The sequence below is a fragment of the Chanodichthys erythropterus genome, chromosome 11 (assembly GCF_024489055.1).
Source record: "Chanodichthys erythropterus isolate Z2021 chromosome 11, ASM2448905v1, whole genome shotgun sequence".
NCBI classification, from domain to species: Eukaryota; Metazoa; Chordata; class Actinopteri; order Cypriniformes; family Xenocyprididae; genus Chanodichthys; species Chanodichthys erythropterus.
The window spans coordinates 56,495,466-56,567,554 of record NC_090231.1 but is presented as its reverse complement, the minus strand read 5'-3'; the positions used below and the strand labels follow the sequence as shown (position 1 = coordinate 56,567,554).

Below are 72,089 nucleotides of genomic sequence, written 5' to 3'. Positions count from 1 at the left end.
ACCTTTGTACCAACTCTAATTTATTTTATTCAGGCTGCAGGTTTTCTCAATTATATTTGCATTCTGCAGATCTCTTTCTATCCCTTTTTAGTATGCTTTGCTAATAGATTTGTCTGAGCACAGAATTCAAATCACAACTCCTGAACATCTGCTGGTATGCGTGTTTGTTTTGTGTGAGAACATTTATGTGCTTACGCATGCATATGCATGAATGTACAAGTGTGAGAATGTTACCTGAATCATCTGTTAGCAATGTTAGGCTGCAGTTTTAATACCCTACATCCTAATTTGATCAAATCCAGCATGAATTCTCTTCAGGTGCATGACATCCCATGCGCAGATAGATGGTCTATTGCTCCCAGGGTATGCTGTCAGTCTGACTGTCCATCAGTCAAACGTCAGAAAGGCACAATCCTGGTTTGAAACGTGTTAGTCCCTCCTTACTCTCTCTGGGCTCGCTGGATTCGGCATGGCTCAGCGCACAAAAACATCCTGCAGGTACATACTCACAAGAGATTTGTTTATTTCTGTACGGAGCGCTCGCTTGCCTCTGTTTTTTTCCTCTTGCATTACTCTTGTACATTCTACATTTCTCAGGAAACTCGATTTGACAGGCTTTAGTAAACTGTTGCTCAGGATGTTCTGTGTGTCATTATACAGATGATGAAAATAAATAACATTCACAAACTTTGTATTTGATATGTGGAAAAGTGCTATTTTATTATGGTGCTGTGATACAGAATATAAGATTTCACAATTATTCATAAGATTTTTATAGTAAGGCTAATTAGTTTTCTACATGGTACCTCAGCTATATAAAGCTTTAATTAATTAAATATATTTTTGTACTATATTATGGCAAGTTAAACCGTTGCTTTGTAGGTCTTAGATTTTTCTTTTAACCCTCAGCCTATATTGTATCACATATGAAAGGCCTCTTAATTATCGGCATGGTCAAAAGTTAGCTGAAAAACCTGTTGCACACAATCTGTCGTCTTATTGTTAGTTTATACTTTTTCAAATATGATCCATCAGGCTTTTGAGGAACGTTTATTTGTTCATCTCTCAATCATTATTATATTACAGTATATTGCATAAAAAAGATTACTCCGTATAAATATCAGCTGCTGCACCAAATTGCATTTTTTTTTTTTTGCTCAGTTTGGGCCTCTGAACAAAAATAGTGTTTTTCCACCATATTCTTCAAAATAATGATGTATCTGATGTATTTTTTGAAGATATTTAGCTATTTTAGAGATTTTGCTCAGTAAACTGTAGATGTCAGGCTTTACAGGGTTTAGTGTTGACTTGGTCTCAAATTTATCTCCTAAAATTCCTAAGAATATAAAAAGACAATTGACATGCAATAAGGTATAAAATAGGTGTGGATAGCAGATAAATCATTTGGTCTAGAATTTGTTTGAGTATGTATTTGAGATCTCTGACTTTTGATTGCAGAAATTTGATTGAGATCCCTAGAGAAAAAGGACACGTGTGAGATTACAAGAGGCAGGAAAAATTAGTAAAAGTCTACATTAGTTAGCATGTTAAAGAGACCTCACTTGTATTTTTTTTTTTTTTTTTCATTTCTATGTGTAGAGGAGAACATCTGCATAAACTAAAGAAGCTAAAGCAGCTGTTAAGAATAATCTATTTTAAGCATTGGTAGTACAACTGGTTGGAAGGTGAAATATGATTCATTACAAGCAGCAGTTAAATAACCCTTGGACTGAAAAATGGAGCTTTGAAGAGCTAAAGTGACATCTTTTGGAAGGAAGATGAAGCTACACCATTTTAGATAAAACAGTATCAGTTGTGTTCAGCTCACTGAAGGAATACTTTCAAGCCATTCTATGACAATCAAGGTCACATTTCAAATGACTGGTTTGGTCTTCTTCGTCAGTTATAAATGATCACAGGATCCTGACACCCATGTCTTGTGTTTTGTCAAAAATTCTGTCTTTGTGTGAACTTATTTTGTATTATAATTATATATGTATTTTGTAACACCTATTTTGTATTTAAAGACATCATGAGTTTAACTGCAATTTAATCTATCAATAATCAATAGAATTGTTCAGTTGACTTTCCCCCCAAAGTGATACAGTGGATATAAAAAATCTGCACACCCCTGTTAAAATAACACAGAGGTACTCGTAGAGTTTATTGACAAACAGCAGGTGATAACAGCAGTGCAGGTAAGGGAACTGGAGATATGAACTTGGAAGAGTGGTAACTTGATACCGATACTGTCCTTTATGTTACAGGTGATGATTTTGTGGATGGATGGATGGATGGATGGATGGATGGATGGATGGATGGATGGATGGATGGATGGATGGATGGATGGATGGATGGATGAACGATGATGGTGAGCAGGAGGTAAGTAGACACAGACGTTGGAGCACGGAGAATACAGGGAAAGCGCTGGAGATGAAAAGGAGGGTACTTGGGAACGCTGGAGACAATTATGGGAGAGGTCCTTCGTATGAATCAGGAGCATTGATGGTGAAGTGTGTGCAGGTGAGAGCCAGGGAAGATGATGGGAAATGGTGTTCCTGGACAGACAGACTGTGACAGTTCTGTGGCCTCGGCCACTACAGCCACGGATATATGCTGGAATGGACTCAGGAGAAGACACTGGAGCAGATTCAGGGGCTGGAGAAGACACTGGAATGTACTCAGGAGAAGACACTGGAGCGGACTCAGGAGAAGACATTGGAGCGGACTCAGGAGAAGACACTGGAGCAGACTCAGGAGAAGACACTGGAGTGGACTCAGGAGAAGACACTGGAGCGGATTCAGGAGCTGGAGAAGACACTGGAATGGACTCAGGAGAAGACACTGGAGCGGACTCAGGAGAAGACATTGGAGCAGACTCAGGAGAAGACATTGGAGCGGACTCAGGGACTGAAGCAAACACTGGAGTGAATTCAGGGGTTGATGAAGACACTGGAGTGAACTCAGGGGCTGGAGAAGACAATGGACTGGATTCAGGGGCTGGAGAAGACTTTGGAGTGGACCAAGGGGCTGGAATCCTCTCTGGGTTCCAGGACATCCCCTCATAGTCCACTAAAAGGCCTAAGGGCACAGGTGTGGTGAGCATTATGACGGAGGGCTTAGGCATGGCGGTGACCATCTTGACCGAGGGCTCGGGTGTATATCTCGCAATTCCGACTTTATATCTCGCAATTCCGACTTTATATCTCGCAATTCTGACTTTATATCTCGCAATTACGACTTTATATCTCGCAATTCTGACTTTATATCTCGCAATTCTGACTTTATATCTCGCAATTCCGACTTTATATAACTCAATTCTGACTTTATAACTCGCAATTCTGACTTTATAACTCGCAATTCCGACTTTATATCTCGAAATTCTGACTTTATAACTCGCAATTCTGACTTTATATCTCGCAATTCTGACTTTATATCTTGCAATTCTGACTTTATAACTCGCAATTCCGACTTTATAACTCGCAATTCTGACTTTATATCTCGCAATTCCGACTTTATATCTCGCAATTCCGACTTTATATCTCGCAATTCTGACTTTATAACTCGCAATTCTGACTTTATATCTCGCAATTCCGACTTTATATCTCGCAATTCTGACTTTATATCTCGCAATTCCGACTTTATATCTCGCAATTCTGACTTTATAACTCGCAATTCCGACTTTATATCTCACAATTTCGACTTTATATCTCGCAATTCCGACTTTATATCTCGCAATTCCGACTTTATAACTCGCAATTCTGACTTTATATCTCGCAATTCTGCCTTTATAACTCGCAATTCTGACTTTATATCGCGCAATTCCGACTTTATATCTCGCAATTCTGACTTTATATCTCGCAATTCTGACTTCATATCTCGCAATTCCGACATAATATCTCGCAATTCTGACTTTATATCTCACAATCCTGACTTTATATCTCGAAATTCCGACTTTATATCTCGCAATTCCGACTTTATATCTCGCAATTCCGACTTTATATCTCGCAATTCCGACTTCATATCTCGCAATCCTGACTTTATATCTCGCAATTCTGACTTTATAACTCGCAATTCTGACTTTATATCTCACAATTCTGACTTTATAACTGTTTTATAAAACAGTCTTCTGCTTTAGGGAACAATGTAGGTCATGGATCAACCTTTGACACATTTAAACCTAAAAAAAATTATTTCTTCTGCTATAAGATGCTCCATATAATATGCAAGCTTAATTTGCATTAGCACTACAAGGTTTTTTCTGCATTATCTGTCTTTTAATGGTGTTATCTTCTGGTATTTACACTGATATGGTGTAGTACAACACATACTGTGGTGCTGATTAAGGAGGCCTGTCACATCAGACTGCAGCGTGTAAACTTCACATGTGCCATGAGGAGGAGGAGGAACCTCACACTCCCTTGTTAACACCCACTCAGTGACACTTATACTCACAGTCTGGGCTGTCGAAATAGGCCAGCTTATATTTATCTTCTTTTTTTAACCAAATTTACCTATAAATATTCCTATTGCTGTTTGTAGAGAATTAAAATAAGGGACAAACAGGATCTGAACACTGACTTTGGTTATATTAATGATTAATTTGTATCTACAGACCCTTCGGTGAGCATTTGCTGGTTTCTGCCAGAAATCACACTGAATTTGATTAAATCAGCGAATGACAGAACATGCCGTGCTGGTGCCATGGTGATGATTAGGCAGTGAAACAGGACAGTCAGGAAGCTTTGAGATGCTTTCAAATACTGACACCCCCAGAGAGGAAATTACTGGTCATGTATTGCATGAAATCTGTTGTTGATTTGCACAAGCTGAAGCAGAAGCCATTTGAATTTTCCACACAAGGAGTTTGAGTTCACCTAAGGACGAAAGCAGAGTATTTCTCTGTGAATACTTCATTACTATCCTTTGTCTGCTTTAATTTTGGATGTGACAGCAATAAAACTTTAACATATGGTGACTGTGCTTTCTCAATTTAATCTAATTAAATCTATCAATCAAACCCAGACTGCATAATGAATGTCTGGTGTATATTTTTTGGAGACTTCCACAGAAGATATGTACATGTTTTAATATTCAGACAACTTCTATTATTGATTTCTGTCAGAATGTGAAGGGAGATTCAACCAGTATAACAAAAAGTGTTTATAAAACTAATTGCTTACTCTACTGTCACGATCACCAGCTGGAGTACCCTTGATAGCCACCAGAGGGCACTCTACCCCAGACTATAGCCACTCAATCAAGGACTAAATTTCACATAATCCATTGCCCGGAATCATCATGCCTGATTACATTCAGCTGTTGCTCATTAGCTTGTTAGTCTCTGCCTATATAAGCCTGGTTCATTCGGTCATTCATTGCGAAGTCTTGTGTTAGCACTGCGTTTCTGAGCACTCATTTGGTTTCCTGTTCTTTGGTTTTGGTTTTGACCCTGTTTGTCTGTTGTCCTGTTAGTTCACCCCAAAATGAAAATTCTGTCATTAATTACTCACCCTCATGCCGTTCCACACCCATAAGACTTTCATTCATCTTCGGAACACAAATTAAGATATTTTTGATGACAAAATGCTGTCAGATTTCCTTCCATTGACTGCCTTTGCAACTTCCACTTTGACACTTCAAAAAGTTCATAAAAAGATTGGAAAACTAATCTATATGAATTGAGTGGTTTAGTCCAAATTTTCTGAAGAGACTTTAAATGATGAACAGATTTAATTTAGGCTTTTACTCATATATAAATATCGATCAGCGAACATAAGCAGAGCCTCAACCTAACTTGAATAACGCACAAGAACAAACCTCTTTCGGAAGCTCAATCGCGCTGCATAACACACGAGAATGAACCTCCTTGGTTACGCAGCACGATTGAGCTTCCGGAAGAGCTTTATTCTTGTAATATTTAGAGTTGGATATAAGAAGCTTAAAAAGTCATCTTGTGTTGTTGTGTGCCAGATTCGACAGAGTATAGGCTCCAATTTGAAATTTTAGCATTTTGCCTGACAAAAAAAACGACGACAGCTGTGGTTAAACAGCGATAAAACAAGCAGGGGATTCTGCATAATACATTAACTTTTTCAGAATCAATTCAACAAAAATGTGTTAAAATTGTCCCATCTGTCTCCTACATGAAATTTCCTGATTATATGATAACTTTAGTCTCCACATTTTCCCCTAAAATCCATTTAATTTTCGCACATGGCATCATGGCACGGCATTAATTGCTCACTGCAGGTTGCCATGTAATGATTTCCCCATCAGCCTGAGCTCATATAAATGAGAGTGATTCCTCTCTTTAAAGGTTTCCTGCAGGCTAACAGACATAATGTTTGATCTAGCAGTTTTATTTCTTAATCTCTCTCCAGAATTACTGTCTAACAACAATAAATTAGCTTCATGCCCTGATTCAAACACTCTACCTGTGGCTATGCACCCCTCATGGAGATAAATTTATAGGTGCGTTTCACAACTTTTTTTTTTCTCCACTGTCTCATATTCTTTCAACCAACAGTTCGGGTCACAGAAAATTATTTTAATTTCATTTCATTTCCCTGGAAGTGATTGAGCTCATTTTGATTTTTTCTTTTTAATAAGAAAAATGTGAAAAGCAAAAGATTACCATTTAACCTCAAAAGAGAAGCAATTGAGATATTTTAGAGATCTCCTTTGTGTTTTTCCTTTCCTATGGGTTAATATAAAGCTGTTAAGCGAGGGGGACGTAAAAGAGATCAGTGCGATCTAGCATGAATGACATAACAAGCTTTAAAAGAATGGAAAGAATGAGTTTTTCCCCACAGTTAAAACCTCTCAACAGTGAAAGCGAATGAAATAATGGCTTGTTGCTGTCAATGCAGCCACAATGTTGGCTCATTACACACACTTTCTTTTGTTTTCCATTGATTTTTTTTAGTTACTTTAAAACATAATCTCTTCAAGTGATTACAACCCATGACCAAAAAAAATGAAATGCTAAAGAGGATTTGTTCTTGGATGATTTTACTGATACATAAGTGAAAAAATGCAGTACTGTCAGAGGGCTTGTTATTATCACTGTAATTAATCACAGATCTCATCAAATCACTGGATTCTTAATAAGCTGGCTTTCTGTTAGCAGGGTATGCAAATAACACACACACACACACACACACACAAGCAGTCTACATGAAAAATTATTTCATGAACATTAATAGAAATAAAAACACTGAGAGCAACTATAATGAATAAAGGGGAGCTCAACTATGACCCATGTCTAATATACATGCATGTGAGTTTTGCTCTCACTTCATTATAGCTGCTCCGTCTGGATCTGAATGGCAGCATTGAGTATAATCCAATTACAGTGGCCAGGAATCACAAGTAAAAGCCATGCTGCAGTTGCTCATTATGTGAAATCCAAGCATTATGTTGCAGCCTTTGATAGGGGGCAGATGTTTTCCATTTCTGCCTGAGGATTAGAGGACAGGGTGTCGGGTGGTTCTCTACTGCCTCAAGGATCTGTTTAAAACCCCATGCATGGACACAGCCCAGCTCCGTGGAGCAGAACAGGTCATGCTCAGTCGCCAGAAGAATGTGACTGGAAGACTTTGTGATACAGAGTCTGACAGGATCCTGTTGTAGGATGAAAGACCATGGACTTGAATATTTGACTTGTCCTTTCGTCTGTCTTTCTTGAACTTTATTCAGCTCAGATGTACGTTCAAGTAATACTAAAAAGAAAGAAAATGAAAAACTGAAATGTACCCACTTTTTCATGGTATTAAAATATATTTGAAAAGAATATACTTTGAACTGAATGAAATGTTTTGGACAATTGACTGCATGTCAGTTTCAATTAAATGAAACTGTATTATAGATTTTTTTTTATTTTTTTTATTATAATTAATTCTATTATCTTTGAAATATGGTTAAAGTGTACGGCCGAATGCACTGACAAGCATGGTAAACTGAAGTATACTTTAACGTCATTTCCATTGAAATTTGTCTTTCAAGTACAGTACTTAAATATATTTGTATTAAATATTCGCAAATCACAATTATGAAGTTGTAATTTAGTAAATTTAAAATATATTAACTTTAAATGTAACACTGAGTAACACACTACAGCTAAAATAATTAAGTACTTTACATTTAGTATGTTAGCCAAAACATCAAAAATAAGTATTTTTAAAGCATAATTTAAAATTTACTTGACATTATTATAAAGTGAACTTTTTAAAGGTGTACTCTCTTTAAATAAGGGTCCTTTAATTTCATTAATATTATATTATTATTTAAAATATATATACTTTGAAGATTTGAAGTACACTACAACTACACTTTTCACAAGGGAAGACTACAAAAGACTATTATTTCATTGTTTACGTCAGCAATATTCATTTGCATAAACATGACTAATTGTTAATTTGTTGACTAAGACTTTAATTAATCAGGAAGTGCTTATCATTTGAGACATGAGCATTTTTACATATTATCATATACTGACATCTTGTGGACATTTTATAAGCCATTTATTTTTAGCAAGGCATTATAGAACATATGGAATAAATGCATAGGTAAAAGTGAAAAGACTTTAACTTTTATCTGCAGAATAGATGCAATAATACAGAGGCTTAGAAATAAAATTCAAGCTATGCCTGACCTTGAGAAAAAGAAGGGAAAATATAAACAACTGCTCCATTATAGCAATTTAAATACTAAACGTAAAGTCAGAGTGTTAAATGAGGAAGAAACAGAGAAAAGTTTGTTTTCCCATTTATTGACAGATGCCTATTCTGTCCCCATATCGATAAAAATAACAAGTAAGATGCAGAGGTGTTGTGTGCGCTGTGTAAACATGATGGTATAGACTAAATGTGAACAGGCATTTACTCATCTCACTTACACAAAAATATTAAGTATCCCTCAAAATTAAAGGGCCGGTTGATTATGATTTCACTTTTTTAACTTTAGTTAGTGTGTAATGTTGCTGTTTGAGCATAAACAACATCTGCAAAAGTTACAGCGCTCAAAGTTCAGTGCAAAAGGAGATATTTTCTTTTACAGAAATCTCTGTTTAAGGACTAGAAGAGGAAAAGTTGTTGTAGTGTTGTTATCATGCCGTCATTTTAAATGGCACTGCTTCACAAACGAGGGTCAATTCAACGCTGGATTTGCACAAAAGATGAACATGACGGCACATGCTAGTGGATGAGCTGAATCAACTCCACAGCAACTACATAAATTTATCCACTAACCAATCAGAAACGTCTAAAAGTTGTAACTTCTTCCTGAGTCTCTCCATCAGTGTCGACTCCGGTTTGAACAATGTAAGGCTGAACACCGTTACTGACAATCCTCATTTTGGCTGCGTGAGATTCTCCAGCTTTGTTGTTGTTGAGCTGTTAAAGCTCCGCCCTCTTCTGGAAAGGGGGCGGGAACAGCAGCTCATTTGCATTTAAAGGGACACACACAAAAACGGCATGTTTTTGCTCACACCCAAATAGGGGCAAATTTGACAAGCTATAATAAATGATCTGTGGGGAATTTTGAGCTGAAACTTCACAGACACATTCTGGGGACACCAGAGACATATATATCATCTTGAGAAATGGGCATTATAGAACACCTTTAATAAAACTGTGAAATGCAAAGTCAGAATATTACCTTAAACTACAATTATTTCATATGTTAAATAATACAAATATACTTTATGCATGTAATCTCACTTTTCTTAACCAATGTCTTTGCTGCTGCACCTTATATGATCCAATTCAACAATTCAAAAATACTAATAAGCAAAATAGCTTTTTAGATAAACATCACATTTCTTAAATAAAAAACAAGCCCAGCCCAGGTGAGAAAAAGCAATGCAGAAGTAACGTAACGCATTACTTTCCATAAAAAGTAACTAAGTAATGCAATTAGTTACTTTTTTAGGGTGTAGCGCAACATTGTAAGGCATTACTTTCAAAAGTAACTTTCCCCAACACTGACCACAATAAAACATTATAATGGAAAGCCTGTACTGTATTGTCAGGACCAGGATATTTTTCAATATGTCTCAGGTTAGGGCACATTCTGTCACATGTAATTTTATACAATTAATAATAATTACAGTTACAGTTTATTTTTAGGTGTCTGTGTTACTGTGTAACTATATATTTATGTACTAAGAATAATATGAATTAACTACATGTACATATAGGGTTATGGTTAGGGTTAGGGTGTGGTTTAGGGTTAGTTACATGTAATCATGCACAATTTATAGCAATTACTATAGTAACTACATGTAACATGTGTAACAAGGACACTGTAAAATAAAGTGTTTCCATAATTACAATTTCTTTTGACCATTGTATTTTGTCTGTAACCATTTCCAGTTTTTTCAGCTTCATGAATTGTTTTGTGTTTCATATTTTTTTATTGTTTTTTGTTTGTTTGTTTGTTTGTTTGTTTGTTAAACATTCCAAATATAGATTTGCTGGATTTTTTTAATATTTAATATTAAAAAAGTGTTATGTGTCCATAAATCACAGGTTTCCATTGTAACAACATATCCTGTAGTGCATCAACATGGCACGTTTTCACAAAAGGTCAAAATATCATCAGTGAGCTGCACATTAATTTACTTTGACTTAAGTGTGACACATACTGTACACTACATTTCCACATACTGTACATCTGTTCTTGTGGTGGGACAAATGCGAAGCAAACAGCTCTCAAATAAAAAAAGGATCAAGAGAACGGCAATATGATCGCGGGAAGTTCTTGAAATCTAAAATATCCCAACCAAACCCAAATGTAGGGGCCCAGGATTTTGCTAGTGAACTATAGAGCAGCACGAGGTCATAAAATCACTTTCAGCTGTAAGACGTTTACAGAGTAATATGTTTAATCTCCAGCCATTCATTATTTATGTCTTAAAAAGAATAGCTGAAATGCATGTGGGGTTGCATATTCATAATTTCAATTTCTCACACATGCCCATCTAAAAATAACTCACCAATTATTGTCAGGCCCAACAAAGCACTGGCTTCAGCCAAAGGTTAAACGTCTGTATGTCTAAAGCCCATTTTAAAGAGGACCTGCGTGATTTTCATGCGGCATGTCTGACATTGTTACATGGGGGTGACCCCTGTTAATGGTTTGTAAGCAATCCTTTACCTTAATCCTAAGCGGTTCCCCCGCATACTACTGCTGCTACATGCCATTAGTAAGATGACAAACATTGCAACCACATGAGGTAATGAGAACAGCTTGCTTGGGTTGACTCAACATGTGCAGCGCTGAGTTAAGTCTGTACTACATACCAGTCCTCTCTCAGGTGCACAAACACATAAGTTACTAATGTATGACATGAGGTAAGTTGTCTGTGCTTGTTGCCACTTTAATTAGAGCATATGTATTTACATGGGATGAATTTGGTCACAACATTTATTTTCTTAATTTAACAATGTCCAAAATTACCATTTTTTTTTTTTTTAATATTTATAAAGCAGTAAGAAAATAGACAATTTAAATATATTAGAAAGGAATGATTATGATATGCAAATAAATGTGTTGCTACATAATTAAAATTTTCCCCCAGTGAGGTAAAACTGACATTTGTGTTTGTTTTTTCCAGAGCAACAAGGCTAGTATGTGCAATGACAAAAAACCCCAAGGGACACTGTGTGTGATATATTGTGCTCAACGTCCTCAACTCATCTGACACTGTAATAACTACAATACTTCATGACACTCATCACAACCTTTAAAAGTGATCCTAGACCTTGTTTGAGCAACGGCAGGCTTCAACAAACGTGGTTTTGAGGGTAACGTCTTGACTTAACCCAAATCTGTAATTTTCTAATTATTAAAGGATTAGTCCACTTTTAAATAAACTTGATAATTTACTCACCACCATGTCATCCAATATGTCCATGTCCATGTTTCTTTCTTCAGTTGAAAAGAAATTAAAGTTTTTGATGAAAACATTCCAGGATTTTTCTCCTTATAGTGGACTTCAATGGGCACCAAACAGTTGAAGGTCAAAATTAGTTTCGCTGCAGCTTCAAAGTGTTCAACACGATCCCAGATGAGAAAAATGGAAAATTATACAAGTTTTAACCAGAAATGCTCATCTTGAACTAGCTCTCTTCTTCTCCTCTATTTGAATTCCATTAGTTCAAACTTTGACCTGTGGAGGGCAGTAATACGCTTAGCAGTGTCTACACTGCTGGAATTCAAATAGAGAAGAAAAAGAAGAAGAAGAAGAGAGCTAGTTCAAGCATTTCTAGTTAAAACTTACATAATTTTCAATTTTTTTCAGAAAATGAGTGATGGTTTCTCTAGATAAGACCCTTATTTCTCATCTGGGATCGTGCTGAACAATTTGAAGCTGCAGTGAAACTAATTTTGACCTTCAACCGTTTGGTGCCCATTGAAGTCCACTATAAGGAGAAAAATCCTGGAATGTTTTCATCAAAAACTTTAATTTATTTTCGACTGAAGAAAGAAAGACATGGACATCTTGGATGACATGGGGGTGAGAAAATTATCAGGAAAAGTGCATTTAAAAGTGGACTAATCTTTTAAGCACTCATTAATAATTATTGAATATTTAATAAATATTTACAATTTGAAAGACAATGGCATTAATCGAATAGATACCTGTGCTGTGAACCGCTTCATCAATCACCTGTGATGTTCCTCAAGGCTCCGTGCTGGGACCAATATTGTTTCTTGTATAATTCTGCTCAACTATGTGATTCAGCACCACAATGTAAAATTTTATTGCTATGCATGACATTTGAAACTTTCCTCAGCTAAATACAGAAAAAAATAGGTAGCATGCTCAGAGTTTCAAGGTTACAGCAAAACTTATATTACACTGTTAAACAGCCTGTGATATCTAAACCTATTTCTATTTTTTACGTCTCATTAAAAAGTGTGGTTTTGCATCTAGCAATATTTAAGTAGTAAGGATTTTGTCACTGCAAGTTGGATTGTTTTATTATAGAATTTACTGTTATATGTACCTTTATTTATATATTTAAGGTTTTTTTTTTACCTATAACCATTATGTATCGTGAACCACTTTTTTGATGCTAAACAAATAAGATTTATTATTTACTATAAAGTATTATCATTAAGTTACTAATTCTGAATTAAAATTCAGATTCCGAGTAGCGCTGACACGGTTACTGGGGAATTATTGAAATTGTGATTCAATTTGGTTAAAAAAGAGCTGGCTACATAACAGCAAACATCCCTTGAGTTTTCATTGATATAACAGCCATTTGTTTTGGTTCTTTCAGTATGGTTCCTTTCTAGGACTTACTGCATGTGTCATGACATAGCCATTCCTATTCCACATTTAGAAAACTTCTCTCATGGTTACCTAATGTGTCCCATGAGAGTGTGACAAGGTTATACACCTCCCATAGATCACTTAAACTTCAGGTGGACCTTGCTTGCACCATGATGTTTGGCACAAATCTGTTGTCTTATTTCTTCAGTCTGACCTAGAAAGACCGAATCCCAGAATGGCAGAACATAAAACAATAGATCATATGATCATATGATGGTGTTGTGATATAATTAAGGGAATAATTTTCATATGATAAATGAGTAGCACGGTAAAAATCTTGGTTATATAAACAAAAAATCATCTGGTGGTTATAAGTTTTTTTTTTTTTTTTTTTTTTTTCAGTTGCATTTGTCGTTTCTCAACAGTGCCAAGTCAGATTCAGTGTGTGAATTGAAGTGCAAGAAAAGTTTGCAGTTTCCAATAAGAATATAAAAATATTTATTCAGATTGATTGATTTATTCTCCATGCATTATTATCTAATAAACGAAAATAGGTACATGAAAAAAAACAGGTCTTAGGTATAATAATTAAGCATAATAATTCCTAAATAATTTTAAGAGTGTGTGCAACATCACACAATGAAACATGTATTTACTTCGTCGAAGGTGGCACCCTGCCTGACCGTCATAGCCGTACATGGCACTACAGCACTGTGATCGCAGGGGTCTCGACCAAGGTGTTGAAAACAGAGTTAGTGGGGGTGTTGGTAGTCATGTGTCGTCATGTGCATGCCAGTCTCCATCAAAGCATGGATGACATCACCATCAATAATGCAGATAGCTCATCAATGACCAACGGGAGGGGGCTTGTGCATATAAAAAGAGGAAGAGTAGCCCCAACGCACAAATACGACACCGAACAACACATGGACCCTCTCAGTACAGCAGCTACCAAATACCAAAGCAGTCAAATAAAAGATAACAAGACTTGGTAAGTTCAGAGGCCATTGTCTCACTATCACAGACACTTATAGAAGAAATTAAAAGTCTCTAATAACTTGCCCTACAGGTATCACTATGTTACCCATACGTTCTTTGGAGAAAATCATGCTCGTCTCTGCGCTGTGGGGTCTTTGCAGTTTGATCTATCTGGAGGGAGCACCACTCAGGTAAGAGAGAATAGGATGCAACGTATTGGTCCCAGATGTTGGTGTTGTTTATAAAATCTGACCACTCCATATCTCCGTCTGCAACAGCAAGAGGTCAATCAGTGAAGTTCAGCTCATGCACAACGTTCGGGAGCACAAGGAGATGTTAGAGAGGCAGGACTGGCTTCAGCTGAAGCTGAACAATATCCTCATACCCTCATTAAATGACTCCCAAAAGGAGCAAAAAGGGAAAAACAACAGCCCATCTATCAGACGTTTAAGAAAGGGGGAAGGAGCGACCTGGATCTCGAACTGACGACTGATGTTTTTGAAAAGCTAATGAACTCTGAATAAAGATGAAAAGTGTTTTCTCAGTAACGTCAGTGCAGGAGGAGGACACAGTAAGTGTCAATTAAAATATACTGCTCTACATGGAGAAAGAAAGTGCACTGCTTTACTTATGTCTTTAAATAGTATTTTTATTTATTTATTTGTAAATATTTGTTATTTAGATATTAAAGCATAATGTTCATACCCTGTGTAGGACACACAAAGGACAATGTCTTAACCTTGTAGTAGGCCTATGCCTTTAGTCAGTGTTTTTGTTTCTGTGTAGTGCAGTACTTACTCTTTAAATGTTTTTTTTTTTATTATTATTTATTTTCAAGAAAGATTTGTACTTTTTTTAGACATCCAGCAATTGCACTAAAATGTGGACCAACTGGATCTGTTTAACTGTACACCATATTACATACACAACAACCTAAGACTTGATTTGTGTTGATCTTTCTTTCTTTCTTTCTTTCTTTCTTTCTTTCTTTCTTTCTTTCTTTCTTTCTTTCTTTCTTTCTTTCTTTCTTTCTTATTGTTTAACAACTTGTAATCCGATCGATTTGATCAAATAAGGCCCACTGACTCCATCACGTAATTCTCGCGATACTTTAGTGAAGTCACATTTCCTGTCAGCAGTTGGTGGAGATCAAATTCGCATTTTGAGAAAAAGCTGATGGTCCTCTTCAAATTTTGATGGTTCTTCTTTTCTGTTTACCTCACGGGAGAACACCAGTAATTACTTATTTCATAAACTATGCTCACGACACTGTAAAAAGGTAAGAATTTGTATAATTTTTAATCTAAACGGCGTTTGTTTTGTTGGTTAGCTTCGGTGGCTAGCTAATAGTTCTGTAACGTCCGCTGAGGTTTCGTTTGTAAAAACGAGTTCGCTGCTTTACAACAGACCAGACACATAATCGCACACTTACTTATAAATCCCGATTCAATTAGTAAGTGAAGCGTGTCAGATAGTGTTTTTTTGCTTTCGTTTATTTTTTTGTCTTGTCATGTATCTCTCCAGCCATTCGCGAGACTTCGATCAGTCATTGATTAGTTGTCGCTTTCGGCTATCAGATCGGAAGAGTTCTTAGAAAACATTTCAAATAAATAACATTATAAAACATGATTATTTACACTTAAGTGGCCCTAAACAGTATTTTGTCACTTAAATTCTCTGAATCATGAATTATATTCGCAATGATTCTTTTAAAAATATATTTTTAAAACTAGTAGGTGATGTTACGAGAACTTCACTGTAAAAATAAATCTTAAAAATAAAAATGACTTCTAAAACAACATATTTTCCTTTTATATCACAGTAAATGTATTTATTTTATTTCCTAATTGAATAAGGTTCACCAAATAACAGGTGTTTTTATATGTTTTCCCTGTTTAAAGAATATAATAATTTCCAATCCCATTTTCAAGGTTCAAGGTTGATTTATTTATATAGCACATTTAAAAACAGCAAGCATGGCTGACCAAAGTGCTAATTTTCACTAAATTATATATCATAATGTCATCTAAAGAGAACAGCTATATATAAAATCATGGAAAAGGTTCAAAAGTAGCGAAATCACATCATATTTGTAACATCACATCATAAATAGTTAAAAATGACACTTATGTAAATACTTAAAGGATTAGTTCACTTTCAAATAAATTTTCCTGATAATTTACTCACTCCCCATGTCATCCAAGATGTTTGTTCTTCTTTCTTCAGTCGAAAATAAATTAAGGTTTTTGATGAAAACATTCCAGGATTTTTCTCCTTATAGCGGACTTCAATGGAGCCCAAACGATTCAAGGTCAAAATGACAGTTTTAGTGCAGCTTCAAAGGGCTTTAAACGATCCCAGACGAGGAATAAGGGTCTTATCTAGTGAAATGATTGTAATTTTTGGAAAAAAAATGTAAATGTATATGCTTTATATAAACAAATGATCGCCTTCCAAGTGGTTCCGCACTTTCGTATTCTTCAAAAAGCTTACGATGTATGTCCGACGCCTTCCCTATTCTACTCACTGAACGAATGCGGCTCCCGTTCCGTTTTTTTCTGTAGTGATCGTTTCGCTAGATAAGGCCCTTATTCCTCGTCTGGTGTCGTTTAAAACCTTTGAAGCTGCACTGAAATTGTAATTTTGACCTTCAACCATTTGGAGTCCATTGAAGTCCACTATAAAGAGAATAATCCTGGAATCCTTCATTTCCTTTTGACTGAAGAAAGAAAGATATGGACATCTTGAATGACATGGGGGTGAGTAAATTATCAGGAAAATTTATTTGAAAGTGAACTAATCCTTTTAAACGTGTTATATCTAAAGCAGTGATGTATAATTGGTTTAAGTGGCTTAAGTGTCCAAAAACCTTATTCGTATGACAAAATATTTCTGTTAGCTAAGGAACGCAATGTAAAAGAAATGGATGTGATGAAAGCAGTTAATTTGTAGTTAGTTAGTGACATTATATTAGGTCATGAAAGAAACCGGTCTGCTTGTTCTTGTGAGGACACGACCAGCATCACATGAGTTCTGTAAAAGTGTAAATACTGCAGATTACTCACACACTGCACAGGATGATGAATGTGGCAATTCACTTCCTCGTAAGTGTTTACTAAATCTACTAGTTTATCTACTTGAGAGTCACTTAACCTACAGTTTTCAAAGGTTGATGACAGTTTGTTGTTTGACTTTGCAAGACATTTGACTCATAATATTGTGCAGCAACAATATGTTTATTTACTTTGTAATCTAGAATAGAATATAAGGTACTTGGCTCAATATGTATGACAAACTGACCCAGGGTTTAATATCAGAAGTCTGTTATTTGGCCAGTGAACGGCTGAGGGAGAAAGGGGTGGTCTGGTCTCTCTCTCTATGTATTTGTTGTTTTATTTTAAGGGACTGGTTTAAATGGACAACTATCTTTGGAATTTCCTGAACTCTTAAAACAACAACCGAAGTGCTGTGCACAGAGGGAGTGGTTCCGCAGACAAATGTCTGATTCATATCCCGTCTTAATGGGTCTTTATCCTGTAAGTTTTAGGATTACATATGTCTGACATGTAATTTGACTTTCAAAAGAGACTTTACCATGATACAGCGATGCATCAGAATGGTACTTTGATATCTATCACTGTACTGTATGCTTACTTTAACATGGGACAAGTCTAAAAACCATAGTGGTACTATAATACTGCTTTGTTCATTTATATTCTACAGGTGTGTATGCATGCACACAATGCGTCAGTTAGTTTAGTTGGGTGACAAACATCACGTTTCTCCTGTATTACATTTGACTTCCAGCTGATTTTACCCCAGGCACTTCCTGATCAACTGGAACAGAAGCTGTTCGAACACACCCTTTCTCTGTCTCATCTGCTGCCTTATTCACTCTGTTTATTTGGAAATTTACAGTTTTTCTCAATCGCTTTGGCTCAGTTGTCGAATGAGACTTTTATATGGGGGTAGAATTGTAGCAAAATTCCAAATAAATCGATTATGATCCACAAATAAGTGTAAAGATATTCACATAAAATAATCGTATGCACAAATGAATAGAATGAGATCCACAAATATATGTTAGGAGTTTCCAAAAAATAATTGAATTCACAAATAAATAAAATGAGATTTGCTAATGAAAAACATATTCACAAATATGTTTTTATGTCATGAAAGCACAACTCTGCCTGCATTTATTTGTGAATCGCCACCTGTACATTTGTGAATTGCTTTCTGTGCATTTGTGGATCTCTTCCTGCGCATTTGTGAATCACCTCATGCATTTGTGGATCCTGAAACAATTCTAACGTCACGACTTTAGACTTTCACAAATAGGTTGACTCCACCCACCGACCGACTACTCAAGCCAATCGGATAACGGCCGCGTTGCACTGAACAATCGCAGCACAATATCGCTACAACCAATCACGTTTTGCTTTACAATCGGGGCGGTCTCGTCCTGCATTGGCTTAGACAGGAAGTAGAGGGTTCTTAAACAATGGTACAGTAAAAAGAGTTTTAAAATTTATATTTTGTTTATATTTATTATTTACAAATGCCAGAGAAACTGCTCTCTGTTATGGGAACATCAAAGGTATGTTGGATACAGATGCATTATGGAAGCATAAATAATTAGCTATTAACTTATCTAACTGGATTTAACCTTTTGATAAACATGCTAGTTTGCAAAATAGATTAAATAGTTGTCACATAACAACAGCATTTCCCAGTTTATCAAACAAACGGAGCAGCAAACCAGCTATTAAACATTAACAGGCCCTTAAATAATATTTTAAACATTGGTTACGTTAAAACATTTAATTATTGTTTGTAGAGAAAAATAAATCCAAGGTTAAATCCAGTTAGATAAGTTATATTATTTTTTGTGGATATCTTTACATTTATTTGTGGATCATAATCTATTTATTTGGAGTTTAGCTACAAATCTACCCCGATACTTTTATTCCTCAAAACAATAAGTTCAGGTCTCTGAACAGTTAGTTTCTTGTTCATATCAGATTTGAATTTCTTATTGATTTAAGCAATGTGCATGTGTTTTGGCACGTGCAAAAGACATTTGTCTAAAATTTGCACAATATCTAAATGCACATGATCTCAACTGATGAGTTGTTTCTCAGTGAAATTGTCAAACTTGTCACAACTTTTAAACATTTCTTTCACATGCAAAATGACTAGTGATCGACCGATATTGATTTTTTATAACCGATACCGATTATTTGCATGTTTATGTACCCGATAACCGATATGCAGAACCGATATTTATTTACTGTTATACTTCTGTTTTTGACAATTATTACAACACAAATGAGCTGAACAAAGCATTTTATTTATAACAATCACTATTAGCTGGAATATATAACATTGTCAGGAAAGTAACAAACAAAACGGCATACATCATTGCATTTTCCAACTAGTGTTATTAATTATTATGTTTTGTCGGTCTAGATCATGAAATGCTTTCTGACAAAGTGCTGTAACTTATCTATGCATTTACACAAAACTATAAATTGGGCTACTCAACCGCGATCGCGTGTGGAGATACTAAATAATTTCCACAGAGCTGCATTTATTTAGATTTGTATTAACTAAATAATGGTTATGTAGTAAATCAAATGATTATATAATCTAATAAAGTTAAACAGCACTTGCCAGTTGGCATTTTATGATCTAAATTTAATCTAACGTTAAATCATGAAATGCCAACCGACAAAGTGCTGTTTGACTATAATTTAATCAACCGCGATCGCGCATGGAGATAATAAATAATTAATTTCCACAAAGCGGTAGGCTATATTTATGTGTATTAGCGAAATAATTATGTAGTAAATGATAATATAATATAGGGTGTTTAAACAAGATAATCTTGTCAAAAGTTTCATTCAGTGGCCGTGTTTAAGCCTCCTGATCATCCATCAGTTGCTAAGCAATATGAACAAACTTTTTCTTCTAGACTAATGGTGAGCAAATACAACAGATAGAGAATTAAATTCAGCGCTTTTATTTTCAACATGCACTCATTCACGTCTGTTTTATTTAATTCATGTAAAGTTACGTCTTTATTGGGGCAGGACATGACGAATTACACTCAATGAGTTCGTCTCAATTGTTTAGAAACAAGCTGCATAAATTAACTACATCAGGAATTTATGTCTCAGATCTCATTTGTGCCTGTCTGTTATGTTAAATAAAGTTGATTAATTAAAGCAAACCAAGTAGAACATATACTTTACCTGTGCACTGAGTTGTTGTTGACTGATCTCCTCAGACGGAGGAAGTCTCAAAACGGCCACAAGATGGCGCCGTAAATCGGCGAATCCGATACTACAAAACCGATACCCGACTATGGAAAAATGCTTAAATATTGGAAAAAATATCGGTAAACCGATACATCGGTCGATCACTAAAAATGATCCAATCAGTTATCAAAATCTGTCAGATATGCATGTATATTCCATATATAACTTTGACATGGAATGTCTGCTGAATTGGCAAATGGCCTGCCATTGTAATGAAATTGGAATAACAATCTTACCAATCAATCAATTAAGTTTGCAAGCATACAGTAGGCTATGTGGGGTTTGCACAGCACAATTATTACTATTTTTGAACATGGAGGAACGTCTAAATCCTGAAATAGCAACAGCCGTTTATTTTTGTAGAAATATGTTTCATGTAAGCTGAAAATTCACAGTTGCTTGTTGCGGAAGAGCAAGATGTGTAAAAATGTGTGGTGTTAGGGGAAGACATAATAGAATATGTCAAAATGAACATGAAATGAAATTGGTATTTAAAAAATATTTCCAGGGTAATAAAGCATGTAAACATTTTGATCAGTATGGCTCACACAATGACAAAAATACTTATTTTGATGGCACTGGCCAATTTGACACAACTAGGTTTTGAATAGGACTGGGCGATATATCGCATGCGATTGTCACGCGCATTTCGTCAGTAAAGCCAGTTCCCAAGATCCCAGAAGGCGATTCATCTGCGAAAATGAACACGATATTGCGTAGCTTGTCAGTGATCTACGGCTCTGTCTATTAAATGCCGCTCCATTTGAAAGCAGGTGATGGCGATTTAGCGGTAATCGGGAAACCAGCCTTACTGACGAAATGCACGTGACAATCGATGTATCGCCCAGCCGTAGTTTTGAAGCATGAATTAAAGGTGCAATATGTAATATTTCTGTCCGTTAGAGGTCACTAGGTGTAGCTTGATTACGGCAAGTTTGAGCACGGAATCTTGGGACGTGATCTTCACCTCACAGCTGGTGCAAAAGAATAGGGATTAGCTACTTCACAAAATAGTGTTTTTCTCTGAGGCATGGTAAAGCATGGTTAAAAAAAAAAAAAAATCAAGAAAATTAGATTTAAACAATAAGACTTAATGTGTTGAGCTATATAACAATTAGTTTTCTGTTTATAAATGTAACCAAACAGTTGTTCCCTTGTCTATTAAAACATGTAAATATTAAATTTGGTGTTTCCATGGTTTTTACAAAATAAAACCGGAAACCGAGGGTAACGTGGGTATGATGCAATTGACAGGCGACTCCTCTCACATCCCAGAGCCTTGGTTAAAATTGCAATTTTTTCACAATCTACAAATAGTTGGAAACATTTGGGATATTGTAAGTACTCAAGTTAACAAAATATAACACTGGCCTAGTGGTTTTTGGATATTTTACTTCAAAAATCTTACATATTGCACCTTTTAAATGTTTTGGGTGAGTAACTACATTTTGCAGACATGCTATACAGTTCTGATGTTTCAGCGAACAGTTGTGACAGTTGCACTTACAGTTTAGAGAATGTTAAGACTGTTTTGAGAAATGTGCCAAAGCGATTGAGGAAAAACTGCAGTACTGACTCTAATGCTACATTTCTGAGCATCTGACATGAACAAGTGTCATGTAAATGTGGTGGTGGTGTCAGTTGTATTTAAGGGTGTTTTGGGAATGTTTCTTTGCAGTTCAGTTTATCTGCATGTGTTTTTTTTTTTTTGTTGTTTTTTTTTTTACTTTTTTCATTAATCCAATATTTGCCAGATTCCAATTTTAACTGAAAATGACAAATTAATTTACTCGCAATGAAAGCTATAGAGCTGCCTCTGATTGTAGGTTATTACAGCTGTATCAGTATTATAAAATGCAGAGTTTAACTTCACAATGGCTGCTAAAAAGGACAACAAAGTTATCAAAGCATTCAGCTCCGTTTCCATGTTATAGTTTACGCAGTCGTCAAGGCTGGTATGTACAGAGCCGTTGAGAGAGAGATGGTTCTGTGCTGCGTTTTGCAAAAGCATTGTAAGTTTATCATATAGCCACCAATGATCTCTACGATCAATTTAGGCTTACGATGCTTTTGGGAAACGCAGCCCTGGGTCTGTAATTGTTGGGCAGCCACACCTTCATTTTCAAAAGTCTCTGTTTTGGTCCGTTTACACTGAAACGCATCCTAAGAGTTTTAAAACTAAAACGGGGTCTTCAGCATTTTCAAAGGTCGGAGTAGTGTAAAGGACAGGCGTAGCTGTAGCAAAAGTTAAAATGCACTAGTGCAAACAGGGCCTTTAGTTAGTGTGTAATGTTGCTGCTTGAGCATAAACAGTATCTGCAAAGTGACAGCGCTGAAAGTTCAATGCACACGGAGATATTGTCTTTTAAAGTTATGGCAGTTTATTGCCTACAAAAACGGGCGGTTTGGACTACAATGAGCTTCTTCCCGGGTTGGTGACATCATAAACCCTTGCTATTAACATAAACACTGCCCCCGGGAACACGCAACAAAGTGGGCGAGGCCATGTGGCGCAGCGTAATGAAAGCGAAAGAGTTGTTTACACCGAACGCGAGCTGTGCGACGCGACGCGTCAAAAGATATAGAACCCATTATTATCTGTGATATTTTCTACACTGGATGTGGTGCTGAACACAGCTTCCTGAATCTACACTAGTTTAATGCTGGATTTACACAAATACTTTTACTGAAAGATGAAGCAGTTCCTACTTTAAAAGCAGAAGCTGCTGTTTATCAGCCCCAAACTGTAAGTACGTTTTATTGTTTGTCTTTTAAACGTAATGTTATAGTTCTGTTGCTATTTTTAATGCATCTAGGACGTATACAAAGAGCAACTCGTTTTTGCTAGCCAGTTAGCTAAATTCTAGTGCAACAAACACCAACAAACTTCTATGTTCATAGACAAACAGTTGTTCATGCTATAAATTAAACGCTACCTTTACAAAAATGCGACTACTCAGGCATGTATTTACTACAGGAAAGCTTTAATCAGGATAAAACTGTATATTAAAAGCTAAAAAACAGCAGTGACAGCATCGAAACACTTTGACACAAATACTAAATGAAATACCATTCATAAACGTCCTTTAAAAGCAGTGATTGGAGAGGTTCTGCTTTATCCTCTTCATCTGGGTCTGATTTGGCTCAATTTTATACAGCAATGTAGGCGCTATTATTTACTTTCCACCTAAGTGCGTAACTACGAATGGTAAGGGGCGTGGCGTTTCCGGACGCTTCAGCAAATCACGACAGACTGGGCCAGTAACCAACCTGCTGACCAATCTGAGCACATTGTGTATGTCGGAGGGAGTGGCTTCATAGAAGCTGGAAGTCAAACGAGCCGTTCATATGACAGTGGAAATAGAGGTGTAGAATTAAGATAAAATATATGAAAAATACAGCATTTAAAAAAAAATGAAGCATTAAGATATGTTAAACTGTGCCCCCAAAACACAATCAAGCCTACAAAAAAATGTAACCCCCCCCCCCCCCCCCCCTCCCTTTAATGTCTTGTACAGGACAGGATGTGCAAGTGACAGATGCTTGGCAAGGTTTGATAGTTCTTCATTAGTTTTATAAGCAAACTAACTTCTGCCATCTTTATTAATTAGTTTTGGGTGTGTTGAGTGAGATTTACCCATTTTGTTTCTCTGTGTTGTCACATTTGCCTGTTTTGTGTCAGTTTGGGTAGCACACTGCCACATAGCAGAACAGCAGCATAAGTACTGAAATGAGCAAAAACATGTTGTACCATTTGAAATAAAATATATACTGGTATTTTTCCAGTACCAGTATACTGCACAACCCTAAAGAGCAGTGATGCACCTGAAAATGCAAACTTTTGAAAACGGGTTTGAAAATGCATGTTTTTGAAAACAATACTATCGTCTACTAATCTGAAAACAATACTGTCTACTAATACTAATACCTGTACATTACAAAAACACGAATTTGTGAAAATTATGTCATGCACATGTATGTATGTAGGCGCTTAAGCCCTGGATATGCTTCATTTTTTACGCGTATGCTAGTGTATGCGCACAGTCCAATGCACAGCCTTGCAAAGTATACTTCGTTTGACTAGTACGCACACAAGCATTCGACGCATGCACAGTTTTGAGCAATCTCTCGCCACGAGTTACAACCCATGTAAACATCTTTGCTTGAGTTGTACAAATGAGGGTACTTTCTAATCTCTTCACACAATCTCTCGTCTATGTAGACCTCCATTGTCACTGTAGCTTGCATGCGTTCCGGTCTGTTTATGCAAGGTTTTTTGACTACCTTGTGAATCGACGCCCCCAGCGCACAGTTGCCACCTTGTGGATAAACTAAGTACGCATAGTTACAAAAATCCAGCGGTGCATGTAATCTTCTGATGACGAAATTCATGTCACGCACACTGTACGCTGACTCACTCGTATGTGTAAAAAGTGAAGTATACTTTGGTGTTTATGAATTTTTGCTGATCCATGTGAATGGGGATAATTTTGGACAACTTTGTCATCTGTACACGAAAAGGAAAAACTTTTTCATTTTTAGTACATCGTTGTTGTTTAAACGTATCCATTGATATTCATTTTAATTTCAGTTTTAGTTATTTTATTACATCAAGTTAAACTAAATGAAAATTACTGAAATGTTACCTTGGCTAAAATAAAAGGTTTTATATACAGTGCTTCCCACAGGTTTGAAATATACTTGCGGTGGTAGCCGGGCGAAAAATCCTCCTATTACCCACGGCACAAAAATGGTCTACTACATGTGACAAACAAATAATTTGTGATTTTTTTTTTTAACAGTATTTTTAATTATTGAAATTAAGTTTAATTACATAGCATACTCTTACATTTAATTACATACTAATATTATGCATTATTATGCATTGTAAATTATGCTAAATTACAGCATTTAAATGGTTCTCCTTTTCCTATGTTCTCCTTGCTGTCATATAGTGTCTCTCTCAGTGAATGATTTTACTAGTAATATTTATAAAATGAATAATATGTGTCAAATAATGTTCTTAGTCTTTTGTTCCTGTGGGGGAGACTACAATAATTTACTATGAATTAAATGGAAATCAAATTAAATACAATTTGTGTAACCAAAATGCCAAAAAAAAATTTTTTAAATTACTTTGACTTTTGACTACTTGACTTTTAATTATAAACAACCCCAGAATACACCGGGACTTTTATTTTGAAATGTCTGTACTATTGCAGGCTGATCCTTCAGATTCTTACAACCGTATAAAATATTTTATATAAAAGCCATGAAGTAGACATTGTAATAATTCATCAACTTGAGGGCATTAGCAATCACTTGGCATAATTCTGCGCTTTTCACTGATCGAGAATCACTTTGAAGCAGTCTGAGGCATTGTTGCGCGAGCTTGTAGAAAGCGCAACAGCGCCGCCTTGTGACTTAACGAGCAGGTACGAAACAACTAGCTATTGGATATAAAAGTATAAGAGGATAAAAATAATAAAAATGTGTCTTCAAATATACTTGGGCAGCCGTTATTATACGTGGGCGGCCCGCCCAAGTAAAGTCTGTGTGGGAAGCACTGATATAATTTCAGTTAACATTTATTTTATTTTCAATAAAAATGTTTTTTTAATGTTTTAGTAAACTATAACAACTCAGAACATTAATAATAATAATGGTCTCAGTGTTGCTATGCAGAGATGTGAACAATCATGACATTAGCTCTCTATGGTGTTGTCAGACCCATTTCACCTTAAATTACACTGGGAGTATGTTCCTCTTGAGAGCCGCTGAATTGACACTGGGTGTTGTATTCAGAGGTGTTTTCTAAGGTTTCTCTCTTTTTTCGCTTCCTGCAGTGGCCAGATGTGTTAGTCTGGACTTGAGACTGTCCAGGTGAAAATGAACATGCATGGTGCCAGCGGAGGCTGTGACCGATCCAGAGATCGACGGCGCTCCAGTGACCGCTCTCGGGACTCCTCGCACGAGCGTGCCGAAGGCCAACTCACACCCTGTATTCGCAACGTGACCTCACCCACACGCCACCACAACAGCGGTGAGAAAACACACTTTGTCGTTTAGGTCCAGTTTGGCTGTTCATAGAAGTCCTGTGGTTTGTCATCATTTTGTGTGTCATGTGAGCAGATCGCGAGGGCGGCTCATCGCGGCCCAGCAGCCCCAGGCCTCAGAGGATCTCTCCCAGCAGCAGCAGCAGTGGGGTGGCCAGCAGTCGTAACAGTAGCTTGTCCAGTTCAGACGGCACCTACAAGAGTATGGTCCCCGGTGAGATGGTCTTCGTCTATGAGAATGTCAAAGATGGAGCCCGCAGCGTCCGCACATCAGAGAAGGTCACGCTCATCGTGGACAACACTCGCTTCGTGGTGGACCCCTCGATTTTCACAGCACAGCCCAACACCATGCTGGGCAGGTTAGGAGCAGACCGCTCATCTGATACAGGGTTAAAGATCACCTCATCATTTTGATTGTCTTCTAAACTCCTTTATGTTGTTGAAAATATTTGTGACCACATTGCATTTGTAGTGGTAATGCTAATCTGACTTGAGGTGTTAGAGAAAAGAAAAAGAAATTTAAATTGATATGCATGCATATGAGACATATTTTAAAAACTTTTAAGTCCTGCTCAAATTAAAAAAAAAAAAAAACCATATGTCCATACAGAACAAACCCATACAATCTGAAAATAATGTATCTCTTTTACTTAAACAGTCTCACATTCCACTGCACAACATTACATACATGCTACACAACCCTCTATGGACGCACTGAAGCTTGAGTCGCCATTGGCTAGTACATTTTTTTATATTTTACTCTGACTTTTTACATGGAATGCAAGAACAATGCAGCTGAGAAATTCTACATAAATATAAAATATAAATTTCAAACACTATTAAAGTAAAGTAAACAGTCTGTAATAAATAAGAACAAATATATCAATCAAACTACTAGCAATAGCACAAATAAACACAATAGAACAAAGATACATTTTAAAACTGTGCTTTTTAGGTTTTTTGGGTAGATCTAAAAACTAATTTTAGTTTAAATAGCATTATGCATAGTCTTCACTGTATAAATTAAATATAGATGAATCCTTATTAAAGTTACAAAAGTTGTTGAGTCAAAAGCAGTGATTTTTTTTTTTTGTGAGTCTGTTGTTTTGGTTAAAGGGTTAGTTCACCCACAAATGAAATTTCTGTCATTAATTACTCACCCTCATGTCATTCCAAACCCGTAAGACCTTTGTTTATCTTCAGAGCACAAATTAATATATTTTGAAAAAATCTGAGATATTTTTTAACCTCCATCGAAAGCAACGAAATCTCTCTACACCGGCTCAGTATTGTTCAGACGTAAACATGGAAGATCTGCAACGTAAATACCGTATGCGAATGACAGGGCAGAGACAAATTTGTTAAAGTCGTTATTTTTGTTTTATTTTTACACAAAAAAAAGTTTTCTCGCCGCTTCATAACATTAAGTTTGAAGCACTGTAGTCATGTTGACTATTTTGTTGCTTTCAATGAGGATAAAAAACCCTCTCTTGGTTTCATCAAAATATCTTAATTTGTGTTCTGAAGATGAAAGAAGGGGTGTAGAACAACATGAGGGTGAGTAATTAATGACAGAAATTTCATTGCATTCACTGCATTTTGACACAGTTTTGTGTGAAATTGTCTATTCGAGTGCAAAAGACGTGAAAGAGAGCTCAATTCAGTATTCATGTGCTGTCAGCTGCGGCTTTCTGGGTGCGCATTTCGGATGTGCAGTTATCTTTTGCGTCTTCTTATGCCATAGAAGGAAAGCAAATGGGATTTGGGCTCCAGGATAGGCAAAAAAACACCATAAAGTACCACAACTTACTTCACATATCTCAAGGCAATGTTGACAGTGCCCTTTAACTCGTCTCAGCCTTAAAATAACGTGTAATCTGTCTCTTTTTGATACATTTTTCTGTTCTTGTTTCAAAAAAAAAAAAAAACATGTCTGTCTTTTTTTTTTTTTTGGTAGAATGTTTGGATCTGGACGGGAACACAATTTCACCCGGCCCAACGAAAAAGGAGAGTATGAGGTGGCAGAGGGCATCAGCTGCACTGTATTTCGGGCAATTCTGGTGGGTTTTTGTCCCTAGATATATGCACACATTAAAGCGGGTCACACATCAGACGCTGTGTGTGGCTTGCATGTACAGAATGATTACTTTTAGGGCCTGTTTGTACCTGGTCACTTCATGTGTTTTCTCTGATCCATTTACACTTGGCCACATAAATGTGTCTCTGCAAAATGAATAAAAATCCGATCTTCAGTTCCTACGCTGTATACAAATTTAATGGTGTTCACGTCAACAAAAGCAACAGATGTGAGCCATCTCAAAAGTTTCGGAAGGGCATTTACACCTGGTCTTTTCACGATCAGACCGTTATCCCATCATAGAAAACGCATGAAGTGACCATGTATAAACAGGCCCTTATTTACAATACCTGTGCCTTTTCCCACCTGTGGTGTGGTATGGCATGATGTTTTGTTTCCCACTTAACAAGAAGCTACAGTCACTCACAAATTCTTAGCTCTGGTTTCAAATATAAATATTTTATCTGAAGTTCTACTAGGATGACTTTCATCAAGGTAATCCCTAATTCAATAGATGTCAGATCAAAGCTTGTTAATCAGAAGACAGTGCAGTGAAAAAGTTTGATAGGTGATTTGTGTGTGTAATGAATATTTAAGGCAGGTCTGTGGTTTGGTCATAGACTTTTGGGCACTTTGGGCTGCTTCGTCTCTCAGAACATCTTATAATGAGCTTTTAAATAATGCCATTAAGTGCAGCATAAGCCTGTCATCGGCTTTGCTCTATATCCTGCTGTAATGATCTTTCACTGCAGTGTCTGTTATGTGTCTCAGGGCAGTGTTTATTGTGCCGCTGTAGCTCAGAGTGCTGTAGACAATCAATAAACTCAGATGAGTGCATTCAAACGATGTCACTGACTAGAGAGGATGGGTTGAGCAGCACCGATTTAAACTGCAGAACAATACTCACTAGAGGGGATGGGGAATGGGATTTGGACAGAGTCTGGATTTGAACCTGCATCACCTTTGTGAGCTCGTTGGCTCTAACGTTTCAAGGGCACGTGGTCTACTGCAGATGTGTCTGATGTTCAAATTCTGACTGGTTTTCTGCTGAAAATTAATTTCATGTAATGGACTGTAATCAGTAAATGGCTAATATTAAAGTTCTGCTTTTTTGTTGTTTAAATAATTAACAAACAAAACACTAAAAACTAAAACCATTTTAAATGCTGCAAGAGAATTTACAGCATTATAATGTGAAATATGAAAATCAGATGTTTTCGTCGCAACAAGCTAAAATTATTTTATTTAATTATTTTTTAAAGATTAGCTTTAAGTGAGTTATAAAAAGATCCCTTAAATGAAAAAATATGGATTAATTATTCATGCAGTTTAAATATTCAGTAATGTTTCTAATAAATTAAAAGATCTATAATATCGACCAGTAACTGAAAAAAAAAATAAATAAAAAAAAAAATAAAAAATATTATTTTTGAATTTGTAAATAAAATATACAATTTCAGTGTTTGTACTTCAAAAAATCATAAATTCAAATTAAATAAATCAATGTAAATGCAGTTTCTTAGTAATGGTTTGTGAAATTCACTAGCAATTTCTGAATGAAGATTGTACATCAATTTTTTTTTCAGTGTAGTTTTAAAGGGATAGTTAATCCAAAAATGAAAATTATCCCATGATTTACTCACTCTCAAGCCGTCCTAGGTGCATATGACTTTCTTCTTTCAGATGAACACAATCAGAGATATATTTAAAATATCCTGGCTCTTCCAAGCTTTATAATGGTAGTGAATGGGAGGGCGGGGATATTTTGAAACCCAAAAAAGTGCATCCATTCATCATAAAAATAATCTATATGGCTCCAGGGGGTTAATAAAGGCCTTCTGAAGCAAAGCGATGCATTTTTGTAAGAAAATATCCACATTTATAACTATAAACTAAAATAACTAGCTTTCGGCAGATGACCATAAACATTCTGTGCGAGTCGACTTGCACCACCCGTGATGTATGACGCAGGATGTAGGAGTATCGTAAGTTTAGATGCCTCTCATGGTTCAAACAAATATGGCTGGGCAACAAACTCAGGCTCCTCTTCTCTTATACGGAAATTTCTCATTTTAGACTTTGAATCAGAGGTCACTGTTCTGCTGCAAATCAATGCATATGGCCATCTGCTGCAAGCTAGTTATTATAGTTGATAAAGTGTTAAATATTGATATTTTTCTTACAAAAATCCATCACTTTGCTTCAGAAGACCTTTATTAGCCTGGAGCCATGTGGATTACTTTTATGATTTTTGCTTCAAATTGTGTTCGTCTGAAAGAAGATAGTCATATACACCTAGGATGGCTTGAGGGTGAGTAAATCATGGGATAATTTTTGGGTGAACTATTCCTTTAAGTCTAAAATGTTCTGGCTACCGTCAACATTTCTCTAGTTAGCTGACCGTGAGCAGCTGGCTTACATCCATGTAAGTGCTTTTTCGAATATTACCTTTAAATGCAGTGTGTAATATATTGGTTTGTGAATGTGAAAGGTCTGCAAAGTTTTAAAGATTGAAGCGCACAACAAAGAAATGTATTGTCTCCTAAATGAAAGAATCGATTCTGAACTGCCAAAATGACGCATCAGTAATTCCAGTCTCACTTCCTGTTACAAACACTTTGATGCATTTCCAAAGGATGAGAACTCAGGCTAGAATTGATACAGAAAAACTGATGCCATCACTGTGTATCAAGTACTGATGATGCCTCCGGAGGTGAAATTTAGATACGGGAATGGCCGTTTCCTTTCCGACGCTTGCTGTAAGCGGAATCATTGATCCTTTCAAACACTGAGAAAAGAGGTGATGCTGCAATGTATGTCATGAGAAAATTTGTGTCTTTTGACCTTTGATGCATGTAACCCTGTTGTTGGAGACCTCCAAAACGATTAACATGGCATAATAGGGGCACTTTAAGCAGTGCAGCTTCTGTAATGACATCTTTTGTGTTGTCTGTTCTTTTTCTAACTGGCAGGATTACTATAAATCTGGGATAATCCGTTGTCCTGATGGAATCTCCATTCCCGAGCTAAGGGAAGCGTGCGACTATCTGTGCATCTCTTTTGACTACAGTACTATCAAGTGTCGAGACCTGAGTGAGTAAATTGTCTGCTTCTTGAAAAACCCATCCTGATGAAGTGAGATTAGTCTACTGTCAATGTCATGGTGGATTTTAACCATGTTCTGCCAGATTTCCCTGCTTTGATTTTCCACAGGTTGTTGCTCATTGACCCACTTTGTCTCGTCAGGTGCCCTGATGCACGAGCTGTCCAATGACGGCGCTCGGCGGCAGTTTGAGTTCTATTTGGAGGAGATGGTGCTCCCTCTGATGGTGGCAAGCGCTCAGAGCGGAGAGAGGGAGTGTCACATCGTAGTGCTCACAGACGATGACGTGGTGGACTGGGACGAGGAGTACCCGCCTCAGATGGGAGAGGAGTATTCACAGAGTAATCACACACACCTTTCTGTATTACCTTAAAAACATTTCATGAGTGTTTTCAGTGAAGCACCAAATTTTTTTTTTTTTTTTTTACCAAAACCAAAATTTAAAGCTTTTTATTTAGCTGAAAAAATCGGAAAAATCTGCTTTTAAAACTGATTAAAGGGTTAGTTCACCCAAAAATGAAAATTCTGTCATTAATTATTCACCCACATGTTGTTCCAAACCCGTAAGACCTTCGTTCATTTTCGGAACACAAATTGAGATCTTTTTGATGAAATCGGAGTTCATCATTATTTAATCGGTTCATCATATAAAGCAATTTGGACTAACCTGCTCAATTCATATGGATTAGTTTTACGATCCCTTTATGTACCTCCAACGTTTCAGTTGTGTAGGCTGTCTATGGAGGGACTGGAAGCTCTCAGATTTCATCAAAAAGATCTTGATTTGTGTTCAGAAAATGAAAGTCTTACGGGTTTGGAATGACTTGAGGGTGAGTAAATGATGATAGAATTTCATTTTTGGTTGAACCAACCCTTTAAAGGTAGTTTTATATACACTTTTTAATACAATTGTTTTTATTCCAATTCATGATTAGTAAACTGTGGCTATAATAAAACATTAATTCAAACATAGGCTACATTAAATAATGAAGACCTCACTTACAGGTTGTTAAAATATATAGAATATGTAATATAGTGCATTTATTTATCAAAATGCTCCTATGGAGTTATTTTTTTTTTTAGATAACTATCCAGCTATGAACATTGAATGACTTTCCTAAATAAATAAATGTAACATTATGTGACATTGTTCACTAGCTGACATCTTTCTGTGGTTGAAATGCAAAGATTTAGCGATTTACATGACTTGATAGATTTCAGTAAGTTATACTGGTTCTTTAAACATACCTTCTGATGTTCATTCATGTTTATTTTGTGCTGTAACTAGTTTACTAGTTCATGTGCCTCTTGAACTAAGTTAAATTGAAATTAATTAAAAAATAAAACAAAATATTACCTTTTAATATAATTTCATTTAATTTTAAAATTCATCTATATAACATTGTCTCTCTATATTAAATAAATATTAAAGCAGAAATAAGGAAGCTGTAAAGTAATCAGTCATTTGAACTCACTCACTCCTGCACTTTCGCACGCTCTCAGTCCTCTCTGCGTTGGATTTTGGGAAATAGTGCTTCAGCGAGCGTACACTCCAAATCCGAGTGGATTGTGGATATAAAAGTAGTGAACGAATGCAAGGAGTGTTGTTCACTCAGAATTCAGACACCACTACAAAATGGCCGACACCCAATATAATGCACTATATAGTGGATAGGGAGCGGTTTCGGACACAGCTTTTGTTTCATATTAAAAGTAATAACGCACAAGCTTATTGTGATTATTGGATGGCAGGTGAGCTACAAATAATGTTTAGTGAACTTTTGTTCAAGTATCATCAGAAAACAGCACAGACTAAATGATTGATCCTGGGATTTAAGAATAGATATTGGTTCATAAAAATAAAGACTGATTAAAAATGAGAAATCACTATTGTTAATCCATGTTTAGCTGTTGTAGTGCAAAAAATAGACGCTGAACACAGTCAAAACTCGCCATCTGACAAGCGCTAACATCATTAAACATCATTTCAGTCAATGATTTCGGCCCTCCATAACCATTTCAGCTGAAACTGATGTTTTGTTTTTTTTTGGGGATGATATTTACATCTTGGTGCATCACTAGTGTTTTTATCTGTGGCTACAACAAATATACTACTTTTTTCCCCTTTTTCAGTTATATACAGTACAAAACTGTATCGTTTCTTCAAGTACATTGAAAACCGTGATGTAGCCAAATCGGTTTTAAAGGAGCGAGGACTTAAGAAAATTAGGCTGGGAATTGAAGGTAAGAATCCTTTTCACTTTCTATTTTTACAATATTACACCTATTTAGTCAAATATGTAATTTTATTTTACTCATTTAAAGAAAAAGTTCACCCAAAAATGAATTTCCTCTGCAATAGCAGAAAATCAAATATGACAACACGTGTCAGGTTCGACTTCACTGACATTTGATCATGAAAAAATTGGGAACCGATGATGTTCATTGTCATTATCTGATGTCATGAATACTTACACAACATTTACTCAAAACTTACTACAAATTTTAAAATTATTTACTATCCATTGATAAAGCAGAGTCAGTAAAATCCGGCCAAATATTAGCTGATACATCAGTCTGTCTCTAGTCAAAAGGGGCCATATAGTGAAGATATAGTGAAGAAGACACAACTTTTGAATATCAAATCTGCATTTTTAGGTTATCCAACATACAAAGAGAAGGTGAAAAAGCGTCCCGGTGGTCGACCCGAAGTCATCTACAACTACGTCCAAAGACCCTTCATCCGCATGTCCTGGGAGAAGGAGGAAGGCAAGAGTCGACACGTGGACTTCCAGTGCGTGAAGAGCAAGTCCATCACGAACCTGGCAGCGGCCGCGGCAGACATTCCCCAGGACCAGCTTGTGGTGATGCACCCCGGACCACAGGTGGATGAACTGGACATTCTTCCCAACCACCCTCCCCCCGGTCAACACTACAGCAACAACTTCAACAACGAGCCTGACCCCGACGCCCCCTCGCCTGCCGTCTGAGAGCAGACGCCCCTTCACAGCATGCTGCAGCATGAACCAGAGTGACACTATAACCAGATTGCCTTCTGCACCTCCTCCACAGCCTTAGAGCCTCAACTGTCTAGTTACTGTATTTAAAAAAGAAAAACAAAAATACACCGTGGACTTGGGATACTGGCATGGGCAGTGCTCTCTTGTTTCGTCTCTTTTTTTACTTGACCAAAGGAAGTTTATTTTTGTTTGTTTGAAATGAAGTTAGCAACCTCACTTATTTTGTAATTGGGCCTATTATATGATTATTATAATTACTGTTCTTTTCCATTTGACTATATTACTGAAAAGAGTTTAATTATGAAGTTCCTTTCACTTGATGCATTTGGGTTTGGTGCCACTTTTTCTTTTGGAAAGCTCTTCCCCCCCCCTTGATCTCCTCAGGAGGTTCTTTTGCCTGGTGAATAAATGCAGTGTTTTTCTTAGGTGGACATTAATTTATCTGCTCAAGATCTGTCTGTTCAAGCGCTTGAAAATCATTGTATTAATAAAGATATATAATATAATGCACTGTGTTAAGTTTGTACATGTCAAGTTTGATTTTTGTTTTGCTGATGTCAATGTTAGAACAGTATAACTGGGCTTAACAATAGTTCAACTTAGTATTGATATACAGCAGCAGCGTCGAACTCATTTTAGGTTGAGAGACGGATGGGGGAAAAAAGTGCACTGACAATTAGCCTACATTACTGACCCTACAAACCACAAATTAATAAAAATACAAAAAGAAGCACTGCTTTTGCTTGCAATAAACCTTTACCCCCATTTCAACATTTATGTTTTCCTATATTGTGTGAACAGTGAGCTTTCTGTGTCTGGTACAGTTTTTGCTCTGCTGGTGCATCTCCTCTTTGCATCCGTCTTCAGTGTGCCCCGTAAGGCCTGCGTTTACTCCCACACAAATAACATTTTGGGAAGTGATTGTAAAGCAGTCCGGAACAGAGATTTATGACCGGTGCATTTCTATTTTCTCTTATTGTTAAAATCATCCCCTGGGCCGGATTGGACACCGTTGACATCCTCTGCAATACAACTGGCTAGATCCATTTTATTACCTGAAGTGTAGCCAAGCATGGCCTCCCATTCCCATTCTGCATTTCACCCATCCAAGTGCACACACACGTGAACACACACCAGTGGACAGCCATTCTTTGCTGCGGCACCAGGGGAGTGATCAGGGGTTCGGTGCCTTGCTCAAGGGCACCTCAAGTTGTGGGTAATGAGAGTGGAAGAAAGCGCTTCCCCACCTACATTTCCTGTCAGTATGCAGACTCAAACTCGCAACCTCCAACTATTAGGCCACAGCTGCCCCCTAACTGCTTTACCTGTTCTCCTTTGCACAACACTTCACAATCAGGTTTGGAAATGCTAAAAACAAGTTTTACTCTAAACACATGCAAAGGTTTTGTAGTTATACAGTACAATCCAAAAGTTTGGAACCACTAAGATTTTTAATGTTTTTAAGAAGTTTCGTCTGCTCACCAAGGCTACATTTATTTAATTAAAAATACAGTAAAAACAGTAATATTGTGAAATATTATTACAATTTAAAATAACTGTTTTCTATTTGAATATATTTCACAAAGTAATTTATTCCTGTGATGCAAAGCTGAATTTTCAGCATCGTTACTCCAGTCTTCAGTGTCACATGATCCTTCAGAAATCATTCTAATATGCTGATCTGCTGCTCAATAAACATTTAATGTGTACAACTGTACAAAATATTTGTGTACTATATTTTTTTTCAGGATTATTTGATGAATAGAAAGTTCAAAAGAACAGTGTTTATCTGAAATCTAATCTTTTGTAACATTATAAATGTCTTTACTGCCACTTTTGATTGATTTAATGCATCCTTGCCGAATAAAAGTATTAATTTCTTTAATATCTTTTCAAAAAATAAAAATAAAAAATCTTACTGACCCCAAACTTTTGAACGGTAGTGTATAATGCTACAGAAGCTTTGTATTTCAGATAAATGCTGTTCGTTTTAACTTTCTATTCATCAAGGAATCCTGGAGAAAAAGTATACAACTGTTTTCAACATTGAAAATAATCATAAATGTTTCTTTAGCAGCAGATCAGCATATTAGAATGATTTCTGAAGGATCATGTGACACTGAAGACTGGAGTAACGATGCTGAAAATTCAGCTTTGATCACAGAAATAAATTACTTTGTGAAATATATTCAAATAGAAAACAGTTATTTTAAATTGTAATAATATTTCACAATATTACTGTTTTTACTGTATTTTTAATTAAATAAATGTAGCCTTGGTGAGCAGACGAAACTTCTTTTAGAAACATTAAAAATCTATAAAAAACTTTTGGACTGTACTGTATGTAGAGAACATAATTTCTAATTCAATGTTTTGAAGCAAAAATAAATATTTGGTGCCTGAATGGTGTACTCTCACATGAAATGAAGATTGTACTCAAAATACTTTTTATTTTAAAAAGTCTGCCCTTTCGTTCATTTAAATCATATACATTCAGATAAAATAATTCATACATGTTATAATACACATATCTATGATACACATTTTTTTTTAATAAGTAAATATGCACAAACACAAAAAATAAATGTTGAGAGATGCATATAGAAATCATCTCTAACAGGATTTGTGGATGTTAGTTGTTTTAGTTTGTGAAACTGACACGTGTGCTCCATTCTGTGATTAAAACAATATCCTTGCCCTTGCGTGTTGTAGGATGTTGAGCGATCTAACATCCAGGTGAGAGAAGTCTTTTTTTGTCCTCAATGAAAAGTGAAATAGTGACAAGATCACTTCTTTGACACGTTGGAATATACAGCTGTGGAATGGGGTTGTGGACCAATGAGACTTTGACATGGGCGAAGCTACCTGAGGCATTGTGACAAAAACAAACGTAACAAAAAAAAAAAAAACTGTCCACACACTGATTATCAAAGTCATGGCTGGTTCGAACACAAACGAGATGGATACAGTATATCGGGTTGTACACATTATAGGTTCTCACAGCGGCCAGGGCAGGTCGCTGAAGTCCACGGGACCTCCCAGGCCTGCGTCCGCCTCCAGCAGACTCATGATGATCGCCATGGCAGCCTCATCATTACTGGGGCTGCTGGAGCCCGGCTCGTCCATGATGTCACCGATACCAATGTGTGAATTGTCACCTACAGATCGGAGACCATACTGTGAACCGTTTCAGAAGCAATACTGACAAATCAATGATCAAGGCATCTTTAAAACTTACTTAAAATAGAGCTGTTAGAGTAAGGATAGCCTATGCTGTCCTGGCCTGACACCATCCCTGCAGAGGGAATGTCTGGAGTTCCACCATTTGAAATCTGAGCAGTTTGGGAAAAATAAAATCAGGAGATGCGTTAACATAACATTCTGTACCTCTTAGGGGTGTGTGATATGAATCATCTACGACAATATATTGTTATTGTTGCATTAACATTGTGTGCATGCTTTCACCGCGTGATGTAACCTAGCATGCCCACACATTTCAATACATTTTGTCTTACATTTCAATAAGAAATAGTTCAGCAGTGTTAGATGAACAACAAGTGTGCTGAGTAGGTAGTTATTTTGAATAAGTAACTTTACAAGTTCTAAAAAATGTTTGTCCTATATAGAATGAACGTGTGAAGTATGAATGTAGTTCTGACATGCTACATCCACCATGTTGTCATTATCATATGACCTTCGGAGTCAGTTGAGTCAGTTCACGTCCATTTACAAATCCTCTCCCGTGGATTCATGGGATAATTAAGTGTCCATCGTATGCACACTTAAGAATTGCCTAATAGTACTATTTAGTAGGGAAAATGCAGTTTTGAATGCAACCAGTGAATTGCTGCCACCTAAATCAGTTTTAGATTCATATTTAAAGTAGCATTTAATAATTATAATAATAATAAAAAATAAAAAAAACTTTAAAATATTAAAGTGGTCATGAAAACATTAGGATCCTTAGGAAGATAATGTTATTTTTAGCCCAGTGAGTGATCCTGTGCTCTTCTCTCCTCATCATCTCACTGACATGACGATGGGCGGAGCCAAAGTTGCAGTGATGAAGTAGGCGGTGATTTTCTTTTGTCATATTATTATGTAATAAAGAGGCACATTCCACAACGAGTCAACGAGTACATATGACCCCTTTAAAGGTGCTAAAGAGGATGTTTTGTTTTATATATTTTTGCAATATTACTTGAAACTGTCTTTACTAACGGATAAAAGACTATTTATTAGGTTCACTGAAAGGAATAATATTAATATACAACATCTGTGCACGAGGTAGGGCCTTAAAAACATCAGCCAATCGCGTAAACGATTGGCCCTCTGGCTTGTCAATCACTGCCGTGACGTTCCTTGTGAGAGACATGCGCTCCAGTAACTTTCCACACTCCACAGGCGCCGCATGCAATGTTTTTTGTCCGGAGACAGGAGTAACAACTGCAGATTATGAGTTACCTGCGGTGAGTCCGACATAATGAATCAACTAACACGACACAGCGAATGCCGGTGGTAAACACTCGTGTTCCGATACGAGTGTTTACTAGTTTTGGGAGGCGTTCCCTCGAAAGGAGGGGGGGGTTGTTCTTACGCATGCGCTCATTTCAAAAACTCACTAACAGTCTTTGGTTTCTCAGTCGACAAAAATATCCTCTTTATCACCTTTAATCATAGCATTATTTACGAAATTGTAATTGCAATGTAAATAAATTTAAATGCTGCTTTAGATGCAGCTTCTGCAGTGCAAAAATGGATTTTGTTGATACTGATTTCATTTGATTGACAGCCTATAGTCTCTTATTATTCTAAATGATTTTATTGATTAAATGTAAAAAATTGGCACAATTTGACAAAACATGATGCATACATCTAATAAGGTTAGAAAAAATTGCCTTTATTAAGGTGGCAATACCTTGATGTTAAAGTTAATTTCTGACAACAAACTACCATATAGAATACGAAAAGCTAGTCCATGACAGGCTTAAACCAGTCAAGGTACCAGCACAGAAACACACACAGCAAAATGTTGTCTAATTACCGTTACTGACAAGATATCTTTTGTTTGATACCTCTATATATGTTCATCAGACACTGAACCTTAAGTGAACCCAAACGTTACCTTCCTGCCCCCAGGGGACGATGTATCAGGAGGGGGTGTGCTGTTGGTGATGTTGAGGGGGCTTGAGCCACAACTAGAGGGGGATGAACCTCTTATCCTGTCAATCATATCAAAGAAAAATAAAACCAAATGCAATATCAACATGAATGTGACTCAAGTGCAGATTATTAGGATTAAATCCATGTAAACTAATCCAATCACCTTTGGATCTCCATCACTTCCTCCGCGATCATGCGTCCGATCTTTCCTGCTCCGGGTCTTGTGCCTCCAGGTATTCCAGGGACAGTCTTCCCTGATCCTGCAGCAGAACATTTGACAAGAGACACCGACTGCCTACGTATATCTGTTACAATCGAAATGCTATGCAATCTTCCAGCATAGTATGCTCCCTTTAGCAAACTTTGGTAGTAGCAAACTATTTCCGTCATATTTATAATATTAATATTATTATATATATATATAGAGAGAGAGAGAGTCACAGGTTCCCAACCTCTGGGTTAGGACATGGTTTAACAGTCACTAATTTATTTGCTGTGTTAGGATGTGAAGAGTAAATTAGATCAGCATACCGTCACCGGCTGTAAGGACACTGTCCATACTCTGGGGGGAGGCAGTGAGCTGAGGATAGTGAGGCTCTGCTCCCTCAAGTGAACTTCCCCTTAAAAACACACAGCCATTCAAGTCAGTAAACCAAACTATCAGAACACTGAGAACATATTTTGTTTGTAGAGATTTTGTTTACTTACGAGACGACTGTATTAGTTGAGACAATGTATTCTACTTCTTTGGTCCAAGGGTTCATGAAACTGAACCAGCGACTTCTTAAAGTTATAAAAGAGCCATCTTTAATCTTGAAATTGTAACAGTTAGTGTTGATCTTCTCTCTCATCTGGAGTACTGCAAACAGAGACAGACGGATCAGAAATCATGACATGAGTTTGGTCATGCTGCAGGAAAAGTATGGAGAGGATCGCTCTATTGTTACCCTGTCTATGGCATTCAGCAAGATGTCCGATGTCATCCTGATGGAAATACTCATAGAAAGACGTGCCCAGCAGCTCTTGAGGTAGATAAGCAAGAATGGCCGTGGCCCTGAAATGAAAAGAGGAATCTTTTACACACAATTACTTTCTTCATTCATCTCAAATCACTTAATATAAAGCCTACGTTTTGTAGATGTTCTGGAGATCAGTTTATAATGACAGCATCAAAGTCATTGTGGACGCATATCGGACTATTCTCTTTCTTACAGTCAACCGCAAGCTCACGATCTGATCCACCTCCATTTTTGAGTTGTAATAGTCACATCGCAACCATTGGATAGAACAAAGTCCCTGACCTACTTTCTTTTTTCTTTTTGAATAAGCCATTTCACTTACATATGTCACTAAATGAATATATAATATTTTGTGATCGCGCAGATGGTGAATGTTGAGACAGAAGAGTCTACTAGGGGGCAATATGCAAAGTTGTGATGTACTGTGCAATAGTAGAAGTATATGAAGCTTGTTTCCGCCACTGAATAAAAAATAAAAAGGTAACAATTCAGACTTTTTTCTTGCAATTTGCGAATTTACATCTTGCAATTTCTTTCTCAGAATTGTGAGATATAAAGTCACAATTGCAAGTTATAAAGTCAAAATTGCATTATATAAAGTTGTGATTGCATATTATAAAGTCACAATTGCGAGATGTAGTCAGAATTGTGAGATATAAAGTCAGAGTTGCGTGTTATAAAGTCAGAATTGAGTGATATAAAGTCAGAATTGAGTGATATAAAGTCAGTATTGTGAGATATAAAGTCAGGATTGTGAGATATAAAGTCAGAATTGAGTGATATAAAGTCAGTACTGCGAGTTATAAAGTCAGAATTGTGAGATATAAAGTCAGAATTGTGAGATACAAAGTCAGGATTGTGAGATATAAAGTCAGGATTGTGAGATATAAAGTCACAATTGCAAGTTATAAAGTCAAAATTGCATTATATAAAGTTGTGATTGCATATTATAAAGTCACAATTGCGAGATGTAGTCAGAATTGTGAGATATAAAGTCAGAGTTGCGTGTTATAAAGTCAGAATTGAGTGATATAAAGTCAGTATTGCGAGTTATAAAGTCAGAATTGTGAGATTTAAAGTCAGAATTGTGAGATACAAAGTCAGGATTGTGAGATATAAAGTCAGAATTGTGAGATATAAAGTCAGGATTGTGAGATATAAAGTCAGAATTGAGTGATATAAAGTCAGTACTGCGAGTTATAAAGTCAGAATTGTGAGATACAAAGTCAGGATTGTGAGATATAAAGTCAGGATTGTGAGATATAAAGTCACAATTGCAAGTTATAAAGTCAAAATTGCATTATATAAAGTTGTGATTGCATATTATAAAGTCACAATTGCGAGATGTAGTCAGAATTGTGAGATATAAAGTCAGAGTTGCGTGTTATAAAGTCAGAATTGAGTGATATAAAGTCAGTATTGCGAGTTATAAAGTCAGAATTGTGAGATTTAAAGTCAGAATTGTGAGATACAAAGTCAGGATTGTGAGATATAAAGTCAGAATTGTGAGATATAAAGTCAGGATTGTGAGATATAAAGTCAGAATTGTGAGATATAAAGTCAGAATTGTGAGATATAAAGTCAGAATTGTGAGATATAAAATCAGAATTGTGAGATATAAAGTCAGAATTGTGTGATACAAAGTCAGAATTGCGAGTTATAAAGTCAGAATTGTGAGATATAAAGTCAGGATTGTGAGATATAAAATCAGAATTGTGTGATATAAAGTCAGAATTGCGTGATATAAAGTCAGGATTGTGAGATATAAAGTCAGAATTGTGAGATATAAAATCAGAATTGTGTGATATAAAGTCAGAATTGCGTGATACAAAGTCAGAATTGCGAGTTATAAAGTCAGAATTGTGAGATATAAAGTCAGAATTGTGAGATACAAAGTCAGAATTGTGAGATATAAAGTCAGAATTGTGTGATACAAAGTCAGAATTGTGAGATATAAAGTCAGAATTGTGTGATACAAAGTCAGGATTGTGAGATATAAAATCAGAATTGTGTGATATAAAGTCAGAATTGTGAGATACAAAGTCAGGATTGTGAGATATAAAGTCAGAATTGTGTGATACAAAGTCAGAATTGCGAGTTATAAAGTCAGAATTGTGAGATATAAAGTCAGAATTGTGTGATACAAAGTCAGAATTGTGAGATATAAAGTCAGAATTGTGTGATACAAAGTCAGAATTGTGTGATATAAAATCAGAATTGTGTGATATAAAGTCAGAATTGTGAGATACAAAGTCAGAATTGTGAGATATAAAGTCAGAATTGTGTGATACAAAGTCAGAATTGTGAGATATAAAGTCAGAATTGTGTGATACAAAGTCAGAATTGCGAGTTATAAAGTCAGAATTGTGAGATATAAAGTCAGAATTGTGAGATATAAAGTCAGGATTGTGAGATATAAAATCAGAATTGTGTGATATAAAGTCAGAATTGTGAGATACAAAGTCAGGATTGCAAGATATAAAATCAGAATTGCGAGATATAAAGTCAGAATTGTGAGATATAAAGTCAGAATTGCGAGTTATAAAGTCAGAATTGTGAGATATAAAGTCAGGATTGTGAGATATAAAATCAGAATTGTGTGATATAAAGTCAGAATTGCGTGATATAAAGTCAGGATTGTGTGATATAAAGTCAGAATTGTGTGATATAAAGTCAGGATTGTGTGATATAAAATCAGAATTTTGAGATATAAAGTCAGGATTGTGAGATATAAAGTCAGAATTGCATGATATAAAGTCAGAATTGTGAGATATAAAGTCAGAATTGTGAGATATAAAGTCAGAATTGCGTGATATAAAGTCAGAGTTGTGAGATATAAAGTCAGAATTGCGTGATATAAAGTCAGAGTTGTGAGATATTAAGTCAGAATTGCGTGATATAAAGTCAGAGTTGTGAGATATAAAGTCAGAATTGCGTGATATAAAGTCAGAGTTGTGAGATATTAAGTTGCAACTGTTCCTGTCACAGAGGCTTCTAGCCAGGCCATGACCTTACCTCCAGCTGGGCCATTTATCCATTTCTATATATGAATATTGACCAGCATTGTGCTCACAAAATCATATAAGCTGACACGCTATCATCAGGATTGGCCATAAGGTCAAACGTCTGTTCCCAAATCAGTTTATCCATCAGTAGACAAAACAAACATCACTCAAACAATAATCACTTTTACCTGATAGTTTGCTTACACTAATGTTATTTAGAATCTGGAAAAGTATACCATGTTATATAAGCCATGCCACATGTTGCAGTGCATTGGTATTGTTTAAGGTTATTTAAGCAAGTTATGTCACATTCAAACAAGTTGCGGTCACATGTTGCTCTTCTAAATGTTGCAGACGAAAGAAAGCAGGCCATCCAAAGCCATTCCTGCCAGCAAGCAAATGAACCAACCCTAAATAACTGCTTTCTAAACAGCTTCTTTATGGATTTTTTTTTTTAAATATTGAAGCTTAGTGTCTCATCCACCGTGGATCTTCAGTTTTGCTTTGTTCTAAGTTATGAGTTTCTGCCCTCACTGCTTGCTATTGGTTGGTGCTGTGAATTTGAGTTTCAAAGTTCATCCAACTTTAACCTGATGCAACATTCACATATATATATATTTTTTTGCCACTGGAAGTCCATCAGGCAAAATTCTTCATTGCACAGATTCAATTTTTTTTTGCACAGAGTGGATTTTTTGGGCAAAATTTCGCTGAGAAACGGTAAATGCGACCGCACCTTTAAACTGCAATTGTATTTCGTGTTTGGGTGCCCAGTAGTCACCACTTGCCTTTGGTCCACAAAGACAAACTTCCCATCAATGGCATGGCGCGAGACATACTCTGTCGGCTTCACCCGGATGTCTCCATTCGTAGGTTGCGGGACAATATGAGGATGTAATCGGCCAATGGCCACTAAGCAGCTGAGATTACAGCCTTCGTTATCAGGCTCATTGTCTTCATCTAAGCCCATCTTAGTTGGCGGCCAGCTCTTCAGATATCCAGTGCTATGGATGGTGCAGAAGCTCTTGCGATCGGCTGCAGGGAAAACAAATCAATAGTTATGATAAGGAATCGTTGTCTTTGAACGTTTAACAATATTCAAAGCACTGTTGTTAAAAATATCAATATTTAGATATGTATCAATACTGAAATATTGATTACAATACTCCTTTTCAGCAGCATCAATACACCGATACCAGCAGCATGTTTTCACTCTCTCTTCTCTCCGAAGGCAAATTGACAGTTAGACACACCCGCGACCCGCCTCCTTCTCACTCACTCGTCTCATTCGTTCCGGTTGAATAGTGTTGGTGTTACAGCCAGGTCCTGAATTTCAGAGTGGGGTTGCGGGTATTGCGCATAACTTTACTCATTCCCGCATGTTTCAAGCTCACACCAAAAGAACACACACCACTGATCTATATAAGTGCACACATAAAGCCGCCTCTCAAACAGCGTGCAAGTACCAAATTAAGTTATTTTTCGTGGCTTATTGCACTTAAACAGTCAAATACACACAAAATGATGTCAAAACGCTGGTCTTGACGAGTATTCAGGTAAACACAGTCTTGTTTTGGAACGGAAATAGTTGAGAAAGAAATGTTGTGTAACAGTATATTGAATTCGTGCATAAGCTCTTAAAGTGACAGCAGCCTAATAAGCCCGCTGCTGTCTGTTAATCAAAGAACAGAAGACAAAGTCACTCTTTGCTCTTGACTGAACAACTTCTGTAACTAATTGTAAGGATTAATCCATATTTAATTTTTACAATGAAGACTATCCAGTGTTATTTTACATCTGATTAAAGGTGTAAATTTTAGTGGTATCTATTGCAAATTGCAACCAACAGCTCAGTCCACCTTTCACTCCTTCCTTTCAAAGCACATAGAGAAGCTACAGTGGCCGACACAGGTCAAAGATGTCATCATCTGAGACAGAAGAAAGTAACCAGTCAAGCAATGAGGCTCTGTAGAGCAGTTTGTCCATTTAGGGCTACTGTTGAATCACGGTGGCGCAAAATAGCGACTTCCATGTAAGGGGACCCGTGGTGAATTTAGATAGAAATGGCTCACTTAAGGTAATAAAAACTTTATACACCACTGAAAACATAGTTATGTATATTATATTATATTGCATTTCAGTCAATAAATACTCTTAAATATTACACACTGGACCTTTAATTATTTAATTTATGTATATTTCTTACCCGAATATTACTATTAGACCCACCTGAAACACTTAAAAGCCATGTTCATTTAATTTGTCTCTTTATTCTATTGAATTTATTTGTGCTATCATTTGCAATTTGTCTATTTGTTCTTATATTATTACAATCTTTTTTTGTAAATTAAGTTCAGAGTTCCAAATAAAACCTTCCTGTGCCTTGTGTAAGCTATTGTATCAAAGTTACCAAAATGATCAAAAATAGATAATAATAAAACGTATATATGGCAGTTTTACCTGTGGTATCAAAAATGGTAATGAATATAGATATTTTTCAAGGTATTGTATCAAAGTTATGACAACACTAATACAAAGTAAATGAAAGAACTGACTTACCATTCTTTTTGGAGCAAGTCGAGGAAAAATCTTTTTCCTCCATTTTGACAAGGGACCTGTTGCACTTCATTCTGCAGAAGAAGGAGCGTCTGGCCCCTGAGCACAATCTGGAGGGACTAGGAGCAATGTCTGTCCTGACTCGCAGCCCAGCTGTGAAAATAATGCACTGTCAGATCATTTTAAAAACTGGTAAAACAAATGAAATGTAAGTAATTAAAGGCTGGGATACACTACAGGAATTTTGTACATATTTGTGTTGGAGTGTCGGAGTTGACAGAAATACCATAAAATCATGTAATGCATGATGGGCACAAGCTTTTTAGCTTCAGACTATGATTCCATCCAGTCAGAGGATATCAAGCACATATGATATTTTGAGCCAATCTCCTCAATCAACGTGACATGTTTTTCCTGAATTTACCGCATTCAGAACAACTTGAATGAGTTTTTCCTCTGTAACCATTTGCAAAAGTCCGCAATATGTATAAAGGCAAAAGATGTATGCCTAGTGTTTTAAAATCCGTTCTGATTTCCTGTAGTGTACTCCAGCATTTACTGTTTGCTTGCATAATGCTGTATTTAAGGCATATAGCAGCAGGTACTAACTTACTTTTAGCATCAATGAGTCTCTCCCGTGGTGCTGTGTCAGATGATGAGAGCTGCTCTTTGACTTTTGCAATGTCTTTAGGATGCAAATAATCAAACAAACTCTGGCCAATCAGGTCATTCTGTAAGACGGCAATATGAGTCACTTCACAGTCTGAGTTCTGAATCATATTATGGATGTTATGAAGCATTAGTAGGCCTCACCTGACTGTAATTTAGAATTTTGTAGACAGACTCTGATACAAAAAGGATCTTCCCTCGATCACAGCCCACAACGAATAGAAAACCATCAGCAGCCTGAGACCCAGAGTGAATCACCAATGAATCACAAGCCAGGGATTATCACTCAGCATAACACATTTCTTTAGGTCACCTACCCTTAATATTAAGTGCTTCAACTCATCGTCTGATAAAAAGTCTGGCTTGTAGTTAGCTTCAGTATAAGGGTTTGAAGCACCTTAAAAAGTCAGTAAAAAATAAGCATATGCATGCGACGCAAAACTTTTGGGAGCAAACGCAAAAGCATTGAAATAAAATCATTTTAAATATAAATATTTATATTTATGTTACAGTACTCCGCTACCAAATTACTTATATTTAAAATCCCAGCCAGGCCATAATAGTTCTATGTGAATGACAGTGTGAATCTCACCTCGAAGTGTTTTCATATGCTGGACCGCCATGCGCAGCACAGTGAGTTTGTCCAGCTTGCGGGACATGGCGTTGCAGGTAGGCACTAATGAAGCCAACTCATCAATAAAGCTGTTCATTTTATCTCTGCGTCTCTTCTCTATCTGACTGTGAGCCTCCCTGCTGACAACCAAGAGTCCAAAACAATGTTACAATTGGAAGAAATGGCATTTGATCTACAATAGGCTTCATCCACTAATAAATAAAAAATACAGAAATGCTGAATTACAGTACCTTGCATTCTTAATCTGGTGATCGACCCTGTTGAGAGAAAAATGATGAACTTAACATCCGAGAAATTAATCAATTATGTAGACTAAGTATAAACACCAGTTATAAATAAACATTTTATTTGGAAAAGGTCAGAATTATTGGCACACTTGGTAAATATGATGCAATTTGGCTGTGAAAATAAGATCTGCAAAAACTCTCAACAATCTAACATTTCGTTGAAGTAAAAGAATTGAAAATGTGGGGAAAGTTTCATTATGAAATGTTTTTCTCCAATACACCTTGGCCACAATGAAAGGCACCATTTTATTCAATACTTTTTCAACCTCCTTTTCCCAGGATAACAGCTCTGAGTCTTCTTCTACAATGCCTGATGAGTTTGGAGAACACATGACAAGAGATCAGAGACCATTCCTCCATACAGGATCTCTCCAGATCTTTCAGATTCCCAGCTCCATGTTGGTGTTTCTCGTCTTCAGTTCACCCCACTCAATTTCTATAATGTTCAGGACAGGGAACTATGACTGCCATGGCAGAAGCTTCATTTGGTGCTCAGTGACACATTTTTGTGTTGATTTTGGTGTTTGGTTTGGATCATTGTCCTTCTATCAGAGGTTGGTCAGGTTTTAATTTTTTTCTCTGTAAGTATTTGTTAGAATTCATGATGCCATGTTTCTGAACAATATGTCCAGGACCTCCTGAAGAAAAATATATATAATATACTGCAGGTTCTTTGAAATTGTGGGCCTATTTTTCTTAAATATTATTTAAGTGTTAATTTCATTTAGTAACATATTTAGTTGATTGAGACTTCTTAATTATTGTGGTGGAAATAGGAATTTTCAATTCTTTAGCTATTTTCTTACAGCCACTTTCTATTTTGTGAAGCTCAACAATCTTTTGCTGCACATCAGAACTATATTCTTTGGTTTTACACAATGAGGATGATTAAGGGAATTTGGTCTTTGTGTTTCCTCATATTTATACTCCTGTGAAGTCATGGTTGGACAATTTCATGCTCCTAGTCTCCCTGGTGGGCTAAAAAAATGTAAATATGAATGGGAATATACTTCAGAGATATTTCACTCATAAGAATTTCTATAATTGTGGCCAACGTGTTTTGAAGAAAAACATTCATTTTATAATGTGATTTTCACTTTGTTATCATGAGAGGATTCACGAGCGTGCAGAACTCAGCACTGAAAAAAAAAACTCTGGGGTTTTGGGCGGTGAGTGGATTCTAACTTAAACACTTCTGATTGGCCATTGCGTTCAAGAAATCAACAGATATGTTTGTGATTGGCTACATTGTTAAACGTGCAAAAACATGTTGTAAATACTAGCAAAATCAACCAGAGCGAAACACAGACACACACTGAATTGCATGCCAAATCTGTTTCACCAATATGCTATTATTATGGAGAAAACTGATCGTAGACCAGCAGTTATGAGCAGTTTTTCCCTCTAAAAGGAATTTCTAAGTGAGAAAATCCCATGCTAGTCTCAAATCTGTGGCCAGGGGAAGGTTAAGATTTGCCCAGCCTTACCCACACTCAGATTGCATGTAAAAAAATTAAACAAATTGTGAATAAAATGAATAAGACATGAATAAGATTATGCTATATTTACAGGTCACCAATCACATTTGTGAAATCATGCTATTCGTTTCCATTTAAATAATATAATTTTTTTTTAATAAAAAGTCTGAAAAATGCAAAATAAAAGCATTTTCATTTGTGTTCTCAGACTTTTAGACCATAATGTGTATATATGCGATACATCATTAATTCGGTTTACCTTCCAAGTTGTTTGTCCTTGTCTGTGTCCATATTGTCCCTTAAAAATAAACAGTAATCAAATATATTAGATTAAATAGTTCAGGGGTCTACCTATATAAAGTACTTAAAATTAAAATGCATGAAAGTCACATGTTTATACTGCAGGTTAAAAGGACAACATATTTCTCAAAAACTAATATTTCCGAATAGTAATCTTTAAAACTAAATCATTTTTCTCTTCCTCGTTAATTGTCATTATAGACCATAAATGATTAGGTTATGGGCACCTCTAATGAATTTCACCTCATTATTCCCCACACTATGGTACCAGAAACAATATACTATGACTTGATATAACTCCCATTTCACGCACCATCAACTCCAGCTTGGTTGTTTTATAATGGCTGGTTTCATAACTGACCATAATGAGAGAAATTTTACACGCCTTTTACCTGAGGGCTTGACACTGTGATAACATCTACTGCAGATTTGTTTTCTGTTGGTTAAGTAACTTTTAATCTATCTGAAACCCTCTATGACCTCAATCATTTACCTTAGTAATGACTGAGATCTAAGCAAAATATCAATAAATATAATGGATCTGTTCTTGTTTGCAAACAATTAAAATAACTAATTTCATGCCAGTTTTATTAGAATCTCAAGAACCCTGTTGTTTACAAACCCTTGGATAGGAAACCCTGCATTACAAGTTACAGTTAAAAAGAAAAATTAAAAATCACAGCTGCATACAATAACTACTATTTTGCATGATTTTTAAACACTGAAACAGTTATTAAAAGGGGTGAATTCACTTATAATTCATTGTGACTCTAAATTGTAATGATAGTGTTGTTTATGTGCACATGCTGTTTGCGTAGTTTGAGCACCAAAAACAATCAAGTAATGGCAGACTACCATAATTGACAGCAGCACACAGCAACAATCCAAGCACATGAATCGGCTCTTTAAATGCAGAAAGTGCTCGTCCATCACTGGATGAATAACTAAAGCTATGATCAGTATTGTCTCAAACATCTCTTTTGAATAAAATTATGTTAAGCGCTCGCTAACCGCTTACCTCTTCACACGTTAACTTCACCAGCGATGTACATAGGGAACAATCTATAATTAAGTCTAATTTTAATACAAAGGCATATTTGAGCTGAAAACATTAACTTAATGCCAGCGCACAGGTAGCACCTGGTTACACTGGATTGTGGGTGCTGGGAGAATAAGGTTTAGGGAATTTCCCTTTAATTGTGTCCGATAGTCTATTTGTAAAACATGGAATGCCAGCCCAATGGTTTTGGGCGTTTAGTTAGTGACTTTATAGGGTGTATTCACACTTGGCAGGTTTGCTTCGATTAAAACAGTGTAAACACTGCCATCCGAACCCTGGTGCACACCAAAAGTTGGGCCTCAGTCTGCTTCCAAATAAATTGGAAATAAATAACTGAAAAATGAATGCAACACAGACCAAAGACACATCTAAATGAATCAAAAACAGGATGTGATGTCTTAAGATGCGAGGACAGAATGCTCAAGAACACCTGGTTCTTCTCATGATAATCCCTATGTTGCCCATTACAGTTCAGTACAGGCTTTGGAATCGCCATCTCCTTGCAGCGGATCATCATTTGTGTGTGCGACAGAGGAATTCCTGGTGCTGTTTTGACTCTGTGGCAAGCAGGGTGGGGCCAAGAGCCGTGGGAACGGAGCGAGGCTGGTGATGAGTCTCACGGAGGAGCTCAGACTACGTCTACATAAATCCGGATACCTTTGAAAATGACATTTTCACTCCTAAACTAAAACTAGCGTCTAAACTAGCGTTTTCAATCGTTTTCCAAAAGTTTCTCGTCCACACTGAATTCACCTTATTACGCATGCATAAACCCTCATAAAAGCTCACTGAGATGATACAGATGGAACAAGACATAATAAAGTTATCATGCAATACTTCTGGTAGGATCACTTTACTTTGCAAAATATCCCAGCATTCACTGATGAGTCCAGGTCGCACTCACTCACCATCGTTTGGTCTAAAACGTAACTGTTCTCATGTTTTGGCGCAGGATGACAAATGTGAGTAAATTTTCTGTCCTCTTTACAGGACTGTGATATGAAGAATGTGCAAAGTAACAATTTAGTAACTGTCTGAAAATTAATAACACATAACAGGCACAGTAGCAGTATAAACATGAATATCTATCGGTACAATATGCGTCACATGACTAAACTTCAAAGCGTCATCATTTTCAAATACCTCTGTTTTCATAGTCCACACTGCAACGAGAAAACGGCAAATGTATCCACTTTGGAAAGCGTTTTCAAAAAGCTTTGTCTTTGTTAATAAAAACACTGTCTCAGTGTGGACGGAAGGCCAAAAGATGCGTTTTCAAACACTAAATTTATTAGTGTAGACAAGGCCTCAGAAGGATAAAAGAGTGACGACAGTGCAAGACGAGAGAGGACTAGGCCTGGATTATTTATGTTATTGTTTTATTATGTTTATTTGCAGCAGTCATCCATGAGGGGCTGCCGTTTACTTTCGTTTTGTTGTTTATTTATGATTAAAGTTAGTGTTGAACGTTCACCGCCTCCTTCTTCCCTGAATGTGAACTTCGTTACAGACTCCTTTACACATTTAATAAGTTTAATCATGAGTTCTCAGCTGGTAAAAAATAGCATTTGTATGCACATAAATATTGTGCCTACAAGAAGCACATTTATCCCAGCACACAGCATTGTTTTTTGTTTTGTTTTGTTCTGTATCTTTAGGTTTGTTGTTAAAAATGATGGTGTGAGCACCAAGCAAACCAGGACTAAAAGTATCTTCTTCTCATTTTTTTTTTTTTTTTTTGATCTGGACCAAAAGAACCAAGAGAACTACAAGTGTGAACACAATTTTCAAAATTTTTGTCCTTGAAACACTTTGCGTGAAGTGAGAATTTGGATATCAAAGGTGCTGGAGTACATCTGTCTCAAAATAAGCACAGACTGGACAGTTTGACCAATTAACATCTCTTCATCCATACTCACTGACCGTTCACTCTCAGGGGATTGTGTGAGCTGTGAGCTCGGGATGAGGAATCTCATCCATGAAGCCTCAGATCTAAGAGGATAAAATTGGCATTTTTCTCAAAATCTCAAAACGGCTGAGTTGATACAATTATTGGTAGCACTATTTTACAGTCCTGTTCCCCATGCACATACGATGTACTTATTACAGTAATTACAATAACTGGGTAATAACTCGGTACTAACCCTGAACCTACCCCTAAACCTAACCTTAACCCCTGTAGTTACCTTATATTACCCAGTATTTTCTTAGGTAAGTACACTATAAGTACACACAAGTACACATACTGTAAAATAAAGTTGCATCCAATTATTTTTTTCTATTTAATTAGATGAATGATGTGCCTGTCTTTAAAGAGAGACACAAACACTTACAAAAATGTACTCTGACAGTACCATGTTTAGTGATGATAGCATGGTAATATATATTATATATATATCATGGCAGTGTTTTATACTCCTCATGCACCAGGGTATGCCATGGTTATAGCTTTTTGTTACTGAATTTACATTTTTATTCACATTTTATACTATTGTAAAGTCATTTTGATGTTTTGATACTTACTCAAAAGAATATCCATCGATTCTGTGAAAAGAAAGACATTGACAAAATCAATTACATATAATCTTATATTAAAGGAATAGTCCACCCCTCCCCCAAAAAAGAGAAAATTCTGTCATAATTTAATCACCTTTGTGTCATTTCAGACCTCTATTTTATTTTTATTTTTATTTTTTTCATTTTGAACAATGCTGGTAACCAAACAGTTTTGATTCCCATTGACTTTCATTGAACTAACAAAAAATGCCACGGAAGTCATTGGGAACTGAAACTGGTTGGTTACCAACATTCTTAAAAATATCTTCCCACAGAAGAAAAAAAAAAAGTCACAAAGGTTTTGAATGATTTGAGGGTGAGCAAATGATGACAGAATCAATATTTTTAATTTACTATTGTGTGGACTATACAAAATATGCCAAAACATGCTAACTTACAGTAAATGTTTATGGTTTAAAACTCATAAGCAAAGAAGACAAGTATGTGTGTGGAGAGAAATGACAGCAAGTTCCCTCCACAATGCAAAGCATTGTGTAATTACTCAGATTCTGGCCCATTCCAGTTTTCACAATTTACATGCGTATGATGATTAGATTGCTTGAAATAATTTTTTGATTGTTGATGATGAATTATTTGAAAAACTACATATCTGAGAGCAGAGAGTCACACTATATACCTATCTTTTTACCCACTATTTAGTATTATTTATTTCTTATTTAGGATTTGTGTTATCTTTAAGATAATACTTCATAAATCCCCTTTTTTCAATATTATTGCTAATAGAGTATCAATACTATGTTTAACATAGTGGAGTGAAAGAACAATGTTTTGGAGTGATATTAGAGCGACCTTAGACAGAGTAGGAACACAGATGTTCTAACTTTCCAAAACAACAACAACAACAACAAACCTGCTACAAGCAAAATGATGCAACTCTGCTCCGCACTGCACATACTTTCGTACAATATACACTACCATTCAAAAGTTCAAAATGTTTTTGAAAGAAGTCTCATTCTCACCAAGGCTGCATATTTTAAAAAAGTAATTTATTCCTTTGATGGCAAAGCTGAATTTTTAGCAGCCATTACTCCAGTCTTCAGATTTGGTGTACAAGAAACATTCCTTATTAATGTTGAAAACAGTTATAAATACATTATAAATGTCTTCACTGTCACATTTAATCACTATAATGTGTTCTTGCTGAATAAAAGTTTTAGTTTCTTTCAAAGTTTTGATCACACTTCCAGTTGTTCACACACGAACTAGACATTGGGAATCTCATCATGCTTGAGGTCCATTATGAACACACAAATATGATCGATGAAGAATGAAGAGTTAGAGGATCATTTAGGATCCGCTCTTACTGATAGTCGGTGATGCTGCCCTTCCTCTTGCGACTGTAGTCCATGCCTGGCGTTCCCATGGAGCTGCTGATCAGGTCAGTGGAACTGGACATGAACTCATTCATTGTGGAGGAGATGTCCATTCTTTGGTCTGCCATTAGATCATCTTCAAAATACAAACATAAATGTAATCCCTTCGTTTCATGTATTCTGCTATTGTTAAAACAATACTGAAAGACATCTGCAATAACACAAACACTTAAAGTTTAGAGTTCCAAAGACCAGCTTTTATATATGATAAGTAAAGACCTAATACAAATGATACCTTAAATCTGAATTTCATTATTTACAGTAAAGGAGCAGAAATTAGAAATATAAAAGGGAATATTCCTTAAACTCACCACAGAGATAGACGAGGGCTGCTCTACCTTCACCATTTCCTGAGGCTGTCTGAGGCGATCCTCCTCTGCAAGAGAACAGAGCTGTAGTAAAGGGGGATATATAATCTCCACCCTGACAAAGCTTGACCATTTCATAACCTGGACACAAGAGAGGGGTCTGGAAGATGTAAGTGAGCAGACCGCAGCTCCTGAATGCAATATACAAGAGAGTCCAAAAGTCAGAGGACAACAGAGAAAATATATTATTGTATTCTTTTTAAACCTGGAAATAATCCAAGTGTTGACAAATTTAAAAGAGTTATGGCTTAAAATTAACCATATAAAACCTACTGTATCATATTTGATATGAAAATTTCTAAGGTCTCTAAATTATCAACTTTGCTGAAAAACCTGTTGTATCTACTACATGCTTTCGGTCATCTGAATGATACTTTCTTTTTTTTTTTTTTTTTTTTTGCTAAAAAGTATTAACTATAAACTATACTTTGTTTATTTATTTTTGGGGCTCTGAAATCTTTAATCTAAAGATCTCAATAATTTACATTTCAAGATATCAGGGGCCGTATTCACAAAACATTTTAAGACTAAAAGTAGCTCCTATCTTGCCAATTTAGGAGAAACTCTTAAAAATAATGGTCGTGTCAGTCCTAAATTTAGGACTCCTACATTTTTGCTCTAAGATTATTTCATGAAGCATTTTAGAGCTAAAACTAGCTCCTAAATCTGTGAAACGTTAGGAGTAGTCAAGAGGACTTCTAAGTCACTAAAACCAAATTACAAACAATCCTAATCCACCTAAAGACACTGTACACAATGAGGCAATAGCGATAGAGCCTTAGGTGGTGACATTTTTTTCTTCATAAATGCAGCACATATTTTGATTTATAGATTTGAATCTACAATAAGTTCACGAGTTCACACTTACAAATGATCCCCTTACAAATCTCCCCCGTATACCCAGCCAAGAGTGAGGAATGGGGTGGCGGAGGGATGCAGAAAACTGTCGAGGTAACTATAGGTGATTAATTAGACAAACTTTGTTTATAAAACATCATTTGTAGCTTGAATTCTGCAATCTCTTGAGACGCAGACATGTGACAATTAGCTGAACATATACTAGTTTAAAGGTGCCATCGAACGTTTTTTTACAAGATGTAATATAAGTCTTATGTGTCCCCTGAATGTGTCTGTGAAGTTTCAGCTCAAAATACCCGATAGATTTTTTTTAATCCATTTTTTTAACTGCCTATTTTGGGGCATAATTAGAAATGCACCGATTCAAGCTGCGGCCCCTTTAATTGCTCACGCTCTCCGCCCCCTCCCGAGCTCTCGACTCTATCACTGCATAAACAAAGTTCACACAGCTAATATAACCCTCAAAATGGATCTTTACAAAGTGTTCATCATGCATGCTGCATGCATACATCAGATCATGTAAGTATTGTATTTATTTGGATGTTTAAATTTGATTCTGAATGAATTTAAGGCTGTGCTCCGTGGCTAACGGCTAATGCTACACTGTTGGAGAGATTTATAAAGAATGAAGTTGTGTTTATGAATTATACAGACTGCAAGTGTTTAATAATGTAAATAGCGACGTGAAAAATGTCTCTGTGAATACAGTAAGAAACGATGGTAACTTTAACCACATTTAACAGTACATTAGCAAAATGCTAACGAAACATTTAGAAAGACAATTTACAAATATCACTAAAATATCATGATATCATGGATCATGTCAGTTATTATTGCTCCATCTGCTCCATTCAGCTGTGCACAGATCCAGACGTTAATACTGGCTGCCCTTGTCTAATGCCTTGAACATGGGCTGGCATATGCAAATATTGGGGGCGTTCATATTAATGATCCTGACTGTTACGTAACAGTTGGTGTTATGTTGAGATTCGCCTGTTCTTCGGAGGTCTTTTAAACAAATGAGATTTATATAAGAATGAGGAAACAATGGAGTTTGAGACTCACTGTATGTCATTTCCATGTACTGAACTCTCGTTATTTAACTATGCCAAGATAAATTTTTTTTATTCTAGGGCACCTTTAATTAGTGACACTTAGCCTACATTTTTAATATGGCAACATTTTTATTAAAAAATCATTATTTGAATATGCAAAATTTTTTATTAAAAATCTTTATTTGAATATAGCAACATGATACCTCGAGGTCAACCCCACCCTTACTCTTTAGCTTAAAACTTCTTTCTATTGCTTAGTAAAAGCTGTTTGAAGGACGGCATTGGGCAGGATGTTGAATAGTGCGTTGTCAATAGAATAAAATAAAAAGAAAATTGGTCAATCAATTAATCGAATAAATAATCAACCAACTAATCGACTATCAAAATAATCATTAGTTGCAGCCCTAATGTAAAACCACACCACAATTGCTTGTTGCCAGTAGTTCTTGGAAAAACATCACAATTGAAGTAAAAGTTGATGAAAACTCCCGGTTCACGTATACTTAAGCAACATGTCACCAATATCAACTGGATGGGCTTAATACAACAAGCATGATGCCAATATCTAGATAGCTTTAAAGGCACAATATGTAGAAATTTTTCAGTACAATATACAAAAATCACTAGAACAATATTATATATTTTGTACTTGCATTATCCCAAATGTTTCCAACAATATTTAAATCAAGAGAAATTCACAATTTAAGCCAGTGAAGTAGTCTGTGTCATTACGTCACCTGAAATTGACATCATGTCCTTTGTATTCTCAGTTGTCGGTTTTACTCCTGTAGAAACCAGAAAACACGTAGTGTTTCCCATAGGAATGATCCCATTGGTTCCACACTCCTTCTTGACATTATCAAGCCATGACACTATTAGTGTTTGAATAAGGGACCTCTAGAGGTGAAACTTACATACTGTGCATTTTATCAACAAACATGATCCAATAACAACCTGATAACCTTAAAGCAATAAACATGTTACTGATACCAGGATAGGATTAAGCATGTTGGCAGTAAAAATCATATAAGTTTAAAGCAATAAGCATGTTTCCAATAATAACCAGATAAGCCTAAAGCAACAAGCATGTTCTAATAACAACTACACAGCCTTAAAGAACAAGCATGTTGCTGATACCAAAGTAGGCTTAAGCTTAGCATGTTGGCAATGATAACCAGGTAAGCCTAAAGCAACAAGCAGGATTCCAATAATAATCAGATAAGCCTTAGCAGCAATAAGCACATTACATACACTAGGCTTAAAGTATTAGTTCACTTTAAAATGAAAATTAGCCCAAGATTCACTCACCCTCAATCCATCCTAGGTTTGTGCTATATGACTTTCTTCTTTTTGATGAATACAATCGGAGTTATATTAATAAATATCCTGACGCATCCAGGCTTTATAATGTCAGTGTATGTGACCAACGAGTATGAAGCTCAAGAAAGTGCATCCATCTATAAATATGTATATTCTTCTTACACAAATGCATTGCTTTGCTTCAGAAGGCCTTTATTAACCCCCCGGAGCCGTGTGGAGTATGTTATGGTTGGTCCCATTCACTGCCATTATAAAGCCTGGATACATCAGGATATTTATTAATATAACTCTGATTGTGCTCATCAGAAAGAAGAGAGTCATACACCTAGAATGACTTGAGGGTGAGTAAATCTTGGGGTAATTTTCATTTTAAAGTGAACTAATCCTTTAAGGAACAAGCATGATGCTGGTACCCAGATAAGCTTAGTACAGTATGTTGGCAATAATACTAGATAGCCTAAAGTAACAAGCATGGTACCGATAACAATGAAAATAATGTTACTGATACCCGCGTTGCACAGCTTAGCACTGCATGTAGGCAATGATACCAGATAGGCCTAAATCAACCAAAAACAACTAGATAGCCTTAAAGCACAAGGGTAGTTTTAAGCAATGACAACAATTAAGTAACAGGCATTGCTAATATGATCGGATAAGCCTAGAAACAAGCATGTTACTGAAAACAATTAGATAAGCCTTAAGCAACAAGCTTAAGTTTTTAAGCAATGTGCATAAAAAGGAAAATTTTTGATGATATGAAATGGACGGTTGATCTCCTTCTCCTTCATGTGGGGAGTGCAGATCTTGTCTAAACTTTGTTCTTGAGGCAGTCACACTAGTATAACTTCAGCGAGATTTATGGGCAAAGAGTCCATATTAATAATGTTGTGATGTGAGAAGCAATGCTTACTCGGGTCACCTCCGAAATCAAGCAGCTTTTATTGATCAATGCAGAGAATTTGCAAGTTCAAGTTCACAAACTAATCGCAAAATTCCCGATTGCACAATTCCTATTGATATGATGTGGTTTATCCTGCCTAATTCACTGTCTAATCAGCTTTTGAGCAACATGATACACCTGCTCTGAACCGTGCCCGAGCGCGTTTGACTGCCAAAGCCTGGTTCGCTAGACAAGTGTGATCGCTCCATTCCGTGCCCAGGCGCGGTTTGTTTAGCTGGCCCTGGCCAGCTTGAAAGAGGTGGGCCAGAGCACGGTTCGGTTGGGCTTGAGCGCGTTTCGCATGCAGTGTGAGCGCTAACCGTGCCTGAGCACGGAACAGTTAATACAAAGTTCAGTCATGAAACTCTAACCGAGCGCTGATTGGGTTTTTCTACGCCATGGCATCAGCCAATCGGAAGTAATTCCACGCAACCATATATATCGTACCCTAGCCTGCGATCGACAAGCTGCGCAATGTGAATCGCTGTTATCCCTCCTCCTCCCCAGCGCCACCTGTAGAGATCTGCTACGGGGGTTCTACCATTCTTGCAGCAGCCTTTTCCTTGTTGTTTTATTTGACTAAGCTAAACAATTTGTATTTGCTCAGCAGCAACAGCAGCAGCGTAGCAGATCTCGTACGCCAAAATCAAGCCATGTATACTTCATACCCCATGCCAATAAATGCTGGTTGAATTTAATTCACTCCGAGAGTTGTCATGATTGAACTACATTTGTGTGCACTACTGTCATCATTACGATGGCAAACATCTTTATTACTACTCTGATAGTACACTTATCAATATATGTAATTAATTTGGGTGTATTTGGGTTTATAGCAGGTATAAATCTCACCTTATTGATGAACAGGAATCGTAGTTTGCGAATAAAGCTGCAAATTCCTCCATTAACGTCAGCTGCCTTTGTAATAATCCTCTGATACGTGCAAGTGAAAATCGCTGCGCGGCAGTATCTTAGCGAAAGTGCTTTTCATCCTGTTTTCTTCCATTCAAAAAGTTGCATCGTATATGACTTAATGCCTGGAACATTAAGGGCAATGTGAGTGCGGGCCAGCGGGGGAGTTGGGAGAGGAGACAATCACGCTCGGTTCAAGGCAACCGTGCCTAGTCTGAGTACACCCTAAGACTCCCTTTGACTTCATCATTATCTTTGACCTATTTTTCACCAACTGACACTTGATCCAGGTGACCTAACAGATCCAGGGTGCCGTGACACCCAATTAAACCTGCTATGTAACACCCTTATCTCCCCATGCCACCAGAGGCCCACATTCGATTATGTTCTGGGACAATCATTATAGGTCAGACTGACACCTGCTTCTATTCACGCCAGTAATTCGCATTGAGAAACTTAAGCCTACAGTCAAGCACAGAAGGACACTGATAATGTGACAAGTCTGTGACAAATGTGTGGAAACTGAGTGTCTTACAACAGTAAGAATCACTGAAGACTGACCTTGATGAATTCTCTACATTTACACTTCATGAACTTCGCTGACATTTCTATCAGGAACTGTAAGGAGCGGCTTGCGGTGTAGGAGATGTGCGCTGTAACCTTTTTAAGCAATCAAAATTATATTCCAATGCTTTTGCATTTGCACCTCTCTCAAAACGATTTGTGTTCCCGTGAGAACCGTTGCATTCACTTGCTAAACATTTGCGCACTCTCGCAAATCTATTGTGCTCCCGTGAGAAATGTTGTGAAAAGCACTGAAATATAGTTTTTCCACCCAAGTCATATTATTACCATCAAAAAACGTTTAGCGAGTGAATGCAAAAGTTTTGCAAGTTTCTCAGGGGAACAAAAGTTTTGTGTGAGAATGCAAAAGTTAAATTAAATTTAATTGAAATATTTTTTTTTTACTCCCATCTCATTTTTTTCCCATCACCATGTCAGGCTCAGTAAACAAGTAGGTAAAAAGTAAGTTTTTTTTATTTTTTATTAATATATATTAATACTTATTAGCTTTTTTTAAAAAGCAGTCATAATAGTACTCTGAAAACAGACAAGTCAAACTATCTTTGATTATAAATCAACCACTAGATCATATCAAGACAATATAGGTTACATGAGCAGAGAGAGGAAACCAAAGGCTCTGCGTGAGAATATCAGGAGGAAAGGCAACAAGCAGACGTACACAAAAGCGGCAGTGAATGTAGGTCACCTGAGTAAGTCTGTTACAGAACATTATTATCCTTATTAAAAAGACATGAAAAGGTCTGAAGTGATGTGTGCTGATTATGGTTTTCATGAAGAAAATTATTTGGTACATCTGACCTATTTACCCCACAGTCAGATCAAAATATTACACAGTTCTCAATTCAAAGGTATTATAATAGGCATATCATATAGTATATAGTACATCATCAAATGGAGTACAAATTAATAATCGTTTGACAGAGTTCAATGGATGGCTTTAATGATTTCAAAAACATAGCTTCTTGTATTTACATTGTTGACTGACTAATCACTTACAAAATAAAAGTTTGAGTTTGACTAATATATGTGTGAGTACTGTGTGTAATTATTATGTATATATAAATACAAACACATTCATATATATATGAGAAATATTTACAAGTATATGTATTTATTTATATTTTATATAATTTATATTATATATAAACAAAAATATTTTGTTCATAAATAATATATTTCTCTTAACTATATACATTAATTTGTTTGTATTTATATATAAATAATAATTACACACAGTACTCATACATATATTATGCAAACTCAAACTTTTATTTTGTATGCAATTAATCGCGATTAATCGTTTGACAGCCCTACTTTTGTTGAACACTTAAGGAGAAATTTAGCTGAATGATCATGCTGCTCTTTTCCATACATTTAAAGTTCCATACATTAAAAGTTGACAGTTGAGAGTGAATCTCAAAAAACCCAGTGAATCCAACCCAAAATGTGACCTGGACACCTTTTCGTTACATTCAACCAGAAATTGATGTTGTCGAGCTACAAAATGACCAAAAAACACCATTAAAGTAGTCCATATGACTTGTGTGCTCTATTGCAATTCATCTGATGCCATGCAACCGTTCTGCATGAGAAACAGACTGACATTTAACTCATTAATCATTCAAAAATCATACAATGACTCAAGGGTGAGTAAATAATGACAGATTTATATTTTTGGATGGAATATCCGGGAATTAATTCCACATTCTGTTTCCAAATATGCACATACCTCAGAGAACATCTGTCTCGTCACAGCGCTGGCTTCTGCTGAAATACACGAACAGACACTGGACCTGAGAGAGCACAGGCCATAGATAGAGGCAGGGAGGAGGTAAAAACAAAAAGAAAGAGCGTATGAAAGTTAGGAAAGCAGCATTACTCCACCAAACTGCTGTGCTGAGTGTACGAGGAGTCATTGGCAGTATCAGCTGTTGTGATGAGTAATGCCTGTGACTGCAGGGGCAGCAGATGGGTTCTATACACATGGTGTAGTGTTAGCAGAGGATCATGGGAGGACAGAGGCTCTGAGTCCAGCCGGACGGCCTGCAAGCTGCTTAACTGTACCACCAGATGCACTGCCTTCACCTGCACAGCGTCAACAAGTCATGGTTCACTACAGCATAATTAAGAACCCCAATATCACCACGACTGCCACAACTACAATGTTATTAACAACATGATTTTCACGATTGCCGTGACTACAACATTCCTAATCACATCCAGACCCCTTAACCAATCTCTCCCAACCTATCCCAACAACTAGGCTTGCTGCGATAGTCGGTGTTGACGGTGTTACGCGGCATCGCCCCTCACCGTCATTTATTTTTTAAAGTAATAAAAATCAGTTCAGTTAGAAAACAGACTCTGCAATCAAAAAGGTTTCCTCAATTCTATAGAATTATATATTAACCATCCCTGTTATACATTACCCCCCTTTGTTCATTAACACCTTGTTTTTTCACTTATTCCCATTTATTGTCCCTTATCGTCGCCATCTTCCTGATTCCTGTTTGTAATCTCTAACCTCCATTTCTTTTTTCCTATCTTTTGTTTTTTCAGTTAGTTCCTTGTTACACAATCTCCATCAGCACAATAAATACACATACAAACACATACAGGTGTAAAGGTAAACAACACCTTTGCCAAATTAGCTTCACTGGACACACACACACAAAAAAAAAACGATACTCTGCACACTCTCAATGCAAGTTTTGAGGTAAAGATGAGCCCTATAGCTTCACACCTCTATAGTGAACATGTCTTCACCATAACAGGGCTGATGAAGCTCCACAAATAACCGTTGAAAAACATCTTGCAACAAAATGAAATCAGCTAATTATGATTGATTCACAACTGTGACATCAAGAGGAGAACTAACACATTTCCAAAATTCAGTCCCACTTTATATCAAGTATATGTTTACTTTTTATATTAAGTTTCTTTATATGTAATAACATTTAAATTAATCATTTGATACAATGCAATTATTGTGTACATACATGTTTTTTCTATATTATATAAAAAAATCCCTGCATGCAATTACAGCTGTAATTACACTGTTGATAACCCTTCCTTTACACCTTAACCCATCCTTAACCCTACCATACCATCAAACCTGTCCATAACCTTATCCCACCTCAATAGCAGCACAACTGTTGTGCAATACAACATGATCACCCCAAATTCTTTATTTGTACAGAAATAAACCAAAAAAGTCCTTAAAATCTAACAAACTTTTTACATTAATTTGTTTGTATTTATATATAAATAATAATTACACACAGTACTCATACATATATTATGCAAACTCAAACTTTTATTTTGTATGCAATTAATCGCGATTAATCGTTTTTAATCGACAGCCCTACTTTTGTTGAACACTTAAGGAGAAATTTAGCTGAATGATCATGCTGCTCTTTTCCATACATTTAAAGTTCCATACATTTAAAGTTGACAGTTGAGAGTGAATCTCAAAAAACCCAGTGAATCCAACCCAAAATGTGACCTGGACACCTTTTCGTTACATTCAACCAGAAATTGATGTTGTCGAGCTACAAAATGACCAAAAAACACCATTAAAGTAGTCCATATGACTTGTGTGCTCTATTGCAATTCATCTGATGCCATGCAACCGTTCTGCATGAGAAACAGACTGACATTTAACTCATTAATCATTCAAAAATCATACAATGACTCAAGGGTGAGTAAATAATGACATCAGCTAATTATGATTGATTCACAACTGTGACATCAAGAGGAGAACTAACACATTTCCAAAATTCAGTCCCACTTTATATCAAGTATATGTTTACTTTTTATATTAAGTTTCTTTATATGTAATAACATTTAAATTAATCATTTGATACAATGCAATTATTGTGTACATACATGTTTTTTCTATATTATATAAAAAAAATCCTCAATAGCAGCACAACTGTTGTGCAATACAACATGATCACCCCAAATTCTTTATTTGTACAGAAATAAACCAAAAAAGTCCTTAAAATCTAACAAACTTTTTACTGCACAAACACACAGTGTGCAGATGAAGTTACTACAAAACACTGTAGTGTTTAGCCAAAATCCATCATTATGGCCTTAAAAATAGTACCTGTGCACATGATGTCCAAAAATTGCAGCATTCATCTATTATGCCCAAAAAAAATTGTGCATAACTAGGATTTCCACAAACCAGCTGTACGCACATATGATGCCTAAATACCATGCCATTAATGTCCAAAAATACTGCATGCATTTATTATGCTCAAAAATGCTGAATGGACAACAACAACAACAACAACAGATATCTCCCACAAGCTCAAAAATATTCTAGCTACAGCTAGAATATGGTGCCTGAATTTGATGAATACAAATTGATCCCCAAAACAACTGCCTAAAATCATTTTTGACTGTGATACCCAATGATAAATTGAAGCTTGTTTCTGCTACGGAATAAAAAATAAAATAAAATAAAATAAAGGTAATTGTAACCTCTTTATCTCACAATTCTGACTTTTTTTTACACCGATCAGGCATAACATTATGAGCACCTTCCTAATATTGTGTTGGTCTCCCTTTTGCTGCCAAAAACAGCCCTGACCCGTCGAGGCATGGACTCCTCTAGCCCCCTGAAGGTGTGCTGTGGGATCTGACACCAAGATGTTAGCAGCAGATCCTTTAAATCCTGTAAGTTGCGAGGTGGAGCCTCCATGGATCGGACTTGTTTGTTCAGCACATCCCACAGATGCTCGATTGGATTGAGATCTGGGGAATTTGGAGGCCAAGTCAACACCTCAAACTTGTTGTTGTGCTCCTTAAACCATTCCTGAACCATTTTTGCTTTGTGGCAGGAGCATTATCCTGCTGAAAGAGGCCACAGACACCAGGGAATGCCGTTTCCATGAAAGGGTGTACACGGTCTGCAACAATGCTTAGGTAGGTGGTACGTGTCAAAGTAACATCCACATGGACAACTGCCGTTGTTAAGACACAGTAAAGGTTTAAAAAATCCCAAGCGGGTTATAACTGGTGTGTTTTATGTCATAGATCAAAAAGTGAAAATATTTAGAGGCTTTGTTAACCACAGACCTTATTTCAGGCGATTTAGCAAAAACCCATTCAAAAAACCCATAGACTTTACGGTGTTGGAACCGGAAGCCCTAAAATGCTAACTCGCTTCCGGGTTTTGCCTACAAAAATGTGTCATCCCTGAGGTACTCTATTTCCAAGTAGTGGAAATGAGACATGATTGCTTAGTTTTAATAGGTTTTAAAAGTAACCACAATGCTAAAGATTAAAATTAAAGCAAAACAAACATGAACAGAAATGTTTGATCCGGGCTTGTTCAGTTTGGTATATGTAACATTTAAAAACTTGCAGAAATTGAGAAGAAATAATTAAAATTAAAAATGCGATTTATTTATAGTAAAGTTGATTCCTTTCTTTATATTTTATTATATATATATATATATATATATATATATGACCTTGAAGTACTCCAAAAGTAATCAGATTACATTACTTTCATATTGTGGTAATTGCATTACGTTACTGAATACCCTTTTTATGAAGTAATTTGCAACTGTAACAGAATACATTTTTAAAGTAACCCTCCCAAGCCTGAATATATCACACCCACTAACAGGAACCGTGATGAAGAGATAATCAGTGTTTTTCACTTCACCTGTCAGTGCTCATTAATGTTATGCCTGATCGGTGTATATAAAGTCAGAATTGCGATATATAAACTCATAATTACAAGAAAACAAGTCCAAACTGTGAAATATAAACATGCAATTGCAAGAAAAAAGTCATAATTGTGAGAAGTGTTTTTGTTTTTGATTGTATGGTGCAAGCTTCCATACACTGATCCTCAAAACATGCTCATTCCTGACTGTGATGTCCAATGATCCCCAAAATTGCAGTACAAGCCAGTGAAGGTAAAAGTTATGATGCCCAAAACAGCTCAAAGTGATGCTGAATAACGAAAAATAATGCTGCAAGCGCCAATAACGCTATAAAATGTTGCCCAGGTAGACACTAGTCAGTTCATTGGGATTCTTGATACAGCTTCAGTGTTTGCAGAAGTAAAAGTGCACGAGAGCTTACAGTGGGATGATCAAGGGCTCGTGCACATATCGCAGCACAACGAAAGCACGTGCACTGTAATGTTTTTATACATGCAAAAGACTGCGCCTTAGGTTTAATTCCAACCAATAACGTTATATTTTCATCAGAACTATGACCCAGTCATGCGTAATGACGCGTAATTAACACGTTAACTTCTTACTCCGAGACCTTATATAACCTGCCATGAGGTTAAAGAGAAGTGCGAGTATGCAGTAAAATATAAACTAATGTTTATGTAGTGCTAATAATGAACGAACCGTGACAGAAATATTGCATTCTACTTAAAAAAAAGTCGAGGTTATGAAACTTTAATGCAGCTCGCGGTGACTATAGCGAATTCATTATCAAGCTGCATTTACACATACAGCACAGTTCAGCACGTTTAGAGATCAAACAAGTCTTACTTACATGAAAAAGGCAGAAAAGCACATGTATGATGAAGCGAATATGGACGGCGCTGGGCAGTTTCTACATTCACTGTGACCTACTTTCCTCTCAATCTAATAACTAGCGGGCCACTAACCTACTTACTGAGCCAATGATGTTTCAGTGCAGATAAAGCGATGACCCCTTTGTCCAATCAGAAAAAGTTCGATGAATCTAACAGCCAATGAGAAAACACGGGGAAAGAGCGTTGTTTACAACAACCGTAAACAAAGGTTTTGTGGTGGATTCCGAAACAGCGCTGCGTTGTTTGTGTGGGTTAGGCTAATTATTAGTAATTATTAGTAATCAAACACTAAGAACTATAAGTGTGCGGTTATCGTTTTTACAGTTTACATTAGTCATTCCACAAAATTGGCTTTATTTGTTTTTGTCCCTCATGAAGTGACTTGGATAATGAAACGCTGCCTCTAACTTTTGCTATCAGTATTAAAGGGTTAGTTCACCCAAAAAATTAAAATAATGTCATTTATTACTCAACCTTATGTCGTTCCACACCCGTAAGAATTCATTCATCTTCGGAACAATTATGACATTTCCTCTCATATTTAAATCAGTTCATGTGAGTACAGTGGTTCAATATTAATATTATAAAGTGACGAGAATATTTTTAGTGCGCCAAAAAAAACAAAATAATGACTTATAGTGATGGCCGATTTCAAAACACTGCTTCATTAAGCATCGGAGCATAATGAATCAGTGTATCGAATCATGATTCGGATCGCGTGTCAAACCACTAAACTGCTGAAATCACGTGACTTTGGCGCTCTGAACCGCTGATTCGACACGATGATTCATAACGTTTCGAAGCTTCATGAAGCAGTGTTTTGAAATCGGCCATATAAGTCATTATTTAAATTTTTTTTGGCGCACCAACAATATTCTCGTCGCGTTATAATATTAATATTGAACCACTGTACTCACATGAACTGATTTAAATATGTTTTTAGTACATTAATGGATCTTGAGAGAAGAAATGTCATTGCTGGCTATGCAGGCCTCACAGAGCCATCGGATTTCAACTAAAATATCTTAATTTGTGTTCAGAAGATCAACGAAGGACTTACGGGTGTGGAACGACATGAGGGTATAAATGAGTAATAAATGACATTATTTTCATTTTTGGGTGAACTAACCCTTTAAGCAGACATTTATTTCTTAACATATCAACAAAATCCACATTTATTTATTTATTAAATGTATATGAATTTAAATTATTTATAGACATTTATTCATTCCTAATAAGTCTCATCTTCATGGTTTGTCCCCAGCGATGTGTTTGTTTCTGATTAACTAATATGGACATTTTGATAAATTTATATATAAATTAAAAAATATATAAATTGAACAAAAACGATAAATTAATATAAACGGGATAAATTGAATAAAAACTTACACATGTTAACCACTGGAGAGCGCCAAAACATAACAGTGGCATTTGGTGCCTCAGGTTTCAGTTTCTAGAACTAGTAATTCAGGTTGAATTTAGGAGCTAAAAACCCCCCAAAATTAAAATAATATCATTAAATTAGATAAATAATGTCATCTCTGTATTTGTATTACCACTTGTAGTACACTATGGGTTCAAATGAACTATAAGTTGTATCTAAATATATTTTTTAAATACAGAGATAGTATATTGAAAACACATTTTAGTTCATATTTCATGGTGTCTCAAAATAGCACAGTTGAGTACACTTAGATGTTCTTAAGATTGTCTGAAGAAGAATTTTTAATATATTAAGTACAAAATACAGCACTTTTAGTACATTATAGAAATTTACATTGACATTATTTAATATTTAATTTTTGGGTCAACTAACCTTTCAACAACTTGCAGAGCTCTTACTTGTACCACCTGACTGCTGCAGATTCATTTCATGTTGCAGTAATATAAATGGCAAGATGCTGTACTGAAAATGGGCTCTGTTCAACTTTGTTTTAGTCTGACCCTAAAGGATGGAAACTAGCCTGTGGGACATTTCAAATGTATTTAGAGGGCAGCCTGATCCATTGGTCCATTAGGATGGCAGAATCCTCTTGGGATTTCTGAATTCCCAGTGAACATTGCAAATAAACTGTTGCCTCCTGCAGGGATTAGAGTAGTCTTAGGAGTTAGTCATCTATTCTTTTTTATTTGTTTTCTTTTAGACTGGTCATAACTTTTTTTTTTTTAAGTCAGTTACATGCATAATATATTATATATTTTTTAAATAATATTTCCAAAACTGATTACCTCTTGGCTAACTGCTAGTTGGTCAGACTGGTTGTTACACTGTAAAGCCAGTTGCATAAACACAGTCACAATGTTAAGACTGATGTTACTTAAGAATTCAGTTAAGGGGTAATCATCTGTCCTACTTTTCGCATTTAAATTAGACCAATCTACGATTTTATGTAACAAACCTGAAAAACTAATGACCAGTCTAACTTGTAAGACTAGTCTAAGCAATTTATGCAAGCCAACTGACATGAAATAAAAGTCTGAAAAAAATCTTTTTTTTAAAAAAATGAAACAGATGATTTAATCTTCATACAAAATCCAAAAAAGACTCATATTTTATACATTAGGCTTTTATATCTCATTTAATATGCTATAGGAGAATATGGAGCTGATACTCAGGGATGAAAAGAAAAACACCTAAAGCCGCTTTTCACAGAAAATTTAACAGAAAATTACCCGGAACGATCTGTCCCAGGAACTTTTTTCCCAGTAATTTTTCCCCCAGACCTGTTGCTGTCTGCATTTCCATCGCAGTCTAAAAGGATTAGTTCACTTCAGAATTCAAATTTCCTGATAATTTACTCACCACCATGTCATCCAAGATGTATATGTCTTTCCTTCATCAGTTGAAAAGAAATTAAGGTTTTTGAGGAAAACATTCCAGGATTTTTTTCTCCATATAGTGGACTTCACTGGGGTTCAAGGTCCAAATGTCAGTTTCAGTGCAGCTTCAAAGAGCTCTACACGATCCTAGACAAGGAATAAGGGCCTAATCTAGAGAAACCATCGGCCATTTAAAAAAAAAAAAAAAGGTTAACTTTTTAACCAAATGCTCATCTTGCACTGCTCTGCGATCCGCCATGCATCACATTAGAAAGGTCATGCAGTATATGGTATAGGGCAAAAAACTGCATCTCATTTTCTCCTCCAACCTCAAAATTGTCAAACATAGTTGTTATACCATTTTTTTTTTTTGTAAAGGCCGTTTGCACATTCACTTTGTAGACACTGGATCGATACTTCTGCCTACATCACACGTGACCTTTCCAACGTGATTACATTAAAATCCTGGAATGTTTTCCTTAAAAACCTTAATTTCTTTTCGACTGAAGAAATAAAGACATGAACATCTTGGATGAAATTATCAGGACATTTTCATTCAGAAGTGAACTAATCCTTCTAAAGTACCGTGAAGATTATGCACTAGACCGGTGACGTAGGACTCCGCATGACTGTCCAGTTCCCGCTGGATTTCGTCCTCCACATATAAGCTTAATAAAGCCTGCACCTCGTCGTCGGTCCATCTGTCGTATTTTTTAAACTCCATTTATGATTCAAATAGCAAACAACTCTTACTGCACGCACCACAACAGACTTTGAAAAATAGTGGTTGAAATAAAATGCTGCGTGAACTCAACCAATCAGCATGTTCAGCGCCCAAGTCCCACCCCCAAACGTTTCTGAACTTTGCCAAAAAGTACTACTGCAAGAGCAGGGACTTTCTGAGGGGGAATTTTTTACCCGGAACTTCATTTAGAAACACACCGAGTACCACCCAGAAGTCCCTAGTTCCTGGGGAAAGTTCCTAAAAGCAGCTTTAGTTTTGTTCAAAGGCCCAAACTGAGCAAAAATGCATTGCAATTTGGTGCAGCTGCTGATATTTATATGGTAAAATATGAAGATGAAATTCTAATAACTGTAATGTAAATCAATGAGATCTTTATAACAGTATAGCACACACAAAATATCAGTCGTAACTCTATATCTCTCAATACCATGTATTAATATATATATTTAAATGCTTAGTTTTATGATCAAAGCTCTGTAATTTTTATTGTGAGAGGCAAAACAGTATAATGCATTGCAATATGATGATAAATAATAAACATTCCTCAAAAGCCTGATGGATCATATTTGATACTCACATTTTAACATGATTTTAAATGAAGTTTAAAAGTTGAAATATTACTAACAATATAACATTTACTTTATAAAAATCAAAAGATTCCACATGTACAAAGATCTGAAGGGGGACGTTTTTAGAATGATACTAACATTTTTAACTGCTAAAAAGTATCAACTATCAATCAGATGACAGAAGGCATGTAGCAGATTATCGCTTTTATATAGATTTCAAATCTAAACACTTATAATAGGCTTACCATTGAGAATTAGGGTAAGACAAAAACAACACTGACATACTGTACCAACTGCAACCTGTACAAAGACATGAAGCCTTTTGCAGTCTTCTGAAAACCTGTCAAGGTTTCACAAACGAAACTGTTGCGCTG

General features: G+C 36.2%; 4 protein-coding genes across 9 annotated transcripts; 3 read left to right on the top strand and 1 right to left on the bottom strand.

Annotated features, from left to right (window-relative positions):
* Nucleotides 1–2,549: 2,549 nt before the first annotated feature.
* On the top strand, nucleotides 2,550–3,068 carry LOC137030791 (uncharacterized). The gene has a single exon (XM_067401224.1). The coding sequence runs from the start codon at nucleotides 2,550–2,552 to the stop codon at nucleotides 3,066–3,068; it is 519 nt and encodes a 172-aa protein (XP_067257325.1).
* An 11,096-nt stretch (nucleotides 3,069–14,164) lies between these two features.
* pth1b (parathyroid hormone 1b) lies at nucleotides 14,165–15,188 on the top strand. Its single transcript, XM_067401857.1, has 3 exons — nucleotides 14,165–14,279; nucleotides 14,358–14,457; nucleotides 14,545–15,188. The coding sequence occupies exons 2-3, from the start codon at nucleotides 14,366–14,368 to the stop codon at nucleotides 14,750–14,752; spliced, it is 300 nt and encodes a 99-aa protein (XP_067257958.1). The 5' UTR covers nucleotides 14,165–14,279; nucleotides 14,358–14,365; the 3' UTR covers nucleotides 14,753–15,188.
* A 197-nt stretch (nucleotides 15,189–15,385) lies between these two features.
* On the top strand, nucleotides 15,386–35,348 carry btbd10b (BTB (POZ) domain containing 10b). Of its 2 annotated transcripts, none has more exons than XM_067400175.1 (8): nucleotides 15,386–15,545; nucleotides 26,433–26,629; nucleotides 26,719–27,001; nucleotides 28,600–28,702; nucleotides 31,692–31,812; nucleotides 31,966–32,163; nucleotides 33,956–34,066; nucleotides 34,481–35,348. In XM_067400175.1, the coding sequence occupies exons 2-8, from the start codon at nucleotides 26,476–26,478 to the stop codon at nucleotides 34,810–34,812; spliced, it is 1,302 nt and encodes a 433-aa protein (XP_067256276.1). In that variant the 5' UTR covers nucleotides 15,386–15,545; nucleotides 26,433–26,475; the 3' UTR covers nucleotides 34,813–35,348. The 2 variants fall into 2 exon arrangements, with proteins under 2 accessions (XP_067256276.1, XP_067256275.1); XM_067400174.1 differs by having other exon boundaries at nucleotides 26,719–27,031.
* A 1,961-nt stretch (nucleotides 35,349–37,309) lies between these two features.
* Nucleotides 37,310–67,663, bottom strand: bmal1b (basic helix-loop-helix ARNT like 1b). 5 transcript variants are annotated; one of them, XM_067400173.1, is made up of 21 exons: nucleotides 67,539–67,663; nucleotides 62,731–62,794; nucleotides 55,275–55,339; nucleotides 54,895–55,039; nucleotides 53,537–53,557; nucleotides 52,937–53,005; nucleotides 49,913–49,951; nucleotides 48,119–48,145; nucleotides 47,847–48,007; nucleotides 47,572–47,651; nucleotides 47,399–47,491; nucleotides 47,199–47,316; nucleotides 46,589–46,738; nucleotides 44,818–45,064; nucleotides 40,953–41,059; nucleotides 40,714–40,864; nucleotides 40,537–40,625; nucleotides 40,169–40,265; nucleotides 39,968–40,064; nucleotides 38,081–38,174; nucleotides 37,310–38,000 (listed from the first exon to the last, which is right to left on the bottom strand). In XM_067400173.1, exons 4-21 carry the CDS (start codon nucleotides 55,029–55,031, stop codon nucleotides 37,840–37,842), a joined length of 1,938 nt encoding a protein of 645 aa, XP_067256274.1. In that variant the 5' UTR covers nucleotides 55,032–55,039; nucleotides 55,275–55,339; nucleotides 62,731–62,794; nucleotides 67,539–67,663; the 3' UTR covers nucleotides 37,310–37,839. The 5 variants fall into 5 exon arrangements, with proteins under 5 accessions (XP_067256274.1, XP_067256269.1, XP_067256270.1 ...); XM_067400168.1 differs by lacking the exon at nucleotides 62,731–62,794 and having other exon boundaries at nucleotides 67,539–67,608; XM_067400169.1 differs by lacking the exon at nucleotides 62,731–62,794 and having other exon boundaries at nucleotides 47,847–48,004; nucleotides 67,539–67,608.
* Between the last annotated feature and the right edge of the window lie 4,426 nt (nucleotides 67,664–72,089).

Coding starts and splice junctions, on each gene's coding strand:
- LOC137030791 (XM_067401224.1), top strand. CDS start 2,550: ATGGTGTTCCTGGACAGACAGACTGTGACAGTTCTGTGGCCTCGGCCA.
- pth1b (XM_067401857.1), top strand. CDS start 14,366: ATGTTACCCATACGTTCTTTGGAGAAAATCATGCTCGTCTCTGCGCTG. Junction 14,458..14,544: donor CTGGAGGGAGCACCACTCAG/GTAAGAGAGAAT, acceptor CGTCTGCAACAG/CAAGAGGTCAATCAGTGAAG.
- btbd10b (XM_067400174.1), top strand. CDS start 26,476: ATGAACATGCATGGTGCCAGCGGAGGCTGTGACCGATCCAGAGATCGA. Junction 26,630..26,718: donor CACACGCCACCACAACAGCG/GTGAGAAAACAC, acceptor TCATGTGAGCAG/ATCGCGAGGGCGGCTCATCG. Junction 28,703..31,691: donor CTGTATTTCGGGCAATTCTG/GTGGGTTTTTGT, acceptor TCTAACTGGCAG/GATTACTATAAATCTGGGAT.
- bmal1b (XM_067400168.1), bottom strand. CDS start 67,561: ATGTGCTTTTCTGCCTTTTTCAT. Junction 47,317..47,398: donor AAATTCTAAATTACAGTCAG/GTGAGGCCTACT, acceptor GCCGTCTTACAG/AATGACCTGATTGGCCAGAG. Junction 45,065..46,588: donor GACTTGCTCCAAAAAGAATG/GTAAGTCAGTTC, acceptor TTTTCCCTGCAG/CCGATCGCAAGAGCTTCTGC.